The sequence below is a fragment of the Dreissena polymorpha genome, chromosome 14 (genome assembly GCF_020536995.1).
Source record: "Dreissena polymorpha isolate Duluth1 chromosome 14, UMN_Dpol_1.0, whole genome shotgun sequence".
NCBI lineage: Eukaryota > Metazoa > Mollusca > Bivalvia > Myida > Dreissenidae > Dreissena > Dreissena polymorpha.
Window position 1 is genome coordinate 43,451,057 of NC_068368.1, and position 72,089 is coordinate 43,523,145.

The 72,089-nt window shown below is 35.7% G+C and overlaps 2 protein-coding genes, 1 long non-coding RNA gene and 1 other non-coding gene across 5 annotated transcripts; 2 read left to right on the forward strand and 2 right to left on the reverse strand.

Moving 5' to 3' along the window:
- Nucleotides 1-24,493: 24,493 nt before the first annotated feature.
- Nucleotides 24,494-24,565, forward strand: Trnaq-cug (transfer RNA glutamine (anticodon CUG)). Its single transcript has one exon. It is a non-coding gene; the product is annotated as a tRNA-Gln (tRNA).
- A 425-nt stretch (nt 24,566-24,990) lies between these two features.
- Nucleotides 24,991-27,420, reverse strand: LOC127858985 (uncharacterized). The gene is made up of 2 exons (XR_008039219.1): nt 27,269-27,420; nt 24,991-25,286 (listed from the first exon to the last, which is right to left on the reverse strand). It is a non-coding gene; the product is annotated as an uncharacterized LOC127858985 (long non-coding RNA).
- A 3,237-nt stretch (nt 27,421-30,657) lies between these two features.
- On the forward strand, nt 30,658-41,664 carry LOC127858980 (DBH-like monooxygenase protein 1 homolog). 2 transcript variants are annotated; one of them, XM_052396370.1, is made up of 13 exons: nt 30,658-30,816; nt 31,797-32,050; nt 32,382-32,528; nt 32,769-32,948; nt 33,454-33,537; nt 34,839-35,012; nt 37,011-37,113; nt 37,397-37,563; nt 38,340-38,531; nt 38,977-39,036; nt 39,345-39,477; nt 39,901-40,064; nt 41,328-41,664. In XM_052396370.1, the coding sequence occupies exons 1-13, from the start codon at nt 30,801-30,803 to the stop codon at nt 41,439-41,441; spliced, it is 1,788 nt and encodes a 595-aa protein (XP_052252330.1). In that variant the 5' UTR covers nt 30,658-30,800; the 3' UTR covers nt 41,442-41,664. The 2 variants fall into 2 exon arrangements, with proteins under 2 accessions (XP_052252330.1, XP_052252331.1); XM_052396371.1 differs by having other exon boundaries at nt 30,659-30,816; nt 39,901-40,052.
- A 3,490-nt stretch (nt 41,665-45,154) lies between these two features.
- LOC127857322 (uncharacterized) lies at nt 45,155-48,591 on the reverse strand. The gene is made up of 3 exons (XM_052393728.1): nt 48,531-48,591; nt 45,762-45,863; nt 45,155-45,330 (listed from the first exon to the last, which is right to left on the reverse strand). The coding sequence occupies exons 1-3, from the start codon at nt 48,589-48,591 to the stop codon at nt 45,155-45,157; spliced, it is 339 nt and encodes a 112-aa protein (XP_052249688.1).
- Between the last annotated feature and the right edge of the window lie 23,498 nt (nt 48,592-72,089).

A 72,089-nucleotide genomic window follows, 5' to 3' on the forward strand; every position in this document is an offset into this window, starting at 1 on the left:
TGGTTTTTAATAACGCACAAGTGTTCAAAGTCACCACCTGCGGCGGTTAGTGAAAGTCTTGTTTTCAACATGGATGGCAAGCATGCTTTTTTGCTGTCGTCGATCGCGTGTGTGCTCAATACCATCGGACTGGCCATACCTTACTGGATAAATGCCTCGAAATCTGGAGCCGGTCAGTCATTTACCGTCAATATGGGTTTGTGGTCAGTGTGCGTCCATGTGCATCTTCTTGGCGTGACTGTTGACAAGTGTTTTGCCTACGATGATCCGAAGTTTTTTAAGACAACATGTGTTCGTGAGTATCTTAAAAGTTACTTTTATTCAGTAAAACCCTGTAAAGTACAACTTGGTTACCCTGCTTGTGTTAGATTAATTGAGTCACTTCTAAATCAATGTCAGGAGAAAGAAAATACTTGTGTGTTAGGAGAAATTAAAACGCTGGTAGACTGGTGATCGGAAATATGACCACAGTATTGCCAGTCGACACCATTTACACTATGCGACAGATACGTCGTTTTTAAATTAGCAACACAGTGAGCACAAACTAAGCAAAGTATTTAATACTCAGACAATATATTACACATTTAGACCATTAATGCACAAAACACATATTGCATAGCTATTCTTTTGATTTAACAATGAACGATTACCTTTGCATGTATAATTGTTTACTTCGTATCATTATTTCCATTATACAATACACTCGTTTAAATATAATTATGTTGTTACATTACAAAAAAAAACTATACATATTATATCACATCTTAGTTTATAACGCAGAAATTATTCAAAATATTTTTCAATTAAAATACGTAAACAAAAAATAAATAAAAGTTTTGTTTAAAGTAACTTTGGTGTATGTATTCTAATTTTAACAATATGAATTAATAGGATTTGCGTTTTAGAAACCATGCCTTTCAATATATGATCGATAAAAACAGAATATCGATTCCGACAATCCAATAAGAAATCTGTTGAATCTACGGTGTCATGCTTAAACAATACTTTTTCAAAACAAAAATGATTTCAAAATAAAACAAAGGCCGATTCGTCATATTGTAGTCAACTCCAATTAAATTTTTGTTTAAGCAAAGTACCTTACATATTGGCGTAAATATAAATAATTCCATAACTTTAAAGAAGAACATGAATGACCATTCCTTTGAAGAATTTAGCACATAAGGCCGGTCATTTTCATTAACTATGTTATGCATTTTCTGACAAGTGATCATCATTGATATGTCAGTTTGTTTACCAAAGGCTTGCCTAAAAAATTAAGTTGCCAAGTTCACGAAATTTAAGATGTCGCTTACATCTTTACGAAAGCACTTTATTATGAATCAACTTTGTCTAATATCGCATTGTGGTATGAACTGGTTTTCATGTAATGCTTATTTATTGTCATGCTCTCATATGGGCTTGCATTAAGTAGCCGGTTTCAAACTTAAATAAACTTAAAAAACGACAACTAGAATCAAAACAAATACTTAATAAAAAATTGTTATTGTTAAAATTGACCAAGCCCCACTCAAATAGTAGATTGATCATCAGAATCGTTCACTGCGATATACAAATGCTCGGAACTTGCTCCTGGAAAACTAAGATATAAGTATTTGTTTACGATTTGATAATACATCAACAACAACAAAAAATATCATTGTGACATTGAACAATGACTTATAGCTTAACCCGCCATCACCGCTGCAAACCGATGGCTGTTCATAACAGTATCCAAGTATTGCTTTCGTGTTTCAGCCTCTGCAATTCTGGAGGCAAGGTCAATTGAGATCGTCGCATCTATTTTAATGTTCAGCTCGACAATATTTGGGGTCATCAAGACGATCTTTCACACAACCACAATTCTCTACACGTTACCATCCGGAGTCACCTGTATTATTGCAGGCATTGTATGTTTATTTGATATTTTTGTTAACCTGTTTTAGTCGAACCATGGATAGTATTTTACTGACGCACACTTCCCCTTAACACACTTTCCATATTAAGCGTCGGTCACAACCGAATGCGTCTATCGCAGACTTTTTTCACAGGTAAAGCGTCTGATTATATTATAAAGTCGTATTGCTCAATGCTAGCTTGATGAATCTAATACATAGCGATGTGAACATTGTTAATAACGTTTACTTTATTTTAAAAAAGGTCGCGGTATTAAAATCCTCTAACATTAATCATACATTGCTTAATAATATCGTCCTGTTTACGACAATACCCGAAAAAAGTCCAAATGCGCAACGAAATAAAAAAAAATCCGTTTCCCAATGCGACTCATTGACATCTTCTTATAACGGAGGAATGCCCTTTCATATTTGAAAAAAGCGAAAAATATGAAAACAGACCTTTTAAGATAATATGAACAAAGAAACTTGTGTTCAGCCAGTAAAAAAAATTATCATTAACTTGTAATCGATTTGTTGATAGTATATTGTCTTTTGTTTTCAATTAATCAAGCCTACATCTATAGGCATGGTTTTTAGAACGCTTGAACAAATATTGGTTTCGGATAAATTTGTTGAATCTGTACATGCGTCGTGCGTACAGGAAATAAGTAAAGGGCTATCATGCAGGTATGTTTAACGTTAAAAAATAAAGCAAACCAAATGAATACTTGCGTTATTTTGAAAAACGGTGAACGAATATTGGACGGAATAATAGCGAAGTTTGTTTTAAATATCCCAAATACTTCATTATATTGTATGAAAATGGATTGAACAACCTTAATCATGATTCAAATAATAAGGGTTGAGTTTAAATTTGACACTCGGTTCGGTACCTTAGATTGAAGACTAAAAACAACTATCCGCTCACGCGAACCATGTTTGTAAACAGAGTCTAGTGAGTTTCAGGATGATGACAATGATGGTTTTATTGATGTTGCTTCTTCTGCTGCTGACGTCGCATGTGTTGCAGGTATTCTGGCCTTGGTGGGATGCATAGTATTCGCGGGTAAGAGCGACGACATTAAGACGCTTATGACCACAGCGGGCAGTGATTTCCACGAGCACGCGGGCTTTTCCTTGTGTATTGCAGCCGGAATGTTGAGCCTGGGCAGTGGTGTGCTATACGTGTTGGCTCGTAAGGACACGCAGTACACACAGCTCGCTTGATAACTTGGGGAGTGTGCTAATACTTTTTAACAGTTTGGATAGTTTGGTGTATTTGTTTATCAATATTTTGTCCTTGAAAAAAGTAAAAAGGTCAATGTCGTTTATAACACACGTTCTCGAAAGCCTATGTATATTAACTTTTGTAGCAAACATTTCTCTGTCGATTTATTAGCTAGAAATAATGTTTTAGTACAATATATAAATTTATTTTGAAGAAATGTTGCCGTTCATGTACATCTTTTAACTAAAGTGAAAACGATTAGTATGATTTATATGAAGCATTATTCGAGTGATCGCTTTTGATTCGATAATAATAAACGTTAATAAACAAAAATCTTCAATATGCCAATATTACGTTTCAATAACAATAGAAATTTATTTTGGCATAAAGCCATAAACGACCAACAGAATAATTATCATTATAAGATCCCAAAACTTCTTTCTCTATTTTTAGAAAGGGTTTCCTCCAAATTTTCATTAAGTCCAATATTGTTGTCAATTTATAGTTTGCTATTTTAGTTTAATTAATTTGCCTCATTGATGAAATATGAATGCTTAACATTCCAAAACTAGTTGTTTCATCTCATATTTATTTGTCTTACCATCTATGAGTAGCAGCTTTCATCACGAGTGTCTTTTAATACGAAATGCCTTAATAAATATCAACATTTACGGTTATAAACAAGCATATTATTATTATTAAAGGCGTTCAAGAATCCCAACTCAACTTTTTAACGTCTCATATTGTACCTAATAAAAGTCAAGTTTAGATTTGAATACCTTAAAAAACTTAATAAACATATTTAATCTGTCCTTAATTCAAAGATTAAAAAATGTAGTCAGTAGTCGTCCAGAACATTATTTGACACGTGCATGGAAAATATCTTAAGGCATACAATAAATATAAATGCTTAATTAGGTTAAATTAGGGGAATTACGTTAATTAGTTGTTTTGCCAGACTGTTTACAAGTATACTTAATGAACGTCTTAAACAATGGGCGGAAACTAATGACATTTTAACGGATGCGCAATTCGGCTTTAAACCAAACTGTAGCACAGTAGATGCAATCTTTATTCTTAATGCCCTCATAGAAAGACAGTTGCAGAATAAAGAAAAACTATTGTGTTGCTATATTGACTACCGGAAAGCATATGACGTCATCAATCGCGGTCAATTATGGAGTAAAATGATTAATATGGGCATCGACGGTAAACTCTTGACCCCTATTCGATCCATGTACAATGAAGTCAAATTACAGGTTAAACACATGGGTTCACTGTCAGACATATTCAATAGTAACATTGGTCTATTTCAGGGGGAGATAACCTCGCCCATATTGTTTTCACTCTTTATTAATGACATCGAATTAAGTCTGCAGAATGGAATAAACGCCGGCATGACATTAGAACAAATATCTATCTATCTCTTATTATTCGCAGACGACGCGGTTTTATTTTCTGAAACACAAGAGGGTCTTCAAGAGTCATTATACAATTAAGAAGCCTACTGCGATAAATGGAATTTAACAGTTAACATTGAAAAAACAAAGGTCATGGTATTCCGAAAAGGGGGTTCAATCAGTAAAGCATTCAAACGGACTTATAAAGGTCAAGAACTAGAAATTGTGAACAATTTTAATTACCTTGGAATTGTGATGTCAAGTGGCGGATCGTTCGTGCCCGCAACAAATACACTTTATTGCAAAGCATTAAAAGCGATGCATTCTTTGTTCAACCTAACGAAAGATATGAACGTACCCATAAATATCATATTTTATTTATTTGACGCATATGTATCAACCATTTTAAACTATAACTGCGAAGTTTGGGGATCCATCAAAGCGGAAAATATTGAACGCGTTCACCGTAAATTTTGTAAAAGACTATTGAACGTAAAAATGTCAACAAATTCACTATCGCTATATGCCGAAGTTGGTCGATTTCCCTTGCATATCGACAGATATGTCAGGATGGTTAAATATTTTTTGAAATTACATACTGTGAAACAGGAAAATTGTATTCTTAAACAAGTTGTAGTTTTACAAAGATTAGAAATTGAACGTAAAAATAATGCTAACAATTGGTCATCGAAAATACGGGACATTCTTAACAAAACCGGTTTCACCGATGTATGGCTATTCCCTGAATCTGTTAACAATGATCACTTTATCCCGTTATTCAAAAACAGATTACGAGACCAGTATATTACCAACTGGGATGTCAGTGTGACGTCGTGTAGCTCAATGATCCTATATAAGGAACTCAAACCGGGTTTTGAAAGATCATCGTATCTTGATATTGTTGACAACAAAAAACATAGGAACATTATTGCAAAATTACGTTTGTCCTCTCACAAATTATCCATAGAAACGGGCAGACACCAGAATATTGACAGAGATCAACGCAAATGTATACATGTATTATGTAACCTTAATGACATCGAGGATGAATTTCACTTTGTTCTTAAATGTCCTTATTATAATGATGTTAGGAATGCATTAATTCCGAAATATTATAGAATCCGGCCAAATATGTTCAAGTTTATTAAAATACTTAATAGCTCAAACAAAACTGTATTAAGAAAGCTAGCCATGTATTGTTTAACATGCTTTAAAATAAGAGAAAATGTCATATATATATGTAGTGTTAAATAGAAATACATTTTTACAAAAAAATTAGGTCAGAATTATGTAATTATACCTATATTTGTAAACCTATATGCATAACATTGTGTGACCACTGTGTATTAAACCCATCCATGTACCATTCTCACGAAATATGTTCACGAACTACATGTATGTTTATTTCGTGTTTATTTAGATTATTTATTCTTTAAAATGATGTGTGTTTTTGTGTGTACTTCAACGCATGCTGTTATTTATATGTATGTTAATGACGATGAGCTTCACATGCTTAAGTCAAAAATAAACTATTCTGTTCTGTTATGTTCTGTTAAAATGACAGTATGTGAGTTCTTTTTAAATACGAAATTTCAATTCTGGTCATCATCGACTTTTTTGCTGCACACGACACCATAGTTGTAGACATAACCATCATGATTGATTGCAAGAGGGCAATACATTTCGCTTATAAATTATATCCATTGATGTACCAACTTTTATGATAATTGCTCGCAATCGAAATGTGACAACGATTTCAGATGTTTATATTTTTCAATGTCAGATAACATGAAAACAACGTAGCAGTATATTAATGGAAATCCGTATTGAAGTACATCGTTTTAAAGGTGTGATTTTTAATTTGTTAGAATGTCTTTAAAAAATACAGATCATGTTACGGACTTATCTCATAGTTTTGATGACATCATGTCAAATCCAAAAGGTTTTTATTCTGTTGAATGATCAGAGATAAACCAAACCATATGGGATCATATGGGATTGTTTTTAATGGCATTAATAATAAAGAACTAGATCTCAAGCGAATCGACAAGGTACTGCACTCTGCTCGATTTTGGTTGCCACGTGCTTCCCCAAATATGTAGGTCAGAACCGAAATTATCAGTGTATAATAACATATTTATTGTTTGTATACTGTATATTTATAAACTTACCTAGCAGCATTCATTTCATAAAAACATTAATTTTGCCATTTATCAGAATATTTCAACTAACTGGGATGATTTTCCGCCCTGTCTTCGTTTCAAATGTAGGCATAAACCCCAGAAACATTATCATGAGAGAAAATGCAACGATTAAAGATTGAGTCATTACTTGGAACGGAAAATAACCACTTATTAGGAAAAGTACATTTTTGACAACATCGCAAATAAATAAGTGAAACAAGCTGGAACCACCGCCTTGGAACAGTTGGGGAAAACACCAATTGCGGTCTTAAGCATGTTAAACTCTTACAATTTTCACAGATTTCATCGCAAAACTCACAAGTGCATACAAACATGAACCGTATAGCATCGTAAGTCAAATAAAAAAGCAATAAATTCGATTGAATTGCAATTCATTTACTCAATACTTTAATGGGCCCTTTCGAAAACTATGCGATCTGCCTTGGAAATTATCTCTTTAATGCATATACGGCACTGTCTACAGTTCATATTCAACTGATGATGACTGTCTGATAGTCGTTCATATAATTGTTGTTATTTTGATTGCAAAAACGCGTTCACTGTAAATATTAATAAATTAAATTCGAATAAAATTATTTAATTTGTGTAGTATGTGTTGTTATATGAATAAACTTACATTTTTAAACCATATTGACTCGATCGAGTTTCAGTGAACAGTGACCTTAAGTATATTTATTGATCAACGGCCAATGTTTTTCACAAAATATTATTGATATACTATCCATCATTTAAACTCAAAAGTCACATACCTCGGGTCGTATTAACATGCTTTAATAGAAGGCCTCTTACTTTCCCTGGATGAGTCTCAGATGCAATATCAAAGAAACACCCCGTTCAGGTGCGAAGTGTTCCAGTGACAACAAACAAGTCTGATCTAAGTAAAAGTATGGTCTTCGAAATCAATCCATGCAGTTATGTTATACTTATTATACGTATGAGATATTGTAGGTTGCTTATTATACAATTATTTATCCTACATTCCGAACTAAAAGTAACCCAACGAAAATAATAAAAGTGAATATAGATTTAACTGTCCGAAAATAGTACTATGTTGTGGATGTATGTTGCCATTTACATAGGAAACAAAATATTGTGCTCTGATGTAATCGGTTTTAAAGGAATGATGGCCTGTTCATTCTTAGTCTGTCTGTCTGTCTGACGTTGAAAACTATTGCAATAAATACAAACTGAAAATCAATACGAGAAAAACAAAAGTTGTTATTTTCGAAAAAAATAACCGACACACAAGTTTTAACTTTACGTTATATGGTGAGCCGTTAGAAATCATCACATCATTCAAATATTTAGGTGTAACTTTATTCAAAAACGGAAACTGGTATAAAACAATAAAATCAATATCAGAACATGGTAACAGAGCGCTTCATTGATTTTACTCTGTTTTAAACCAATATGAATTCCCAACAAAAGAAAAATTAAATCTTGTAGATAAATTAGTAACCCCCGTTCTTTCACTATTCTGCTGAAATCTGGGGACAAGATTCAGGAAAAGAACTAGAAATAATTCATACAAAATTTTTAATAAAAATTCTATGTATCAACAAATCAACAAATCTATCAGCACTGTATGGCGAATAAGAACGATACCCCTTATCTGTCATGCGTAAATTACACATCTTTAAATATTGGTTTAAAATAATATCACGTACAAATGATAGTCGCATAAAAATAATATATGAATCACTTTTCAACGACGCAGAACAAAACATAACATACAGCAAAAGAAATTGGGCTTATCAAATCAAATCAACACTCGAGCAGCTAGGTTTAACTTTTGTATGGACTGAACAAGAAACCCTGACAGAAAAATCTGAACAAACCTACATATACAATCTAATAAAACAGCGATTATTCGATCATTACAAGCAATACTGGTACAGTGAGATCAATAATTCATCAAGACTAAATACATATTGCCGCATCAAGGACACGTTTAATACAGAACAATATCTGGATATCATCACAACAAAAAAAAAAATAGCACTAACTCAATTACGCCTATCATCACATAGATTAGAAATAGAACGAGGTCGATACCACAATATTCCTCGGGATAAGAGGAAATGTAAATTTTGTAATCTTAATGTCGTAGAAAGTGAATACCATTTCTTATTAATATGTCCAATATACAAAGATATTAGAAAAACTTATTTAAAGGCATATTATCAAAGATGGCCAACATTAAATAAGTTTGATTTATTAATGAAAACACAAAATAAAAAAGAAATCATTAATCTTTCAAAATACATATATAATGCGAATTGTTTACGGAACAATTTAGAAACGAATTAATTTATCTATGTCTACTATTTTTTCCAATAATTTGATGAGTACTAATCAATATGAATGTTTAAATGAAACTTATGTAGAACAATGTACTCTTTGTATCATTATTTTATTAACAACTTTCATTATCGATGTTAGAAGAAAATATCCTATGTTATGAATCAGTAAAATATTTGTTAACTTCCTCCATTACATAATTTTTATAATTATTACCTAATTTAATAATAATTATCATCCATGTCGTTACACTTGTGTATTATGTATAATTGTATAATGCATTTGGCTAAAAAGAAATTGTATGCTTAAGAGCAAATAAATGTTGTTGTTGTTGTTGTATAAGTCTTGAATAAAAAATCTGTCTGTCTGTCTGTCTGTCTGATATCACTATTTCTATTAATTTCCCGTAGAGGTAAAAGTTGTAATTTGTATGTCGATTTCTTTTTTCAAAGATCAAGACCTTTGTTTTACGCGTATTAATTTAAGTTGAGACACTATGCAGTAATTTTCAATGTCATTCAACATTGATTGTAATGATGTTGGTGATGTCGAAAATAAAACTTGATCATCTGTGCATGATAACAAGAAAAACTTAATGTCGTTGATCTTTATAATTCCTTCTAGGTTTGTATTTATGTTCTCTATAATATCATTGACGAACATTAAAAAAGGTATGCTTGAACAAGGGTCTCCTTGTTTGACTCCTGTGTTGGATATTATATGATCGGATATTTGTGATTTTATTTTAACGGCTGCCATAACACAAGTATACATCAAAACGCGGATACTAGCTTGGTACTAATTTTTTGCGATATCAGTTTTTGCCATAATAGTCTGTGGTTTATGCTATCATAGCATTAAGCATAATTAATGAAGATGCAGTATAATTTTTGGCCTGAATTTAGTACTTTATTTATTAGACTGATAAGTATAAAAATACAATCTACCGTACTTTTGCCTATTTTATATCCGTATTGGAATTCAGATATCGATTTGTTCAATTCGCACCATTTGGTTATTCGGTTTTATAATACATTGTACTTGTGAATAAATATTTGATATTATATTATTTAGGGTTATTCCGCGATAGTTTTCTGATTGATTTGGGTCACCACTTTTATAAATTGGTGTAATGTAACCTAGTCCCCAATCTTTCGGGTAATTTCCACTTTCAAATATGTTATTGAATATATGTGTCAGATGAGGTTTTATGATTAATCAAAAATAGAAGGATATGTTAAATACGATTATAAACGCAATATATTCAACACTAAATTAAAGACATTTTGGTGATAGTAATCATCATTACAAATTTCAATCACCATGTGAAAAAATAAAAAAGTCCGGTTTGAATAGTATTTGCTAACCACTTTATGATCGTCGGAACTGGCTCCCCAAGGATAAGTGTTACACCTATTAATGACAATTACTAATTATTAAGTGTAAAAGTCGGCCCGTGCCCAGTCTAGCACCTGTCACTACGTGTGTATAATAAGTAACGCTCGTTATTTTAATATGACTGTTTTCACACCTACCTGTCTGCCAGTTCCGGTCGACCTGATGTGCAGTCGGACCTGGACTGGGTAATGGGTTAAAAGACTTTTTTATTTGGCACTAATTGACAGTAATACACAAGGTCGCATTGAGAAACAGTACTCGAATCGTACTTTTAAAAGGCACAGCAAAATCTAGGTAAGGCATTCTTTCATAGACTTTTGATAACAACCGTTTAAACGAAAACCTTTAAAATGTCCGCCCATATCAACAATCGGGTCAAGCTGACGTCCGCTGAGCGTCACTTCCGGTACGCTTGTCAGCAGGTGATGCTTATCAGCCGCCACGTGGAAGAGGCGACTCGTCGCTATCATAACACCGATAGAATCGGCGACAAGATCTTCAAGTATAACATCCGGTTGCGTCTCTCAGTTCTAGATGGCGTCAGAAACATGTACTATGAATTCGCCGCTAAGAAGGCAGCCGAGATTGTAGAGCTTCAGCAACGCCTTCTTGACGTCATCAACCCGCATGACGCCACACTCGATGAGAGTGATTCTGAGCTGTCAGCCGATGACATGTCTGTAACTTCCGGAAGTGAGTCCGATTACAGCATGGAAATGTGCGACTGAGAGCATCCGCATAACTCCATTCCAAGACGTTCAGATAAACACTCGGACCTGGAATCGCTTGAAATGAATGCCGGTCGCAGGCGAATGGCGGACTACGTTTTTTCCAAACATGTGAGCATTCGACCTGGAAGACCAACCACAACGCAAAAACACGATGCTAGGTACCTAGCATAACTGAGCTAATAAATTCCACAATTTTAAACTGGGTGTAAACTACAGTTTTCCGAACGAAGAACTAGATCTGCGATATTCTCCATATCCTCATTGCCATCTGTCTATGGACTAGAAGCACATCCGTCGCGCAATCTGTCAGAGAACACGGGAAGAGGTGCGCAAGCACGACATGTTGACGTTTCAATCGTGTATTGATTGCTACTTTTGATTTTAAAATATATGTTCTAAAACGTATGTAGCACTCGTTTACATTGTTTAGTTATGTTATAATAAAATAATGGCTTTTATTGTGTATTGTTATGTGACGCTCGTTACCAAGTCGTCGCTTAATTGCTATAGTGCTCTATCTCCGTTTTTTTTCAAAAAATGAGTTTTTTTATATCGCTGTGTTCGTGAGAACGAGATCTTTAATATGACGTAATCCGGTGAATGCTGTACTGTACCATCTCCGGAACTTAGAGAAAAGTAGAATTCAAGCTCAGATTAGCATATCAATTGCCAGAATTTACACCACGTGACTGAGTTTTATTTCATAACTGTAATGATTCATCTCCATGATGTTCAATGAATACATTTCCAGCTCCGTAACCGATCAAATGCTCTATGTCCCGATATAGCAGTTCAGCATTAACGATTTTTTTATTTTTTGCAGAATGCTCTATCTCCATACCTAAAATTGCAAATAACATGAACATATAATTTACTAAAGTTAATATTTAATTTATATTCTCCGTTTGCTGATAAACGCTCCGGTATGTTTTTTTGTCACATACGTGCATACATAAGTGAGAAAATAAAGGTTAAACCTTTACATGCGTTTATCTCCAAAAACTTGAAAATGGTAGTTAGAGCACTATAACAATCAAGCGACGAAGTATAGCCTAATTTTTTAAATAGAAAATTAAGCATCTTCGCTTGGAAAAATATATCGACTGACAGCAAGTTATCAGTCATAGTTTTTCATGTATGCTTTAACACAATATGTTGACGTGACACTCGTATTAAACTTGCTATTAACTTTTCGTTGGTTAGAATATACACAGTAGCTTTATTTTATCTAGTTATATATGGCGATTTTTATCGGCAATAGGTTTATTTTTTAACGGAAAGTTAGAATCGTCACTTTTAGAATTCATCGAATGAGGTTAATTTCTTATAGAAGTGCGTGTTTATTGTTTCTTATACATTTAAAAGTATGCATAACACGTTATTTAATAAAGTATTATTGAATAAAAACGGAATTACACCCGTTTAATAATCCATAAAACACGTGTTTGTAATATGAGGTCTTTCTGCGCCTGAGGCTGGCCCGGAGTGTGTCACAGAATTCCTACCAAATTGAAACTCGTGGGGGTGTCAGTGTGGGTGGGGAGGGGGCTAGAGAACCCAGACGGAGCCCTACCTTTTCGGTATGGTGACCTTCCACCAAACTCACATACTTTCGGGAACAGGGATTGAATCTGGGTCGCCTAGGTGAGCAGCAGGTTTATCAAACCCGCGCTTCACAAAATACAAGATATACGCAGCGATTATGTATCATTAAACTGTACAGAAATAACCAAACTAAAATGCCAGATGCGCCTGAAAAGGAGCGTGGTTTTCCTTTTCGTGATAAATCATCGGATTGTAAAATGTGTATAGATGTTTTAAAATGAACTGGGCTGCTTTCACTTTACTATTTTTATTTCAACATTACAATGAGGGGACAGGTGGGATTGACTCATGTTCTTCCCTTGTAAATCCGAGCTTGCATCCTTGCATCCTTATGTACCTTAAATTACATTATTATTAGTTTATTACAGTCTCATCAGCATATATACACTCACAACATACAATAAAACATAAGCATAATAATAATAATATGCTTCCACCCGGAAGTATCGAGTTATAAGAGATTAAAATATTATATCAACATAAGAGTCATCATATACTTACAGTAAAATAAAAGGGAGCTAACCTCTGAATTCAAATTACAGAAACAGTAATGTGAACTACAGAGTTACCTCTCTTTCAAATACCATACTTTATGTACTCTTAACGATTTAGAAGACGAATATCCCTTTTTACTTAGATGTCCATTTTATTTAGAAGAAAGATCCAAATACATATCAAAATACTATTCAATATGACAAAGTATGCATACATTTTTTGAAACTCTTAAAGAGTAATAATAAAGGTACCCTTCGGAATTTAGCAGTTTACTGTATAACATGCTTTAAGAAAAGAAATAATTTTATTTTTGTTTTACTCAACGTTTATAATGGTTATTTATTGACCTTTTGATATGAAATGAATATACTGTGTGTTTTCTCTGTTGACGCCGATTTTTGTTGATATTTTCATTGTATTATCTAATGATTATGAAATGTGATTTTGTTTTGCTGTTTCCTCTGTTTTTGTTTATATATAGTTGAGTATGAATACTCAATTCAGCGTGTACATTAACACACAACACTCTCACGAGTAATTTATTATTATCTTTATTTACGATATTTTTTCACGCATGTATGAATGTTTTATATTGATCACGATCAGCTGTTATATGCTTAAGTGAATAAAATATTTGTTCTGTTCTGTTCTTTATATAAGCGTAATGATTAGAAAAAATGTATTAACGCATACCGTGCTTAACCAAATACACTTTTATCACACTTACGGTGGCATTCAGCATATAGAGCATTGTTTTGTGCATGTATTTTGTTTAAGACAAAATCAAGTGTACATTTTCTGTCTATACAAACCATTTTTACAATCAATGCTTTATTCAATTATGAAGTAAATGCGGCGATTATGCCAACAACCAATTTCACACTTCTAGATGCAGTTAAAACTGACATTATTATGTATAGATGCAAAGTATGTTCATTTTCTCTCTTTACATGTTTTACTGAAAATATAATCGTGATATATGTAATTTCAATATTTGCAATATTAACATACATACAATGAGCAGACGGATTATATCACTATTTTTATACATAGTGTAATCGTTTAGTTCCTCTAATTAAAAAAATCACTCAGCTCGAGCGCACTTTAAGCTTTGATATTCCAATTGTGATGTAACTCGATCAATGTATGCGTTTATATCGAACCATTTCAAGTTCATTGTATACTTGCGTTTATATCGATATATTTGTTATGCACCTCCTTTTTGCATAAGAACGGTTTCTCACTGTTTTATTTATAACTTTTTTATGATTTTAATAGGCTCTCGAATAGGTCCTATAGGCAAACCTATACTGATTCAGTTATAAAATAATTCGGAATTATCTTCAGGCCCGTAGCCATGGTTTTGAAAAGAGGGTGCGAATCTTTGCGTTCGACGATTGTTATTGAGCAACGAAGTGGCGAAGGGGATATGTGCGGGAGGGAATAATGCGGCGTCTCATCAGGGTCTGCGTTGTTTGCTTAACGGAATTTTTGTAAGAAATGTTCTAAATATAAAACTAAATATACTAGACATCCCTAATTTTGGAGATAAATTGATCCAATTTAGAAGGATGGGGGGTCCATTAGGTATAAATGGGTTAAACAAAAGTTAAGAATCTTTGCTTGGAAAATGTATCGACTGACAGCAAGTTTTCAGTCACAGTTTCTCGTGTATCCTTTAACACGACATGTTGACGTGACGAGTGTGTTTTAATTGTTAAGCTTGATTTTAACTTAACTTTCGTTTGGAAGTTTTATTATTAAATATGTGTCTTGTAAGAGGTATGAAACAAGCGTATACATTGTATAAATACATTTTATTATATTGTCATAATATAAACAGTCGCTTTATTTTACGGTATTAAATATGACGATTGTTATCTGCTATTGGTTAATTTTTAAACGGAAAGTTAGGATCGTAACTTCTAAAATTCGTTGACGAACGACACATTAAAAGAGAACCAGTGATGATTCACTATTTCTTAATACTTTAAATGTTTTCATAACACGTTCTTCAATAAAACTGCTATTGAGGAGTTTCGGAGTTGTTGGTCCGAAACTGTGGAATGACCTTCCATCAAGCATCCGGACTTCCGCCTCAATAGACATTTTCAAAAGGAATTTGAAAACATTTCTCTTCAGAGACTTTTGCAACCTATTTTAATTTGAATACCTGTGATTTAAAAAATCGAGACTCATTTGTAAGGGCTTATTTGTCACTAGGACTTGGAGGACCAAGAAATTAAAGAATTGTGCGGGCTTCTTTGCTCGAAAAGGATATTTATTGTACAAGTAACTGGTAACCAAGAATCATTAGGGCTTCTTTGCTCAATGATTGAGTTACGTCAATCAACCAGCTGTCTTTTAGTCACGCTTAGGCCCTCTAGTTGTGTCTTATAGTCACACTGTAATTAGCAGGCCCGTACCCAGGCCATGGGCCCAGGGGCCCGGCCCCCCCCCAGCTGGCTTTCGAACTATGATTTTTTTAAATGATCGGCCCACTGCAATTTTTTTCGCTCGTGCAAGGGCCCACAGTACACTTTCCCTCAAAACAAAAGAGCAGCTATGTTTTATTGTCCCTGATAAACAAGGGGATTAGCGCTCGCCAATCGAGATAAGCCTCTAGGCAATGTTTTCTTATCGCCTTGTACACACATCCCCGATCAGTCCCCCATTGTGATCATGAATGCTTCATCTATCGATGGTTGATGTAACATGTATTTTGATAAGTGCAGCAAATGGAAGCAACTGCTACAGGAGGTTGTAGAATATGGTCTGATAATTGCTGACGCCGGTGTTTTTCCTTCTTTGAGAAGGCCCTTTCCCCTAGACGTATTTTCCTCTATAAAAGTTAACTTGCTTTTTTTGGGGAAACCTTTTATTTGGGAATTGTTAGGTCCCAATATATACTTTTTACATTGAGATAGGGCCCTGAATTTGAACCGGAACAAAACATTGACAAAGGTATTAAAACTTAGTATTTATCATTTTTGCAAGGAAATCACTGAAAAAGACTACGATGAGATAGTTTACATGTCTGTTGAAAAGAAAAACAGATTCATAAATTTGTCGAGCAACAGAAAATAATTTGGCAGAATTCAGTATTTAAAATAATTCAATGCGGGGAATCACATGGTAAGATTTGAAAAAATAATGGCCGCCGATGCCTCGATTCGATGGAGAAATTGAGTCTTGAAACGTTTTCCGTCAGGAAATCGCGAAATATTCCATGAGTTACCTCAACACGGAAAACGGTTCCGGCTGGCCCTATGATAGGCGTTATCCGATTCAAAACAAGTAAGTAATAAGGTAGATGTACCTGTTTGAAGACTCAATTGAATCGAGGCATCGGCGGCCATTTTTTATCAAATCTGACCACGTGATTCCCCCCATTGATAATTGAGTACCGAGAATTGAGTAATGTCAACCTATTAATGGCTAATTGGTAAAAAAAAAGAAACTTGAAACAACAAATCGATCTCAATATATGAGTTAACCTGATCCAGTGTAGAAAAATATTGTATAATTAAATTATCTGTTGCCTTGAATTTGTTTGAAAACAGTGAAATATGTTAAATTGATTATTTAAGACTTTCAGTATTTTCCCCAAAAATTACTAATAATAATAAAATCTTTATTTAAAGAAGATAGACTTGTTAAGAAATACATCAGATGAAATAACATAATATGCAATTTATATAATACATTTCTTATTTTCAACAAGGTCTTCTAACAAGATACAATTTACAACAAATACATCACATTTCATCTTGAGCAATAAGAACAAAACATAAAGAATCATATATGCATGCACATATAATGATATATATTATAATTAAAAACAAATGACAGACATAAAACTACAATAACCATTTATGCAAGAACAGTATTTAAACATTAAACTTATGTTATTTACCAAAACAACATGAAGCATGTTCAGTTTATTTCATTAAGTGTGGAAGAAAGATAAGCTTTTAATTTTTTCTTAAATTTAATTAAATTGTTTGTTTGACGTATAGATTGGGGTAACGAATTCAAATTGTTTTGCTAGAAAATTCAAACGATTGTTTGAAATAGTTTGTTTTGGGTATTCGCACTAGCTTTAAATCCCCCTTTGCGCAAGATCGCAAGTTATAGTGATTATTTTGTGAAGGTGTCAAAAGGTCACGTATGTATGTTGGGGTTTGATTGTGAAATGCTTTAAATACAATAACTGACGTGAAATAGTGATTACGCTGTTCGAAAGTCAACCATTTTAGATCTTTAAATAGTGTTTTTGAATTAGTGTTGTACTTTTTATTTAAAATATGTGCACCACAACGCTTTTGTATTTTGACTATTCTATTAATATCCGTTTTGGCCGCTGAACTCCAGGTAACGCATGCGTAGTCGGATATAGGTGAGATATAACCATTATAAAAGAGCTTACGCATTTCAAGGGTTAAATATTGTTATATTTTTTGCAAAAGAAACATTCGTGATGACATTTTTAAACAAACGCTGTTAATGTGTAGTTTCCAAGATAGAGTATTGTCAATATAAAGGCCAAGCAGTTTTTGACAATTTACTGTTTTGATCACCGTATCTGAAATTTTAAGTTTTAGATCTGTTATGTTTTGAGCTTTCCGTTTTGACCCTAATACCATACAAGTAGTTTTTAGTGGATTAATAATCATGTTATTAGTTTGGCACCAATCATTAACAATTGAAAGATTTGTTTGTAGCTTATTTTGAAGTGTTTGAATATTTGTTCCCACAGTGTGCAATGTTGTATCATCAAACGTATTAGGCGTTTCGCGCATTTTTTTCCTTAAAAAAGGCAAGGTCTTTTCCAAAAAATCAGAGAAAAAAAAACTGTGACATTATTGATTTGTGAAAAAAAATGGTGGAAGTAATACGAGAGTTGATGTGGATAATCGTCAGATTAAACCTGTAAGTTTCGGAACAAAAACTCCGATCCTAATAAAAAGACGAATGCTTCGGTTATTGTATGAAAATATGTACGAAATATCTTCGTCACAATCGGCTCGGGGCGCAAATTTGTCTTTGCTGCATTTTATGAAATTCTTCTTCAATGTATATTTTTTCTCTCTTTACATGTTTTACTGAAAATATAATCGTGGTATCTATAATTTCAATATTTGTAATATTAGCATAAATACAATCAACAGACTGATCTTCTTACTATTTTTTATACATTTGGTAATCGTTTAGTTCGTATAATAAAAAAGGCAAACAGCTCGAGCACGTTAAAGCTTTGACTTTCAAATAGTGATGTAACTCAATATGAGTGCGTTTATATCGAGCCATTGCGAGTTCATTTCTCATAAATGTACATTATCTGCATTACTACGTATTTATACGTATTTATTTTGCGTAATTACACTTTTAATAACCTATTATTTGCGTTTATATCGGTATATTTCCTAAGGCACCTCTTTTTTGCATAAGAACGGCTTCGCACTGTTGTATTTATTACTTTTTAATTATTTTAATAGGCTCTCGAAAAGGTCCTATAGGCAAACGTATACTGATTCTGTTATAAAATAATTTGGAATTATCTTTACGCCCAATATAAAATATAACATTAGTTGACTCAAAATTACTTATTTTTAGCTGCCAGGTCACGGAAATGGTTTCCTAACACACAAAAAACACCAACAAGCAAAAGCCTTAAGGGACGACTCCGGTAAGCGCAGTGTGTGGTACATGCGCTTCTCACCTTGGCGACCCGGGTTAATTTCCCGTTCCCAAAGTCTGGTTTGTGGTCATACCGGACATGCGCAATAATAAAGATTTGTTCAGGAAGCTATTTCAATTATTTATTATTTGATCGGTATATTAATAAACCTAAATGAATTTCTTAATGTTATCAAGCTGTGAATATTCCTTATCAACCAATACATCTCCGTTCTTCTTCAATATATCGTATCGTATCGTTTCGTATCATATCGCATCGCATCGCATCGCATCGCATTATATCATATCATATGATATAATATGTCCTGCAATTTTACACATTCCCCATTACCCTTCTGTAAATGCTTTTAATAAAATCTCGAAATCTTTATTAAAGAGACAATACAACTTTAGCGCTGGTGGGGCATCTTAATTGCAAATGAATTTATGCAATATTGTTGTTGTTTTAACATTGTAACAACGAAGTCTCCTGTCATATACATTTGTATCGTGGCTATATGTGCATTGCCGTTAAGCGCGTGTAAAGGCTGTATACAAAGTGATAAAAGTCAAAGACCTATAGATAACTATCTATAGGTCTTTGTAAAAGTGTATGGTTGATGAGATGATAAATAGTAACCCCAATCACCTGTTTCAATAACTATATGCAGATATTAAAATTGTAGTACATCTTTTTGAACATAATTTGCTTAACCCTTTACGGTCGTCAAAATTGTTTCCTTAATGAAAAGTCTCACGCCTATTACTGACAATTACTCGTTAAGTGTTAGTAAGTCTGCCCGTGTTCAGTCTAGCACATATCACTACGTGTGCAAAATAAGTACCACTTGTTAATGCTATAACACTGTTTTCACACATAACTAGCTGCAAGTTCCGGTACCCGATATACAGGTAGATCTGGACTGGGCAACATATTTAATGGACATTTTTAATTGACACTAATTGACAGTATTGCACCAGATAGCACGCAGGAACATTACTCTTATTGCAAATGAAAGGAAATTTAAATACGGAATACTTTCTTAGTCTATCGATTACGCTATCAACAGTTGAAGCAAATACCTCGATAATGTCAATACATACAAACAAACATTCAAGTTAAGCCGACTTCCGCAGAACGTCAATACCGGTACGCCTGTCGGCAGGTTATGATTATCAGCAGTCACTTAGAGGAGGCGACCCTGCGGTATCATGTTGCCGACAGAACCGGCCACAAGATCTTCAATTACAATATTCGGTTGCGTCTCTCCATTCTGGATGGTGTCAGAAACATGTATTATGAATTTGCAGCCAAGAAGGCAGACGAGATTATAGAGCAGCAGAGCGTTTTTGACGTCATCGACCCTCGTGACGTCACATTCGATAAAAGTCCGATTACAGCATCGAAATGTGCGAATGAGAGCGTCAGCATAACTCCATTCCAAGACGTTCAGATGCGCGCTCGGGTTGGAATCGCCTGAGAAAGTATACCGGTCACCGACAAATACTAGATGTTATGTCCAAACAAGCGATCATACATGTATCACCAGGGCGACCAAACTCTGCGCAGAGGTTCGACACTATGGCTGGTACCTAGCATACCTCAAGATCAAATATCTTCACAGATCTACCATTTTAAACGGGGGGTAACAATCTAATTGCCGGACGACGAACTACGAATACATTTTCCTTCATATGCACACTTCCATTGGCCAAAATAAGTCGACTAGACACATGAGCCTTGTTCTGAGAAAACTGGGCTTAATGCATGTGCTTAACGTGTCATCCCAGATTAATCTGGGACGGCACTTTACGCACATGCATTATGACCAGTTTCAGAACGCAACTCACTTGTATGTCTCGCAGTCGTGTGTCAAAGTATACCAGAAGAGTTGTTCAAGCAGGGCATGTTGACGTTACAATCGTGTATTGATTGTTAATTTTATTTTAACTTTGTGTTGTTTGAAAAGTGTGTTTTTTTTACAAGCATTTATGATGTAAAAGTTAAGTACCAAGTGTGTATTTGGTATAGTTGTATTTTATTTTTATGATAAATGAGGGGGTTTTGCTTACCTTTTCAAATGTAACGCTCGTCATCGTTTTAGGTTTATTTGTAAACTGAAAGTAAGAATCTCCACGTTAAAAATTCACCGACTGACGGCAAATTCTAAAAAATACTTGTTGTCGACCATATCTTATTAAGGTTAATTGTATCCTTAACATATCCTTCTATGTTTATTGAATGCAGTTATGCTCTTCATTCGATTAATTCTCCATACTGACTTATTTTTCATTAACACTCACACATATTATTTGCGGTTGTTATATGCTTTTAACAGTAAAGAAATAGCACGACTTAAAATGTCAGTGGCGCATTACAAGAGTCGCGGTGACCTGTTTCATGAAAAATCGTGAGACGGCAATATGTATAGATCTTAAAGGGGCCTTTTCACAGAGTTTGGCATGTATATGTATAGATCTTAAATGGACATTTTTTAGCGTGTTTTGCAATATGTCATATGCTGCTTTACATTGGTAAATATAAACACTGGAACTAAATAGCTACAGTAAAAAAAAAACAAGAACAAAATTAAAATAATAAAAAAAAACTAATCCTCAACTGGGCTCGAAACAATGGCCATTGGAGGAAAAGTATTTCACTTAAACCACTCTACCAGCCTTGCTCTTACAGAAACTGCTATCATACTGGTGTGTTTCATAATTTACATTAGCTTTCTCGTAGCGTAACAAAATATAACGATAACATCAAAACTCTCAAAATTATCCAATCAATCGTTTCGCCTTTGTAACATTTTATAATTTTCAGGTTTTTAAATCGTCAAAAGATGCATATAATGTATATTTTAGAGCATAATAAATGTTCAGCATTACTGTTTCTTCGCAAATATCATAACTACAACGAAAATTAATCAAATCTGAAACTTTTTTTTCAATTTTGCCAAGGTACCAAAACGTGAAAAGTTCCCTTTAAGTGACTTAATTGTTATGTTTTCTTTTATTTATATATTCAGTTAAACAATATACTTGTATAAGCACTGCGGCAGTTGTGATAACAACCAGTACCCTTCTGGTAATATTGAGTCTCTATGTTTAGTATTTGAGACGCGTTCTGAGAAAACTTGGCATTATGCATGTGCGTAAAGTGTCGTCCCATATTAGCCTGTGTAGTCCGCAAAGGCTAATGAGGGACGACACTTTCCGCTTTTATGATAGTTTCTGTTAAAAAAATTCTCTTCTTGTCAAATATCTTGTTTAGGCGAAAAGTGTCGTCCCTGATTAGCCTGTGTGGACCGCACATGCATTATGCCCAGTTTTCTGTAACATGTGGGTCGATTGTAGGTTGACACCAAAGATCTAAGGTTTATTCATAGATCTTTGGTTGAAACTTAACAACTTGGTATATAGAGTACAGGTATAACATTATTGTCCTATCGTTGTGTAAGATATATCAGGATAGGCACGCATATAACAACGGATCGGCCTGACAGTTGCGCTGTCTGGTTTGACTTTATTTAAATTTACTACTTATAAACATGTTTTGAAATGTTCTTAACGTGTTTTGCCCATAACAAATGGCCAAATACTGATAATATTGTATAGAATGTCGATAAGTATATAGGAAACAAGAAATATCTTTAAAAAAAGATAAACGGCGTTGATAGTTCAATGAATGAGATCAATGATAGCGAATGTCTTTTTCTATGCAGTTCTTAGCTGCATCACACGCAGTAAGGGATGTTACGCGGAGTTTTCGCGGCTTATTTTACATTATTACATATTGCTGGTCATAAACCTTTAGATACAAAACAGAAAACCAAAAGAAGAATGGAAGTTGAACTAAAACATACGAGTCAACCGGCCACACGCGAAGTATCCGTATTTTTAGGCGCGTTCTTCGAACAAACCTGTTTTAGTGGTTTGTCGGACATTGCTATATGATTCGATTATTAACAGTTTCGAGAATCATCGCGCTCATGCTTAATACAATTGTCAATATGGTGGAATAATTATTGTTAAATTAATCTAAAATAATATTTATCATTGTATCGTTGAAAACACATTAATAATCTATTATTGACATATCTTAATTATATTGCTGAATATCTTCATTTAACATATTTCTATTCTAAAGAAAATTCCAGGTCACCTAGTTCACGGATAGAGTCTTTATTATATAACGATTATTTTACTGTCTGCGAACTCCGGTGATGAACTGTATATAAACTCTGACTTTCACACACTGGCCGCGAATTGACCCAAAACCTCGCGGGTTGAAATGCAATGCATTAAAGTGAGGCCTCGCTTCCACTGCTCTTTATACTTTTACATGTTAACATGTTGACATGAATATGGAAGTAAGTACTAAATATGAGAACATAGCCTTTAGTATAAACGCTTTTGCGCTGGTATTTCTCTGAAAATTAAAGATGCACGCACAAACTGTATTTATGTCGAGCATTGATTGTAAAACTGTTCTATCTATTGAGCCTTTTCATTAGAGATAAAATTGTTTCATGCAGTATCACAGTGTTACAAAGACGCGGATATGTTTCCAATGTTTTGGTGTTATACTCAAATCAGCCAATGGAATAAATGAAGTTTATTCATTCGTACCTAGCCGCGGGAAATTTTATTTGAATATTATTGGACACTTACAAAGGTCAGGTCAGGTGAAAAGCCGCTTAATACAGCACATCGAAAAAATCAAACGTACATTTTCTGTCGATACAGACTAGATTGTTTAAAGTGAATGTTTCATTCAAATATGACGTATTCGTGAGCCGCGATTTTGCCAACAACCGATTCAACACGTCGAGACGCTGTTAGAAACTAATCACAGTATTCGCTACAGGGGTAGTATGTTTTAATTGTTAATATTCTCTCTTGAGAGTTTTAATGAATATACGTGCTGTGCCTTTTTAATTTTACCATGTTTGATATTTTCACCGTTAAAATCAACAGACGGGTTAAAAAGTATTTTATACCGTTGGAAATCGTTCAGTTTATCTTAGCGTTTTATATAGAAAGCGAACAACTCCATCGCGCTCACAGTTTTGGTTTTCACATGGTCATGTAGCTCATTTTGTACGCGTTCATTTCGAGTTATTGCGCTCTCATTCCTCCTGTTTGGAGGAACAACATGTTTGCGGCACTATGTATTTATTTTTTGCGTAGTAACACGTTAATACTATTTGTGCCTGACACAAATGTGATCAAGATAAGTTGTCTATAGATTACATAATTGTATCGGCCAGGTCATTGGACCGTCACTCCACCCGATGGAACCTCAGGCCGTTAAGGACATATAAATACACTACAACAGATCTCAAGATGGAACCTCAGGCCGTTAAGGACATATATATACACTACAACAGATCTCAAAACAGGTTCCATGCAGCCATGGTGAGCACTCAGTGCTCAAAACCTCGCGATCCGAGTTCGAATCTCGGTGGAACCCTAATGTTTTATCAAGATATATTTATCTCCACATATCATTTTCAGTATTGTAAGTGTGCTTGCGAGGCCATGGATCAGCGGTTCCATGGTGTAATGGTTAGCACTCAAGACTCTGAATCTTGCGATCTGAGTTCAAATCTCGGTGCAACCATAATGTTTTATCAAGATTTATTGATATCTACATAATATATTCAGTATTTTAAGTGTGCTTGCGAGGCCATGTTGAACAGCGGTTCAATGGTGTAATGGTAAGCTATCAAGGCGATCCGAGTTCAAATCTGGGGGAACCTATCTTTGTAACCTCAATATTTTCTTAATATTCTAGTAATTTGGTCGGTGTTAGTTCTGTGCATTTAATGGTTTCATGCACATGTGTTGAAATCTATTTACAATTTAACAATGAAGACATTTTCCAGCGATATAAGGCATAATACATCGGTCATACCTATGTCATAAATCTAAACAGTAATGCTTAAAACCCAAAAAACATAACTTGTTTACTGTTCTCGAAGCGAACTGTGACTTAGTTATCTCCGCTAATCAGCCTTGGCTGGTTGGTTCCGATGTATTAATTAATCAATTTAAAGAATTTTATAACAAACTTCAAAACATGCCAAAATCTGTGAATGGGCGTGTTTTTTTTTTAAATTATTTTACAGTTACATGAAAGAAGACATGCCCATTCTTGACCCAGCCGACCACGACTTCCGCCGGGAACATGTTTCCATTAGGGAAAAGTCCAAACCAAACGTAGCCATGCGTCTTTACGTGAACATCGAATGTCACGTGGCTCGAGTTATTGTTCCAGTTCACGACAAAGTTACCGTCGTTATCCAGCGTCGCTGATTGGTTGATCGCTTCTGGCGTCGCACCTAATGGTTAAAAAAAAACACATTGGTAAAGAGGATTAGCGTAACTGCCATATGAAGTCATTGATACCCGAAGTCAGTATTGCAAAACGATAAAAAAAACTACAGATTGTACACATTAATAAGCACAAGAAAGATTATTTCTCATGTTCGAGGGTTTCTTAATTCACAACAGTGTAGAAGATTATAAATATACATGATTGATATGGACATATTATTTAATACAAATTACTATGCGATCGTCGCTTAAATGTGTTTGGTACGAAAATGAAATATGTTGCTAACAAAACATTTAAGAATTTTAGTTAAATTAAACTGGTCGCGCATTTTTAATCATGCGTTCCACTTTCATGCTAAGTACAGCATATTTTAGTAAATGAAATACCGCGTCCTTATTTAAAGACCAAAGATATAGGAATAATAGGTTGGTGACGTGGATGAAGAAGTCGGAGGATTCGGTTCACTCAATAAGATCCTCCGACGAGCCAGATAACCATTCTCCATCTACGTCACCAACCTATTATTCTATTTATCCTGTCACATTTACAACATTCGTTGACATGTTTCTAAAATATCTAGTTTTCGAGTATTTTGTGTTTAAATATGTAATATGGTAAACATCACGCGCGAAAAAAACATTGTGACGTCACGTCAGGCAAAGCGCTTAGGCTAGCTTCCATCTTGTTAAAACACACAGAAATCGAGTTACTCGTAATTGATTCAATACACAAAGACGAAATTATGCTGTTTAAATAATAGTTTTTTTACATGTATTTTGTATTTTATTAATAGAAAAAAAATACTTTATTAATAGTAAATGCATGCGCATGCACGGATAGCAACTGACGGATATTCGAGGTCACGTGGTCATCTAGCCTAATATCTTCTGGGATATTAGTTAACCTGGTTATCGGGCTGATTTAAAGACAGACAGACAGTTTATTCCGACTTATACACAAGTACATCGTCTTCATACTAAAGTATATACATTTTTTTTTCTGTCACGTAACTAGGTATAACAACACAATATTAAATAACATAAAATACACATTCACGAGTACAAATACTTATAAACTATCAAGGCGGTAATAAATTGTATTAAACAGTATTATTTAAAATCGTATTTCTAAAAAAAGAGCTTCTTTGATATATTTGCATACATTGTAAATAACTGATTTATCACAGGAAATTAATAACTTTTGGAATTTATATACTGATGGGTTAATATAAAATATACGGATTAAATATTTTTTTCTTAAATCCGTGTAACAACGGCATATACATATAAAATGGTATTCATTCTCTAAAGTCTAAATATGCTTCATAATCCAAACAGCTTTTAATAACTTTGTACATCACTAAAATAGAACTATTATTCAATTTACCGTACCACTCTTGTTTAAAATTATCAACAAGTCTACATTTGAATTCGCTGATAAAACTATTAACTTGTACAACGTTTGGATTTTCAAAAACATAACTAAATCCATAATTATTTAACAAATTCTTTACATTTGAGACCCAGTTTGTACAACCTTTATTACAATCATTCAAGGCTTGTTTGTATACAGTTTGCATTATGATATTCTCATTGTTGAGAACCTTAAACCAATATTTTACAATTTTAACAAATCTGTTTACATACAATGGGAATCTACCTAATTCTCCATAAACCGCAACATTACATGTATTTATTTTCACCTGCAGCAATCGTTTACAAAATTTCAAATGTATACGTTCAATATCATCTGACTTGGTGAAGCCCCATACTTCTGAAGCATAATTTAATATAGAACCCACAAATGAGTCAAACAACTGACAAAATATTTTTGGTTTTATGTCAAATTCATTGCATTTAAACAATAATGTATTAATGGCTTTAAGGGCTTTACCAACCAAATGCTCCTGAGTAAGTTTAAAACTTCCGGTATAATTTAACACTGTGCCTAAATAATTAAAGTTGTCAACCACTTCAATAACATTACCATTGTATGTCCATTTTTCGTTATCTTTTAGTCCGCCCCTCTTCCGAAAAACTATTATTTTTGTTTTATCAGTGTTAACATTTAACCCCCAAGAATTGCAATATAAGTATAAAGGCGTGTGACAGGATAAATGTTGATTCGTATACCCGTTTATCAGGCTCAGGTATGATTGTTAACTTGGGGTTACCAAATCGCATGCATTGCTCATCATCGATAACGGTTCACGTGAGCTGGGCTATTTTCCGGACAGATAATAAAAGTGCACTGTATTTACCTTTTAAGTAGCATATCAAAATTATGAAAAGCATCCCACAGCAAACCATGTAAAACTGAATGCGTCAATTTATATACTGTATATTATTGACACAGAATATTGGCCTATAATCAAGCACAAATTGTTGTATTTCAATACTCCAAAAACTTATTTCAAATAGCATATTCAAGTTGTATATTTATCATTTATAACATGTATTCGCTGATTCAGCTGAACTCTCAATATAGAACTCAAACGAGTTAATCATTAGTGATCAAACTTAAAATGCTGGCTGTGAAAAAGCAGCTGCTCTTTCGATTGTGTTATTCATTTAGGATAATTGAACCTAGATCGAAAAATATAAATCAAGCAATCGGTTGCAAATACTATCAATGATATTTGCCAAAATGTTCAACCAATTTTGTTGCGTAAATTGCCATTTCTGAGTCTAAAGCAATACAAAGCTAGTAAACAAAATATCGCATGCTCTTTTAATAAATATTGCATTATATGAAAGTTTAATGTTTATGAGTAAACTCATTGAATAGCGCACGTTATATACCGATCTAATGGAAAACTTCACAGGCAATATAACATGTCCTGTGTGAAATATGTGAAACATGTTTATAAACATTTTGCCACAAAGCTTCACTCTTTTGGTATGACCATTAATGGCATTGTTACAGGATGTATACTAGATCCATACACAATGAATTATTAATTCAATATATCACCATTATGCCATCTGGTAAAAAACGGACATAATACATGTGATGTGAGTGCATGTGTTCATTTTAACCGTATGAGTGCTTCATTTAAATATTCCATTCACTTTCGGACAGGGTCCAAATTAAAGGGGCCTTTTCACAGATTTTGGCATGCATTATTGAAATTTGTCATTAAATGTTTTATATTGATAAATGTGAACATTGGATCTAAAAAGTTCTATCAACAAAAACAATAATGCAATTAAAAAATTAAAGAAGTAATCCTCAACTGGGCTCGAACCACTGACCCTGGAGTCGTTGAGTAAAAGTCTACCGCTTAGACTACTCAGCCATCCGTGCTCATTCAATGAATGATGTATTTTATTTTTCATATAAATTTACAATCCTCGTAGTTTCACAAAATATAACGACAACTTTCCAAATAACTCAATCGTTTCGCGCTGCAACGCTTTATAATTTTCAGGTTTTCAAATCGTCAAAAGATGCATATAATGGATATTTTAGAGCATGGTAAATGTTCAGGATTACTGTTTTCTCATAAAAATCATAAATGAAACGAAAATTTGCGAATCTGAAACAACTTTTTTTAAATTTTGTCAATTTACCAAAACGTGAAAAAGACCCTTTAAAGTCCTATAAGTGTATAGTAATATTATATTCACTTTCGGACTGAGTGTGTTTGCCCTGAATTGACCGTTTATCTTTCTGTACTTATTATATCCACTATCTGAGTGAGTCATTTGATGCGGATGGCATGATCATATTATCAAGTGTAAATTTCACAACAGGCTTGTATATCAAGTTCAACGTAAACTCGATTATTTTAATGTGACTAAATTAAGTTTTTAAAATTCTGATACATTTTCTGTTCTATCTTCCCATATTTAATGTAACCATGGCATTCTGCATACACAATCAAATTTTAAGAAAACATTAAGGAACAATTAAGGATTCTCAAACATTTTAACCCTCTACCCCCCTTTTAACATATTTCATAATCATTACACTACAAAATTCTCTTTTGTGAGCATACATATTGATAAAGCACGACTTATTTATGTTTTTATACATAAATGCATGATAAATTCGTTTGTTATCATTTATGAAGTGTAACAAGGGAAAAACAAAAAAAGCACACAGGTATTGTTATCTCCCCTCAGAAAAAAACAGAAAAATGCACCATTATGTTGTCATAACTGAGTTTAAAAACAAGTAAACAATATAAAGGAAATAGGCTGATACAAGTTTTGAGCATATATTGTTTTTGTTTTATCTGTGATAAAAATAGAAAGAATACTTAATTGTCATTTCTCAAAATTTGCAGTTTTCCACCGGAGGGGTACCTACGTGTGCACAAATGAATATGCCATAATCATACTTCAGCTGAGCATTTTAGATTTTCCATAATCGTATAAAACCAGGGCCGGATTAGCACCGGGGAAGATTATATGCAGTAAAACCTTTTGGGCCCACGCCCCAGATCCCTAGTTGACATCGTGTCTACATGAGCGCCAGTGCCCAGCCGATTTCACTAGTTTAAAAACAGCAAAGCAATATGAATACGATGTTGCAAATACTAAATGATTGTGAACTCAATTTGGATCTATTATATGTGACTTCAAGTTGACAGCTTTGCAAACATCTCCGACAATGCACGCGTGTAAATGTTTGTTAATTTCGTTTTGTTAATGATAAATGCAAAATGTCAACATTTATTTTCAAAACCCAATCCACGCCTCCTTCTTATGTGTATTTGCATAGATAACACGAATTTTTCATCTGATGCCCCAAGCCTTAAAGGAATACATTTCTAAGATTGCAATGAGCTAGATGCTTTCGCACAAAGAAAAAACAATTTTTACATCTTTCTGATCTGGTTCTAGCCCAGAGTGCTATGCGCTTGTTTAATCTAGAGGAATTGGTAGTGGAAAGACGGGCCCAGTAATTTGCCAACACTTTCCATTGGCGGATAGGGACTGGAGTCCAACCCATTTCTCCAGAAACACCAAGATTTGGGGTGTATTTACCCACTCCTAGATAAAACCGCATTGCCCTGTTCTGGACAGCTGTTACACATGAAAAGGATTTATGCCCCCATATAGCCGCCCCGTAAGCAATGACTGGCCAAACAACGGAGTGGCGATCATAAGCTGTTTTATTTTTATTTTTCAAGATAAGTGTTTGTTTTGTTTCATAATATCGATCATATTCACTCACTTTGTTATCAAATGTTTGGTCATCTGTGCTATATTCGATCATAAACGAATTTAAAGGATGAATTGCAAGTAGAAATTTGTGGGAATTCTGCATGTTCCTGCATCATCTGATGACAGCGGGAAATAAATAGTGTTATGTTGAAAGTTCGCTATGGAAAGTTCAGACCTACCTAACCTACGTATTTGTGATGTTAATAGTAGAAACAAATACCTTGTTCGGCCTTACCGCATGTACTAAACACTCCTCTGAGCGGTGGAGATAGATATGGGTATCTATACTGACATATATCTTCGAATAAAACGATATGCGCTGGTTTAAATTCATATTCTGAAACATGCTGTTCTTAGCAGGTATGTGGAAAACAGGGTTACATATATATCAAAGATTGACTTTACTGCTCGATATTCATTAAAATATATATAATATATTTCACTTATCGGTCTGCACGTATTGATTGTCGTTAATTTAATAAACGTCGCTCCACGTTGAGGCAGTATATTTTCAAGCTAATGCAGTGCAATTTTAAGTCAATTTATTAAAATGATCATTAGTATTTTAGTGTGAACGAGTCGTACAATTATTAATTTTTAGAAAATTAATAAATTCTTCGGATGTAGACTGTAACTAAAAATATGTGGCATCAGTATCAAATGTAGCGAGTGATCTATTTCATCTTTTATCGTTTGGTGGTTCGAAACATGGATAAAATTTGATTTATCGGACAGGTAAACATGCATACATAAAGGGTATTGATATTTTTTTACACGAATATAACTACTTCATTGACTAAATAATGCTGTACGTAGCAGATATGTGGAACATATGGCTAAAAATAAGTACCCAGTTGCGCGTGACTTCATTCCATAATTTGCTAGTAGCATAAATCATTTTGTAGCATGCATAGTTTTTTTTAAGATTACACACTTATTGGTGTCAATTAAAAAATATTTCTACAATCTGAAATATATTTCGGCCGTGATCTGTGAAGAAAGGGGGATAACTGCATGTGTGTGATGTATCTTCCAAATAAGCCATTACGCACAGGCTAATCAGGGACGACACTTTCCGCGTTTTTGATATGTTTCGTTTCAAAAAAGTCTTTTATTAGCAAAAATCAAGTTTAAGAGGAAAGTGTCGTCCTTGATTAGACTGAACATGCTAATCTAGGACGACACTTAACGCACATGTATTAAACCACTTTTCACAGAGCGCGGCTCATTTATTGTGTTGCGTATTTTGAAACTCATGAAAATTAGAATTAAAATAAAACTGAATAATTTTTAACATATGTTTTTTATTTTACAATATTATCCATGAATTAATCTGACAGTAACGCTGCTTATTTCCACCTCTCTGGCGTTGGGAAAACCTGTTGATGAGACGTCAGAAGCGTTCAACCAATCAGCGACGCTGGATAAGGCGGGAAACTTCGTCGTGTACTGGAACTATAACTCGAGCCACGTGACATTCGAGGTACACGTGAAGACGCATGGCTACGTTGGGTTTGGACTTTCCCCCAATGGGAATATGTTCCCGGCGGACGTCGTGGTCGGCTGGGTTAAGAATGGGCATGTCTTCTTCAAGGTAACTTTAGTATGAAAAACAAACCGTACAGACGTACAAACAACTACGTGTGGCTTCTGTGAATTAGATGTGACCGAAGCTTGTGATTACAGTTGCTCGAGTATAAATGTTATTGTACAGAAATCATTTGACACATTTTTATGTTGAAAATACCATTGAAATTTAAAACTAAACAATGGGGGTCCTACCGACATACCGCTATTAATGAACATTGTTTTGTTGAAAATCTGGTTTTAAACGCAGCCTTTAATCTATGTGTATATGACATAAATATGAAGTAGTTTTAAACCATATGTTGAAATAATCTAATCTTAAATATTTCTTACTTAAGGATATGCACACAATTGCGCACGCGCATCCTGTGGTTGATAAGAGTCAGGATTGGTTCCTGCTTCATGGCGAAGAGAACGACATGGGAACCAGTCTGAGGTTTGTCCGGAAGCTGGACACGTGCGATGCAGACGACAGAGTAATCACGGTAAACCTTACGTCACCGCCCATGTGAGAATTAATTTAACTTTTAATTAAATTATCAATACTTGTTGTTCTTGATCGATACTTGGCCAACCACGTGCTTTCTTCCACACTTAAATTTGTCATACTAGTATGTAATCTTACAAAATTTAACTAGAATAACACAAATGGTGTATTCACGGTATTTTGTTTTATATTTCTCTAATTAAAGTTAACCTTTTTACCCCCATAACGACCCCTTTAGAACGCAACCCAGCGTCTGATCTACTCGTACCATCCGGACGACCCCGCGGACGAACACAGTCTCGTGTACCACGGTGGCGAACGCAGGGGCGCCAAGAGCGTCATGCTGCTCAACGTCAACGCGCCGCCTGACGTCATCTCGCACGAGGACGTCAAGGTGTTTGACCTAACCGCGGGAAATGTACGTATTTATGGCTTTGTTCGTATTTTTTATAAACAAACGCGTCGTTAACACATACGAAAAAAATGCATGTGGCAAATGTGTTATCTTAAGCGTGGGACTTTGGGAAATGCATTATCGAAAAGGGAGACAACTTTTACAACATTTAAGCCACCCATTCAGTGCAGTTGTAAACAGTTCTCCTCACAAAATTTGTATAAGCATTGGTATTTTTTTATTTTTTTATTGAGGATTAATTAAGTATTTGCTCTCTAATAACTCTTATATACATAATACAATTACCTTAAAATGGTAATCATGAGAAAATGCCATATCTTAAACAAATAACACTATGAATAAGAAGAATGCACAAATGTATACTTTCGTTAAATCAACGAAAGACATTGGTAAAATTAAAAAAAAAATATATATAACGGTATTGCTTTATATGAACCTAAAAAGCGTAATATAAATTTTAAACTAAATCGGAATAGTTTTGTTGATATTTAAATGCTATCGTTTTCAGTATGAGGTTCCCAGCAACGACACGACTTATATGTGCGTTGGATATCAGATGGAGGACATAGGGGGGAAACATCACATGGTCATGGTATACATACGTATCGTGTTTCTTTTATTAATAATACAGTATGTGTATTACGTATTTTTTTATCTGACCACAAACAAAGGCCAAGCCAGAGGATCATAAAAGGCGAACAGTCTAAAGGAGGAGTCCGGAGATAGCCGATGAATCACGATAAACGTTTGTTTAACTATAACGCCTCTAGTGTTTGTGCAGGATAATTAAACCATGTGTTTAAGAACATAATCGCAGTCGTTAACGATATTTTAAGTGTAGAAAGTTGAATTTCGTTTATTATTTCATATATCCTTGGTCAAATTATACAATGTAACAGTCAAGAAAGTGAGGAACAACCTGATTTACGAGTATCGTAACACATGGGGCAGACATTACAATATAGAATCTATTACTATGCATGTCTGTATGAAGTGGAATTTATTACCAATATCCTTGAACGCGGTCAAACTGGTTTGGCATCTTTCCCGTGTTTTTTTTTTCGGCGAAACGGAAGGATTGCCAAAATCGCTGCAGCTGGTCGGAACGCACAGAAAGGCACAAGGACGATTTTGCGCGAGGTTTTCCACGAAACCGCATAAAGTGTTACGTATTGTATTAGTCCCCAAAATTAGTCGTTTCACATTGAACGTTGCAGTTACACGAGTGTCATATTCAAATGGCATTCGTACATTGAAAACAAGATTTGACTCTATATGTGTAACCAAGGCAGTCATAGTCTTAATGACTGTTGTTATTGGGCCAGTAGCAGCCCCTGTACACGTTCTATGAATGTCACGGAAAAGATTCACTGAAACGGTTGGCTTTTAAACCCAATAACTACGTATCAGTGACAGCATAGGACGGTCATAACACGCCTTGAAAAATACAGAAATAAAAAATAACAATCAGAAGATTTAAATATACAGAAAATGTGTAATATGTCGTTTTATTTTATGCTTTCCGGTGGTTTATAGATAAATATCAGTGAATTAATACGGATAATTCCACTGTTTCAAACAGTGAAAATTATCAGTGAAAACTATCTATTATTTTCACTGTTTACTGTGAAATGACGTCATTTCTTTTACGAAATGACGGCATTATCCCAGCGAAATTCCTTAGTTAAACTCTTGTACAATGTATATAAACTGTGACAAAAAGCATAAAATAAAAAGAAAAATTGTTGGATTCGGTGGAATATCGATTTAAATTCACTCGTGATCATAAAAAATATATATTTTCACTCGTGAATTAAAATCGATAATTCACCGAACAACAAACATCCTCTATATAATAGTGAATTTGTAAAAGAGTATTTATCTTTCTTTCAGTTTGAGCCTCTATTCACGCCTGGAAATGAGCACATGGTCCATCATTTTACCGTGCAGCGCTGCCCCGGGCGACACCCTCACCTGCACGGCGCACGTGGCGAGTGCTTCTTGGGATTCCCGGATGGTTGGCCGGCGTGCCCGGAAGTGTTCATAGGTTGGGCTACAGGCGGAGGGGTAGGATGCGCATCATGATGATACAGTTTCAGTGTTTTGAACTTAGCTCTGGGACAACGGGGTTTAATGCATTTGTCTTCGGTCCGCTCGTGCTTATCATGGCCGACGCATTCCGTCTAAACTGGATTTTCGCTGTTTGCCTTTGCAGAATCTGAGACGTAACTTGTAGCATAGGCATTTAACCCCGTTTTTACAGAGCGAGGCTCATTCGTACAGTAGAACTTACTTGCTTGTTAAGTCCATATTCACAAACGTAAAGTTCAAAAGTAGGAGATGTATTGGCACGCAAAGTGGGACAAACTGTATGCCCGTTATTACGCACGTGATTTCGCTAAACTATTAAAGCTGAATGATAATGTTTGTGAAAAGAGGTCCCTTGGTTATTTCTAACCGAAGAATGTGCATTTCCTTACATAGTTCCTTCTTAAATGTTGGATAGATTTCGTTCCAACTTTTTTCAGCTGAAGAGCCGTCCTGTTAAAATGAAAGCGAAATTGCACTTGCAACCAATTTGGCAGAAATACGGACTTTTTTTTTTCTCAAGTATTTTAAGCATATAAAGATTATATTTGGGCGAGTAAAAGCCCCCTTTAACTGTTTGTTGGCTTGGTCGTGTCTTTGAGGGAGGCGGGGTAAGGTGAGGGCATTAGTTAAACGAGTTAGGCTGTTGGCGAACATTTAGTGCCTTCTTTAAGCTGCGTTTTTTGGTAATATTCATAGCTTTGTAGCTCTAAATGAAATCATCAGTAAATTTACCTTTAACTTCTCATTTATTAGACAGGGTCGTATGGTCAGCTGAGGCTTTGACACATCTAGTTATTGGTACGACTGTTTCATATATACAGTGTAGCTTGCACATTACGATGTGAACATTGGCCATATTACCGGCATATATCAACGTACTGACAGTACTGGTGTGACGATGCTTTTGAAGAGGATTTATATAAAATCTATTAAAGTTTATCTACATCACCATAAATGTGTATGTGGGTACGAAAATTTTGGGTAGGATAAAAAATGGGCACAAACATTTTGGGTACAAAAATTATGCCAAAAAAATTGAATACGAAAAAAGATTTGGTTACGAAACAAAATTTGGGTATGAAAAAAAATGGGTACGTAAACATTTTGGGTACGAGCAAAAATTAGGGTACGAAAAAAATTGGGTACGCAAAATGTAGGGTACGAAACCAAAATTGGGGGTACGGGGAAGTAATATCCGTGGGGAACTTGATCCATTCAGCGAAATGAAGGCGGGTTACATTGAAGTTGAAAATTCAGGGTTAGAAAAGTTTTTTATGTCCCTAATTGCGAGTAATTTAATTTACAGAAGAATATGAATTGTGCATCTAAAGATGTAATATACCTCATAACATGTAAACACTGTAAGAAGCAGTACGTTTTCAACTTGGACAAACCATGCAACCGGTGTCAAAAAGAATGAACAGTCATCGATTTGACATAAGAAACTTTTCTAACCCTGAATTTTCAACTTTGGTCGCATCACATTTTAATGAAGATCACCACATCGCAAATGACTTTTCCTTTATGCCAAATGATGTTGTTAGTTACATAAATCGTCTGTGTAAAGAAACTTAGTATATACACAGACTTAAAACATTACACCCTAATGGTATGAATAACAAATACAATACAGACAATGCATATTTATTTCATTGATCTATAAACATATAATGGATTGAATATAACTGATTTAAAATTAACGTTTTGAAACTATTATAAAATCATTTTCCCAGATTGTGCTGTCCTATTTATAGCTGAGCTTCCTATACCTTTATCAATGATAATCAGCGAGATATGCCGAACAGAAAAATCGAGCTATCTCAATCGGACTGGCTCGGTCTTTTACATAGTTCGCCATTGTGAAGAAATTTTTCATGGTATGATAACTTAGACGAGCTGCTTCGTCAACAAGTACATTAACATACATTTCTCCTAGCAAACATTGGAATTCCGATAGGAATTAACTGATTGCAGCCCTACTATTTCCCGCCGCACACCGGATACCCTGTTGGAGGGGCAGACGATAATTCTTTCTACGTCATGCAGATGCACTATGACAACCCGAGCATGAAGAAAGGTCGGTGACGCACACACGAAATGACAAGAAAAATGTATTGTCCCCTTTCATATGATTTAATTATTTGACGGGCACAAATATGAACACATAAACAAAACTGACTTAATTAAAAGTGATAAATATGCCTTTATAGCGCCCGTGATTTTTTTTCACATTAAACTCTCATAATAGTCTTGAGTTTTGCGCATTTCCTGTAAATGTGATAACAGTTGCGAGTACACACAACGTTAATGGGTTAATATGTACTTAATAGATACAATTTAATACTTCTATTTTGAAACAGGTGTTATAGACAACTCAGGCGTTCGTATTCGTCTGACGTCAAAGCTACGTCAGCATGACGTCGGTACGTTGATTATTGGACATGATGTAACACCGTTACAAGTCATACCACCGCGCGAGTCTTCCTTTGTATCAAAAGGCTACTGCGCCGACCATTGTTTATCTCAGGTAATAGTGTGCTTTCTTCGAACACTATCATTTTTATCTGTTGTAGGGACAATAAAACTATTTTTTAGAAACACAGCCTCTACGAACTTAATTTCTTTTACTTTCGTTCATGGGGGTTGATTAGTATGATTCCGGTTAATATTTTAATACAAATATTGCGACGTTTATTACAATATTGGATAGTTGGGCAATTAATTTAATGCACACGTGATTTAGACCCTGACCTCAATTTTTTGAGCGACATTCGGTAGGTCGTTTCAAAGGAATTTTTAATATAAAAAATATATAAGTGTCGTCCTTGGTGAATTATCCATTAAACATGGCATTATATAACAAAAACTGTGTTCGATGCATTATTTTTCTTTGCCAAATTCGTATTCTTTATGATCAATTAGCATTTACAACCTTGCGTGCCTCTCGATCGAAAAATTAATGCTAGAAAACGCATAATAAAAAGCAAGATAAGTCTTCTCTTTGTTCATAAATCTTTTAAAAAAAAATAAGATTGCAAAATGGAAAATCATCGCACAATTATTGACAAATAAGCCATTCTGCATAAATATTAGGAATATTTTGACAAACAGCGATTGTTATTTAGCATTTGTTCAACCTCCGCGCAAGGATCTAAATGGCTGGTTCCGAGTTTACCCATCAGCAAAGGTCAGCATTGATTTGAATTTGGCAATTTTATCACTTACCGATAGTCGATAAAAATATTAACTGAGAATATTACATTAAGTTGCACTGTAACTTGGATATCCATGTCTCGATGACAGACAATGGCTGGACAAAATACTGATGAATTCCGGATAATAAGTGTGATGCAGCACGCGCATCTCCTAGCAACTGGTATGAAAACGAGGCACTTCCGGAACGGGACAGAGTTGCCCCCCATAATCGATGACCCGAGCTACGATTTTTACTTCCAAGAGTTCCGCCCATTGCCGGATGAAGTAGTCGTGCGAAAAGTAAGCGGATTTATTTTTTGAAGTAATAGTATTAGAACAAAATTGCTTTTTATCTCATATTTTGCTCCTGATGATGATACGTTTGGTTTGCATAAATATAATAATGATGATTGTAATGATGATGATGCCTGTGGTGGTGGTGTTGGTGGTGGTGATGATGATGATGATGATGATGATGATGGATGATGATGATGATGATGATGATGATGATGATGATGATGATGATGATGATGATGATGATGATGATGATGATGATGATGATGATGATGGACGACGATAACGACGATGAAGACGATGATGATGATGATGATGATGATGATGATGATGGTGATGATGATGATGATGATGATGATGATGATGATGATGATGATGATGATGATAATGATGATGATGATAATGATGATGATGATGATGATGATGATGATGATTTTGTTGTTGTTTTCAGGGTGACAGTTTATCCGTGGAGTGCACATACAGTACGATTGGCAGGACGACACCTGCATTTGTAAGTAAAATGATAAATTATGACCGATATTGGTGCAAGTCAATACCGACGTTTGCTTTCTTTTTTATTTATTACTGATACTAAATCAGTGTTGTTTTCGCACAATCGTTAATGCGTTTATTCCTTTTTGTATAACAGATTTCTTTGTTGAATATTCTGTGCCATATTTCTCATAAGTGTTGTTCAATTCTTTCCTAAGAGGAAATATTACAAAGTTCTGAATGATAAATTTGTATACGTAGCCGGGTTAAACATGGCTATCTCAGTCCAAACGACTGACATTATAACGTTCATTTTGGTTATCGCAGGGAGGTCTGACAACCCGGGATGAAATGTGCGAGGCGTTTATCTACCATTATCCGCGCCTAGATTTGAACGTCTGCGAATCTAGACCGGACATGAACACGATTTTCAACCGAACGTTTAACCGAAATTATTATGGTACGTTTTTGGCGGGGGGAAGTTTGGGGACATATTATTAACAGTGGTCTTTGTATTATGCGTTTGTTAAATTGTGATATAAATAATAAGAACATACTTGTCGAAACATTTATGATTGGTTTTACCGTTAGTACTTCCATATACATGTAGAAGTACGCGTATTTAAAAGTATAGCGTATGTGACCAAATTGTTCCAACAAAACAAAAACATGCTGCTAGTCACATTTATTATCCTGTTTGTTGCGATTTTCTATAACAATCGTGTATAACACGAACAGATCAAGTCAATTCACCTAGTAAACTTATGTAAAAAAAGAGAATGCAATTGACTAGGTGTCACTGGTAAATATCTTGGTATATTTATTAATTTACTGCATTCATAAAATGATGTTTTACTTTTAAGTTTATTTCGTTACTCTGCAGACTCGAATTCCACCGATTCATTCATGTACTTCATGAAACACGAATTTGATTGGTCGGACCAGACGCGCATAAACCAGTTCAAAGCGGATCTTAATAGCGCCATTTATAGAACCGGTTGCCATGGTACACACACGCAGGCAGATGCACGGAAGGTCGGTACACTGGTATAAGAGAACAATTTTAAAACACTTTTGTCTTAGTTTAAAACTTTTTATTTTAGCTCGATTTTGCCGGAGGTCTAAATCTTATTGAACAGCTCTTGAGTCCGTTTCGTGGGTAGAACCAGTACTTGGTGTCTTGAGCGACTATCTTAAGAACGCTCTCACAGTGGTGATTGAAACCGTGACTTACTGGTCGCTAAGTTGATATCAAAGGCTACGGCGCAACATTTCTCTTAAAATGAGATATTAAATTCTATAAATAATATTTTGTCTAATATACAAAAACTTATTTTATAGTTTGTGCAATTTATGCTCCCAAAAATTTATTTGGGGGGAGCATATAGTCGCCGCTCCGTCCGTCCGTGCGTCCGTCCGTCCGTGAACAATTTTTGTCCGGGCAATTTCTCAGCAATTAATGACCGGAATTCAATTAAACTTTATGGGAAGCTTCACTACCAAGAGAAGATGTGCATAATATCAGCGGGTTCTGGTCAGATGATTTTTCACAGAGTTATGGCCCTTTGAAATTTTCCATTAACTGTACATATAGTGCAATTCTTGTCCAGGCTATTTCTCAGCAACTTACGACCGGAATTCATTGAAACTTTATGGGAAGCTTCACTACCAAGAGGAGATGTGCGTATTATCAGCGGGTTCTGCTCGGATGATTTTTCACAGAGTTATGGCAGTTTGAAATTTTCCATTAACTGTACATATAGTGCAATTCTTGTCCGTGCTATTTCTCAGCAACTAATGACCGGAATTCAATAAAACTTTATGGGAAGCTTCACTACTAGGAGGAGATGTGCATATTATCAGCGGGTTCTAGTCGGATGATTTTTCACAGAGTTATGGCCCTTTGAAATTTTATTTAAAAAATCTTGTCCCCCCAACTACTTAGCCCTCAAGACGTTTCCTTTTATCTGAATATATAGTGCAATCTTGTGACAAAAATAAATTGGGGAGCATCACCCGTCTCCGACGGTTTCGTTTAGTTTTTGTTTTTGCAAGTCTACTAAAATTCGCGTATACGAATTTCAAATGTCCGATTATTAAGAGGCCGTTGACCGTTTTAATGAAGACATTGTCCGAAAATGAAATGGTTTAATTTTTTGTTGTGAGATAGATCTATTTTGCAGTAGAAAAAAAGAAAAAAAATATCACAAGAAACACAAATGGAATATTTTCTTTTTTCTAGTGGATTAGTGCTCTGTCCGACAGTTTAAATCTACTTATTTATGATCATTTGTTTTTATTTTGCTAAAGGTGTTCACTTTCCACTTCGATGAGAGGACAGTCGTTCCCTACATTCCGTCTAAATCTCAATGTGACGTCACTGACCACGCTATAAATCCCAATCTCGCCAACATTGTCGGGTGACGTCACGGTGGACGATGTTCACTGCTTTCGTACCGAGCAATCATGAAATGCGAACTATGAATGTTAAACATAAATATAGTTAGTAACTAGAGTGTAAAAAAAAATGTGCTTAATTATAAATGTTCGTTTTGCTTAGCATTTTTCGCCTTGTTCAACAGAATTTCAGTTGTATCAAGACATTCTTTGTTATTCGAGATAATTATCAATATATTGAGTATTTTGACTGATGTTAGTATCTATATATATATATTTATATCTAGTTAACCAATTTACTCAATTATATCAAGATAATCATATTTCTAATGTATTCACAGAGCGAATAATTAAACTAAACTAATTTAATAACCAAATAAACACCTAACGTCGATCTTAACTCGAAACAAAATCACCAATCTTAAGACAAGTACGTCGAACATTAGAAAAATAAATTGGGGGGGGGGGGGGAGCAACAACAGAAAAACACAGTAGATCTAATAAGAAATATAGCTGTTTGTACACGCTTGAACGCGAACGTAAATCAAGATACCTGATAACGAAGTATTTTAATTTGTTTATGTGCTTTGTTTGTCCAAATTTAATGGATTATGTGTCCAAATCCTTTTAGACAGGATGATCACATGCCAAATATTACAAACATTTGAACATCTGTAAAGTTGATTGTGTTTTTTGATTATACATTTATATCACGGACATGATATAACCGAAAATGAAATCATCGTAAAAGGTCATATCTTTTTTTAAAGAACATTTAAAAGAATTGCACGTGCAATGTGGCGTTTTTGAAATACTACTTTAACATACTAAAGTATTTGTTTAACTGGTTAATTAACCAGCTACATTAATAAGTTTACCGGTTAATTTTCAAGTAACTTGACGCATCCGTAGTTTTAAGTCAAAAATTAACATCATTCACTTAAACGATTCCTTGGCTAACAATAATTCTTAAAAATTCTAATTAATGTATGACTGTTTCTTACAAATTCTCTTAATATTCTAAATTCGCCGTTAATAACCCTTGGATATAATAGAATACGGCTCAACATTCGAGAAATACCGGTATCAATAGAAGAGAGTGATTCTTTAGTATGAAACAATATTTTAGCAGTTTATCATACATTTTTACCATCCTTCTCAGAAAACTTAATAATATTAAAAGCATTTATTTTTAGATTTGGCAACATTAGAATGATAAAGATAATCAAGGAGCAATGAATATTAAACTCCAACAAGCGAACTAACAATATAAGCATTTGTATTAAATGTATTATGCATGAACCGAAAGCAGTGTTTCTGATATCGTAAAGGCGAAATGTACACCGAATATATAGAGGATATTTGTTGGATTCGGTGGATTCTCGATTTAAATTCTCGAGTGATCATAGAAAATATATATTTTCTATGATCACGAGTGAATAAAAATCGATATTCCACCGAATCCAACAAATTTTCTTGTTATTGTATGCCTTTTCTCACCGTTTATATACATTGTTAAAGAGTTAAACTAAAGAATTTCGCTGGGATAATGACATCATTTCGTCAAAAAAATGACGTCATTTCACAGTAAACAATGAAAAAAATCGATAATTTTCACTGACAATTTTCATTGTTTGAAACAGTGAAAGTATCAGTTTTAATTCACAGATATTTCTCTATAAACCACCGGATTAGCATAAAATAAAATTCAATGCATTCTATTATAGCATCAGTTCATGAAAGAAAGCGACTTTTATTTCAGTGAAAACTATTTGGTTTGATGAAAAGCGTTTATTTTTATTCGAAAAAGCGAATAAAAATGTACATTTTATGAATGCTTGTCCACTTAATTGATTTACTCAAGGATATCACACGCCATACAAACTACGCAATAAATAAACACCAAATCCTCATTATTCACCCGATATATCGATGCATTTTATTATTGTATTATAGTCGGTGTAATACTAATAAGAAACACTAGTTTACGCGTTTAGTTACAAATTAATAAGAGGTGTCGGAGCAGGGGCGGCAGGGGCGGCGGCCGACGCCCCAATATTTTCGGCAAAAATGAAATTTCGGCAAAGACCTGTTCTTCTTTTTTTTCATTTCAATACCCGTATATTTGAAAATACCTTTACCACCAAGCAATGTAATCACGCTTTCGCGGTTATGACACGTGTATTGTTTATTGTCATCACCCGCCCGCGAAAATGTACATGTCAATTATGCTGTTAGTTGATCGGTCTCTTAATAACGATAATCCCTTTATTCTTGAGTAATTAAACCTGGAAAATCTTTAATTGTCGGTATGATCTAAACCTTTGCTTCTTTTTATTAATATAAAGAAAAGTATGACATGAAACAAATATGTCGATAGCCCTTAATTATCACAAAATTAAAGATACCTCAAGATACATGAATTAATGGTAATACCTCAAAGTAAATCGATAATTCTAAAAAACTTCTATAATGTTTTTTACCACGTTTTTGTGTCATTTAAATATGTTTACTCCAAACCAACCAACGATTTTCAAATTTCCAAAACGGAATTTCGGGGAAAAAATCCCGAAGAAGTTCTTTCAGCCCACATGACCCCTTTTGTTGTGTCGCCTGCTACAAAGTACAAACTGCGACATATAGAGATCACTTCTCCATCGTCTGTCTGTCACAACTTTTGTCATTCAGAATATGCCTGCAATAGACGTGTTTAAGGTCAGGTATCAGGCATAAAAACGCACCTGAATGCAACATTTGATGCTAAAATTTGAACAATAATTCAGGGGGAGGAACCCCGGACACCCACCAACGCGAGGGCGATACCCCCACAAACGGGAGTGGGATACCCCCTCCCATGCCCATAACCTCCGCCGCCCCAATGTCAATGTGCTTCCAACGCCCCAGTCCATGTCTCTATTCTATGTTTTGATGGGTTTATTTAGCGCCTATACGCTATATGCGTAGTAAGTACATGCACTTTAAATGAGTCGCGTTCTGAGAAAGCTGGGCTTAATGCATGTGCGTAAAGTGTCAGCCCAGATTAGCCTGTGCAGTCCGCACAGGCTAATCAGGGACGACACTTTTCGCATTAACGTGATTTTTGGTAAGGAGAGACTTCCTTGTAATTAAAAATACCATAAAAGCGGAAAGTGTCGTCCCTGATTAGCCTGTGCGGATTGCAGAGGCTTATCTGGGATGAAACTTTACGCACATGCATTAAGGCTCAAATGAAAATGAGCTAAGATAATATGTTTAAACTGATTTCGAGCGCTGGCAAAATAGTCAAATCAGGCCGAAATTCACGTTTTGCCGTTAAACGTCGATGTCAGTTCTGGTTCGATATTTAACATGCCTCGATATTTGCGGCATGCTTTAAAACTTTGATGTCAGTGCTTACTTGAAATTTAATTAAGCTCGATATTCACAGTTTACACTTACATTTCGATGTCACATTAAGGACGATATTCGCACCAGCTCGATATTCGAATGTTCATCTTTAGTGTTAGATAATAGTCCTCCCAAAACGTACAACATCAACATAATTTAAAGTGATATAAGCAGGATATCATGAATATTTTTATAATATTATATATTATCTATAATATTATTTATACAAGTATGCCGGTGAACGACACCCGCATTGAATTCTGTAGCCGATTAGTGTGGCAGGAAGTTCCACCCGTTACCCGACGGATGAACACGTGGTCGCCTGCGTTAACGGTTGCCAAAACGACGGCGGTTCAAGGGGTCATGTCGGTGTTGGCGGTGTCTGTGCCAATGAGACCTTTGCGGGCGCCGTTAACGATCAGTTCAGTGACGATCCAGTCGTCATCCTGGGAAGCTGTCGTCCAGGAGAAAAGGTAGAGGCCTGCCGACGGCGCATCGAAAATCCCGTCGGCCGCGTTGTAGCCTCCGCCTTTTTAAAAATATATATTTAACATGTATACGAGTGATGCAATACATGTCCTTGCGTTATTATTATCCTCATTATCATCATCCGTATCTTCATCAGCATCAATCATCAACATCATCAAAATCAACACCACAATAACAATGGGTATCATAAGCATCATTGGCATCATCATCATCACTTTGCATTCCCATGATTGCCTTCATATTTGAAGTCGGTTTATATAAAAGAGTTTAATATTAAGCCCTGTAAAAAATAACATGGACAATTTTTGATGACGCCGTAATGTCCTTTACATTACCTAAACAAATCATTTCGATCGATCACTATCAACAGATGTAACTGAGATCGGTCGGTAGACGATGCAATTTGATACATTTTATAAATGTCCATTACAATGTAGATAAGGTCTAGAAGTCATGTGCTTGGTTACTCACCTTGATTTATCGTTGCTGTGTCATACACGATCACCTGATTGTCCCCTGCACACGTGACTCGTGACTGATAAGCGTGGAAGGCTGCATCTGTCGCAACAAGTCCTGATAAAAGGAAACTTTTATTGAAAATAAACAGTTTGAAGTAGACAAAACATCGCTTGAAGAACGCTTTGCAGTTTCCAATTTCGTTATTATAATATGATGGTTTTCAACCACTATCATTCAATATTCTCAAAAATGATTTACAATACTTAGGCTTGTACTATCACTATCCATTTCGCATTACCTTCATATATATTATGTAATATATAAAAGGGAAAACGGATAATTTACCATGCGCCAGCAGTCATAAATAGCTGTTCATTCTATCAATGCTATCTACATACGTTTCAAAAGACGACCCAGTGCGTAGAAGGTTGGTCTGACAGAACAGAGATGTTTTTAATGATTCCAGTTCTATTTCCATGGACTTTATACGAGCGTTCATCTTTTCGAATTTATTTCGTAGCTGTTGCACTTTATCGCTCAAAGCAAGCCCTACTGTTAGAAAGCAACTTACTAGCAATACGAATACAAAATTGGGCTGCATTTCTGCGGTATTCATACGGTATGAATGTGAAAATAATGGACAGTGTACGGAGGAACAGATAAGAAATTAATGAGTGCATTGGATGACCTTTATTGACCATTAATGAGTCATGTTTGTGCCAAATACAATGGTCAGGTCCTCCATTTATGAAAACCGTTCGTGCCTTTCTAACGTAAACAATATCGGCTATTTCAGCCGATATTTAAGCGTTGCGTTACAAGCAACTCTTTGTGAACCACCCAACACTTGTCTAGCAATGTATGAGAATACTGTACTTTAAACAATATAGTTGGTCTTTAGGACAACTCTTACGGTCTTTATACCAAAAAAGGATAAAGTGAAAATTAATTCAGTTGAACGTTCTTTGTGAGTTTTTCACAAGAAAAAAACATACAATCAATAACACAGTAAATATTTGCTCCTTTATATTGCTTGTTCTATTTCGCTTATTTATTAAAAGATAAATCAGCGTTCATCACACTTTATTCTTTTGAAATCGTAAAAATTGTTAACGTTATATAGGTGCTAGAGATTAGTTCGCACATTGTGCAACGATGGTTATGATCGACTTGATCCCTTAGGTCAACATTGACATTTTTATTCGTGCAGCGAATAAAGGCAAAATAAATCAGTAATTCTATTCTGATAACGCACTTAACATTTCGGTGTTTCATAAAATTGAGGGGGGTGGGCGTGGGGATTATTAAGTTCGTAAATGTAAGTTATTGATTTGAATAAAATTTAACTATTACTGAATGTTTACCAAATATTTATAATCCAAGATTGGAGAAAGTTATTGTTTACGTTCAACAAGTAAACTTACTTTGCATTCCCTAAATTTGGAACATTCGCCCAATTTAATTGTCGCTTTATGTTCTTGATACATAAATTATCACAAGAAATGTAGGTAGAATGTGATCTCAGTGATCTACGACAATTAAAGTAAGCGAACGAAGTCTTACCAACCTACTCACCCAATATATTTTGGCAATTTTGGCTACAATATACAATTGTTTGCATTATCTTAACTAGTAATGGACCATACTTTTTGTACCAATCGTTTTGATTGGACTTAATAGCGCGAGAAACGCAGAGAGTAGATTTCTACCACACGACTGTTCCTTAACGTGGCTTACCTGGTGGGAGTAGAGACTTCTGACACGGCTTCCAGAGATTTACATGTTAAATGGTAGAGTACAGACGATTGTCAGATACCTCTCATGGATTATGCATATTAAAACAGGCGGTAGACGCTCGTACGACTTTGCACAGCAGTCTCCTGCGAACACTCATAAACGTAATGCTTATCATTATTACAATAAACAATTCAACGTAAGATATTTAATTAACATTGGTCATGTTTACGTGAAAACACACACACAAAATAGTCTCATTAAACACTAAGTTCCCCTCCCATACCGTCCGACTCACCCTCCCAACCTCCTTCATATAATCTCGACCTCCTTCATAACCTCCACACCTCCTTCATAACCTCACAACCTCCTTCATAATCTCCCAACCTCATTCATAACCTCCCGACCTACTTCATAACCTCCCAACCTCCTTCATAACCTCGCGACTTCCTTCATAATCTCCACACCTCCTTCATAAACTCACAACCTCCTTCATAATCTCCCGATCTCCTTCATAACCTCCCGACCTCCTTCATAACCTCCCAACCTCCTTCATAATATCCCGACTTCCTTCATAACCTCCCGACATCCTGCATAACCTCCCCAACTCCTTCATAACCTCCCGACCTCCTTAATAACCTACCCACCTCCTTCATAACCTCCGGACTTCCTACATAACCTCCCGACCTCCTTCATAACCTCCCCACCTCATTCATAACCGCCCGACCACCTACATAACCTCCCGACCTCATTCATAACATTCCGACCTCAATCATAACCTCCCCACCTCCTATATAACCTTCCGACCTCCTACATAACCTTCCGACCTCCATCATAACCTCCCGACCTTCTTCATAACCTCCCCACCTCCTTCATAACCTCCCGACCTTCTTCATAACCTCCCCACCTCCTTCATAACCTCCCGACCTCCTTTATAACCTCCCCACTTCCTTCATAACCTCACCACCTCCTTCATAACCTCCCCGCCTCCTTCATAACGTCCGGACCTCCTTCATAACCACCGGACCTCCTTCATAATCTCCCAACCTTCTTCATAACACCCGACCTCCTTCAAAACCTCCCAACTTCCTTCATAACCTCCCGACATCTTTCATAACCTTCCGACCTCCATCATAACGTCCCGACCTGCTTAATAACCACCGGACCTCCTTTATTACCTCCCGACCTCCTTCATAACCGCCCGACCTCCTTCAAAACCTCCCGACCTCTTTCATGATCTCCCGATCTCCTTCATAACCACCGGACCTACTTCATAACCCCCGACCTCCTTCATAACATCCTGACCTCCTTCATAATCGTCCGACCTCCTTCATAAACACCGGACCTCCTTCATAACCTTCCAACCTCCTTCATAACCTCCCGACATCCTTCATAACCTCCCGACCTTCTTCATAACCTCCCGACTTCCTTCATAACCGCCGACCTTCCGTCATAACCTCCCGACCTCCTTCATAACCTCCCCACCTCCTTCAAAACCTTACGACCTCCTTCATAATATCCGACATCCTTCATAACCTCCCGACCTCCTTCATAACATCCGACATCCTTCATAACCTCCCGAACTCCTTCATAACATCACGACCTCCTTCATAACCTCCTGACCACCTTCATAACCACCCGACCTTCTTCATAACAGTCCCAACTCCTTCATAACCTCCCAACCTCCTTCATAACCTCCCAACCTCCTTCTAAACCTCCCGACCTCCTTCATAACCTCCCGACCTCTGTCATGTTCTCACGATCTCCTTCATAACATCCCGACCTCCTTCATAACGTCCTGACCACCTTCATAAGATCCCGACATCCTTCATAACAATCCCAACAAATAATTTTGTTACATTTCTTCGCACTAAATTGTAGAAAGTCTTGCGAATATATCTGTTTAACAAAATCTAACCTTTTTGCAAAATAATGGCGTAATTCATACCCGTAGTATTGATGAAATAATTGGAGTGTCGGTATCAGGAGAGGTAAATTACTGTTCTGTTGGGACATTTACTCATGAGGGAGCGGTGTAATCATATAAGGTCTCTATGTTTGAAGTATGCATGAGTGAAGGTATATTGGAATGTCTGAAAATACTTTTTGAGTGAGGATGTGATTTAAATGTCACGGTCTAAACTTGGTCACGTTCGGAGAAAAGTTATGTGGCGGCCCGGTTAGCTCTGTCGGGAGAGCAGTCACCCTGTTAGCGAGGTGCCCCGGGTTCGGGTCCCGGAATGGCCGCACACTGTTCTCACCCTGTGACATCAATATTGTATTGTGTACGACGCAGAAGACGAGTATGCAAACGCTACCGACGACGACCTAAAGTAGGGTCCTAGTTGACGGAACACCGGTTTACCATAAGTAATGCATGTATGCCATTTAAAACTCAAGCATGCTCAATTTAATTATCCTAAAATCCGTAATCGAAGGCGAGAAGTTGTATCTGTCCAACTGATATATACCATTGTACCAATAAATGGTGAATGAATTATAGTTAATAGCATGTTGTTATGCTTTCACATACATTGAATGGTTTAAATTTAATTTCGGTTTATGTCCCCCATGGCCTCACCTTGTGCATGGGGCAACTCCAATGCTCTTTGGTTAAAAGTAATGGTTTCACACAAATGTAGATTGAGTTATTGTATCTGTAACGTTTTAATGTCTCGAGGGATGTTAATATAACTTCAGATTTGTAATCTCCATTACCAAGTAATATATTTATGATTGTGATATATAAGCATGATAGCTACTGATTATAACTATATCAATGTCACGCGCCTATATTTATAAGACTAAGACAAATAAAGGTTAGATGTGTTCCTCCCATTGCTTCCAAACGTTTTTTTATGTTTAAAATAGCTCACATATACGCAATGTAATCTCAATTCGGGACTGTGCACCTAGCAACAGCAGGTGCGCGATAACACGATTGGTCGATTAATCAACAAACGAGAAAACTCGTACATCCTAGGAAATTACGTACTGCAGTTGGTTTTCAGAGTGTCTTGTTGATATAACGAGAACCAATACGTCAAAATGATTGTGCGTCCCATGGGACTCAACAAATGTGACGGGTCCTGACAGGCATTTAATGCGTATTTAACGCAGAATATCACGTCCCATAAAACCCTGCAATATATATTAACTACATTTGATTTTTTTAACTTAGCAACTTTGAACAGGTCCAAATTTAGTTTGAAGTCTGTTTTGCCTCAAAATGAGCCCCATACCCTTAAATCAAAGGCCATGTTGTAGAGGCTTAAGAGGGCTTTGGAGCAGACGGTCTTGATAAGTAAGTGTGGTCATTATAATAAAACGTCCAAATCACAAAAGAGGGTTATAATTGGAGAGGAAGTGGATTGAGTATGCTTGGACGAGACTTGTTTTGAAGGTGACGATGATATTATAATTATAATTGAAACACAGAGATAATCAGTGTCTTATCAGTTGTAAATCAATTAAGATGAAAGCAAAAGAGCGGATATTGAAAAAGACATTGAAGTTGTGACGAACAAACTTAAGCTAATGAGGACGCCTTCCCATGGTATGCAAAAACGATATATGCTAGACCAAGCGCCGCTGCAAGGCCTTTGAATTCAGCCAGTTTCATTTGTTTGCTATCCCCCGCCTAAGGTGGAGGGATATAAAATTGGCATTGTCCGTTCGTCAGTCTGCCTGTCACTAACAAACTTATTGGGATATAAATTCATTCAAAGAAATTGCTTGTTTTTAATAAAAGACAGACATTTGAGATATAAAAGATTTAAAGATCTAAATATATTTTTCTTATTTGTTCTCCTCCTCCTCCTATTTACATGCATGCTTCCTCCTGATATGGCTATTACTGCATCTCTTTTAATACACATTTCTTTGCCAACTCTCCGAGTGACGAGCTACCTATCCTGTTGATCCCATGACGGCATGACCTTGTGGAGTAGTTGTTTGACCCTTGTTTGAGTTGTTTTGCCTTCGGGCTGGATAGGGCTGTTACTGCCTCTCTTTAATGCACGTTTCTCTGGAAATCTCTCTGAGTGGGGAGCTGCCTATTTGGTAGATCCCATGAGGGCGTGGCCCTGGGGAGTACTTGTTTGACTCTTGTTAGAGATGTTAAGCCCCCGGGCTGGATAGGGCTGTTACTGCCACTCTTTATTGTACGTGCCTCTGTCAATCTCTCCAAGTGACGAGCTTCCTATCCTGTAGATGCCATGAGGGTGTGGCCCTGGGAAGTAGTTGTTTCACCCTTGAGTGTTTGGCCCCTTCTGCGCTCCTGTCATTAATCTCATCTGCGCCCCTGGCATGAATCACCTCTCTTTTGTAATCTCCTCTGTGCCTCTGCCATTTATCTTCTCTGTGCCTCTGTCATTAATCTCCTCTATGCCCCCACCCTTACACAGTTTTAGACTGCGTATAGGGGAGTCACTCTGAGTTACTCTGTTAGTCAGTCTTTGGCAGCTATGGTCACTTTAAGTGGTGTTGCTGCAGTATGGATGATTTTTCCATCTAATAGATTTTGTTAAAAATGTATATGTAAGTAATACATACAAATACTATATGAACATGAAATAATAAACATGGGGTCACCGACCTTACTTTGATTGTATTCACTATTATATAACATGTACCTTTTTCATTCAAACCTAAAAAACTAAAAAATCTCTTATTGCCTTATATAATTAATAGCCTATAAAATTGGCAACATGTAGATATTATGTAAGCTAAGAAACATCATATACCATTGAATTTAACTGCACTTTCAATACTACACATGTGTCATTATGCATGTAACCAGAGTGGTTCCTTGAAGACACACATGAGGATACCTACAGGAGAGAGGCTATTGCATGTTACCTGAGTGATTCCTTCAAGACAAACATGAGGATACATGGAGGAGAGAGATCTACACGTGTGAGGTGGGTGGTTATGCATGTAACTAGAGTGGTTCCTTGAAGACACGCATGAGAATACATAAAGGAAGGAGACTTTACACGTTTGAGGTGTGTATTTATGCATGAAGCATGAGTGATTCCTTGAAGGCACACATGAGAATACATAAAGGAAAGAGACTTAACACATGTGAGGTGTGTGTTTATGCATGTAACTTGAGTGGTTTCTTGAAGACACATATGAGAATAAATAAAGGAAAATGATTTTACACGTGTGAGGTGTGTGTTTATGCATGTAACCTGAGTGGTTCCTTGAAGAAACACATGATAATACATAAAGGAAAGATACTTTACACATGTGGGGTGTGTGTTATGCAATGTAACCTGAGTGGTTCCTTTAAGACGCAATCGATAATGCATAAAGGAAAGAGACTTTACACGTGTGAGGTGTGTGTTTATGCATGTAACCTGAGTGTTTTCTTGAAGACACACATGAGAATACATTACGAAAAGAGACTTTACACATGTCCTTGAAGACACACATGAGAATAAATAAAGGAAGGATACTTTACACATGTGAGGTGTGTGTTTATGCATGTAACCTGAGTGGTTACTTGAAGACACACACGTGAAAACATAAATAAAGGAAGGATACTTTACACATGTGAGTTGTGTGTTTCTGCATGTAACCAGAGTGGTTCTTTGAGGACACACTTGAGAATACATAAGGGTAAGAGACTTTACACAAGCGAAGTGTGTGTTTATGCATGTAACCTGAGTGGTTCCTTGAAGACACACATGAGCATACATAAAGGAAAGTGACTTTACACATGTGAGGTGTGTGTTAATGCATGTAACCTAGGTGGTTTCTTGAAGACACACATGATAATACATAAAGGAAAGAGATTTTACAGATATGAGGTTTGTGTTTATGCATGTTACCTGATTGTTCCTTGAAGACACACATCAGAATACATAAAGGAAAGAGACTTTACACATGTGAGGTGTGTGTTTATGCATATAACCTGAGTGGTTCCTTGAAGTCACACATGAGAATTCATAAAGGAAAGAGACTTTACGCATGTAATTGACGACACACATGAAAATACATAAAGGAAAGAGACTTCACACGTGTGAGGTGTGTGTTTGTGCATGTAACCTGAGTGGTTACTTGAAGACACACACGAGAATACATAAAGGAAAGAGGCTTTACACGTGTGAGGTGTGTGTTTATGCATGTAACCTGAGTGGTTCCTTGAAGAAACCCATGGGAACACATAAAGTAAAGATATTTAACACATATGACATGTGCGTTTATGCATTTAACCCGAGTGGTTTCTTGAAGACACACATGAGAATACATAAAGAAAAGAGACTTACCACGAGTGAGGTGAGTGTTTATGCATGAAACCAGAGTGGTTCCTTGAAGAAACACATGCAAATACATAAAGGACAGAGATTTTACAGATATGAGATGTGTGTTTATGCATGTTACCTGATTGTTCCTTGAAGACACACATGAGAATACATAAAGAAAGAGACTTTACACATGTCCTTGAAGACACACATGAGAATAAATAAAGGAAGGATACTTTACACATGTGAGGTGTGTGTTTATGCATGTAACATGAGTGATTCCTTGACGACACACATGAGAATACATAAAGGAAAGAGACTTTATACATGTGAGGTTTGTGTTTATGCATGTTACCTTTGTTGTTTCTCGACGACACACATGAAAAAACAGTAAGGAAAGAGACTTTAAACGTGTAAGGTGTGTGTTTATGCATGTAACCTGAGTGGTTCCTTACAGAAATACATGAGAATACATGAAGAAAGAGACTTTACACGTGTGAGGTGTGTGTTTATGCATGTAACCTGAGTGATTCCTTGAAGACACACATGTGAATACATTAAGGAAAAAGACTTAACCCATGTGAGTTGTGTGTTTATGCATGTAACCAGAGTGGTTCCTTGAAGACACACGTGAGAATAATATAAAAAAAGCAGATTTTACACATGTAACCTGAGTGGTTCCTTCAAGACACACATGAGAATACATAAAGGAAAGAGTCTTAACACATGTGAGATTTATGTCTATGCATGTAACCAGAGTGGTTCCTTGAAGACACACATTAGAATACATAATGGAAAGAGAATTCACACGAGTGAGGTGTGTGTTTATGCATGTTACCTGAGTGGTTACTTGAAGACACACACGAGAATACATAAAGGAAAGAGACTTTACACAAATGAAGTGTGTGTTTATGCATGTAACCAGAGTGGTTCATTGAAAACACACATGAGAATACATAATGAAAAGAGACTTAACACGTGTGGGTGTGTGTTTGTGCATGTTACCTGTGTGGTTCCTTGAGGAAACAGATGAGAATACATAAAGGAAAATGACTTTACACATGTGAGGTGTGTGTTTATGCATTTAACCTGAGTGTTTCCTTAAAGACACACATGAGAATACATAACGAAAAAACACTTTAGGCATGTGAGATGAGTGTTTATACATGTAACCAGAGTGGTTCCTTGAAAACTCACACGAGAATACATTAAGGAAAGAGATTTTACAGATATGAAGTGTGTGTTTATGCATGTAACATCAGTGGTTACTTGAAGACACACATGAGAATACATAAAAGAAAGGGACTTTACACGTGTGAGGTGTGTGTTTATGCATGTAACATGAGTGGTAAGTTGAATACACACATGAGAATACATAAAGGAAAGAGACTTTTCATATGTGGAGTGTGTGTTTATGCATGTAACCAGAGTGGTTCCTTAAAGACACACATGAGAATACATAAAGTAGAGAGACTTTACACGTGTGAGGTGTGTGTTTGTGTATGTACCCTGAGTGGTACCTTGATGAAACCCATGAGAATACATAAAGGAAAGAGATTTTACACATATGACGTGTGTGTTAATGCATGAAACCTGAGTGGTTTCTTGAAGACACACATGAGAATACATAAAGGAAGGTGACTTTACACGTGTGAGGTATGTGTTTATGCAGGAAACATGAGTGGTTCCTTGAAGACACACATGAGAATACATAAAGAAAAGAGACTTTACACATGTGAGGTGTGTGCTTATGCACGTAACCTGGGTTGTTTCTTGAAGGCACACATGAGAATAAATAAAGGAAAGTGACTTTACACATGTGATGTGTGTGTAAATGCATGGATCCAGAGTGGTTCCTTGAAAACACACATGAGAATACATAAAGGAAAGAGATTTTACAGATATGAGGTGTGTGTTTGTGTATGTTACCTGGTTGTTCCTTGAAGACACACATGAGAATACATAAAAGAAAGAGACTTTACACGTGAGAGGTGTGTGTTTATTCATGTAGCCTGAGTGGTTCCTTGAAGACACACATGAGAATACATAAAGGAAAGAGACTTAACACATGTGAGGTGTGTGTTTATGCATGTAACCAGACTGGTTCCTTGAGGACACACATGAGAATACATAAAGTAAACAGACTTTACACGTGTGAGGTGTGTGTTTGTGCATGTAACCTGAGTGGTCCCTTGAAGATACCCATGAGAATACATAAAGGAAAGAGATTTTACACATATTACGTGTGTGTTTATGCATAAAACCTGAGTGGTTTCTTGAAGACACACATGAGAATACATAAAGGAAGGTGACTTTACACATATGAGGTATGTGTTTATGCAGGTAACATTAGTGGTTTCTTGAAGACACACATGACAATACATAAAGAAAAGAGACATTACACATGTGAGGTGTGTGCTTATGCATGTAACCTGGGTGGTTTCTTGAAGACACACATGAAAATACATAAAGGAAAGTGACTTTACACATGTGAAGTGTGTGTTAATGCATGGAACCAGAGTGGTTCCTTGAAAACACACATGAGAATACATAAAGAAAAGAGATTTTACAGATATGAGGTGTGTGTTTATGCATGTTACCTGATTATTCCTTGAAGACACACATGAGAATACATAAAAGAAAGAGACTTTACACGTGAGAGGTGTGTGTTTATGCATGTAACCTGAGTGGTTCCTTGAAGACACACATGAGAATACATTCAGAAAAGAGACTTAACACATGTGAGGTGTGTGTTTATGCATGTAACCAGACTGGTTCATTGAGGACACACATGTGAATACATAAGGGAAAGAGACTTTACACATGTGAGGTGTGTGCTTATGCATGTTACCTGGGTGGTTCCTTGAAGACTCACATGAGAATACATAAAGGAAAGAGACTTTACACATATGAGGTGTGTGTTTATGCATGTAACCTGAGTGGTTCCTTGAAGACACACATGAGAATACATAAAGGAAAGAGACTTAACACATGATAGGTGTGTGTATATTCATGTAACCAGAGTGGTTCCTTGAGGTAGCACATGAGAATACATAAGGGAAAGAGACTTTACACATGCGAGGTGTGTGTTTAGGCATGTAACCAAAGTGGTTCCTTGAAGAAACACATAAAAATACATAAAGGAAAGAGACTTTACCTGTGTAAGGTACGTGTTTATGCATGTGACCTAAGTGGTTCCTTGAAGACACACACGAGAATACATAAAAGAAAGAGACTTAACACATGTGAGAGGTGTGTTTATGCGTGTAACCAGAGTGGTTCCTTGAGGACACACATGAGAATACATAAGGGAAAGAGACTTTACACTTGTGAGGTGTGTGTTTATGCATGTTACCAAAGTGGTTCATTGAAGAAACACATGAGAATACATAACGGAAAGAGACTTTACACGTGTATGGTGTCTGTTTATGCATGTAACCTGAGTGGTTCCTTGAAGAAACACATGATAATACATAAATGAAAGATACTTTACACATGTGAGGCGTGTGTTATGCAATGTAATCTGAGTGGTTTCTTGAAGACACAATCGAGAATACTTAAAGGAAAAATACTTTACACGTGTGAGGTGTGTGTTTATGCATGTAACCTGAGTGTTTTCTTGAAGACACACATGAGAATATGAGAATACATAACGAAAAAATACTTTACACAACCCTTGAAGACACAAATGAGAATAAATAAAGGAAAGATACTTTACACATGTGAGGTGTGTGTTTATGCATGTAACCTGAGTGGTTACTTGAAGACACACACGTGGATACATAAAGGAAAGAGACTTTACACATGTGAGGTGTTTGTTTATGCATGTATGCTGAGTGGTTCCTTGAAGACACACATGAGCATACAAAAAGGAAAATGACTTTAAACATGTGAGTTGTTTGTTAATGCATGGAACCTGAGTGGTTCCTTGAAGACACACATGAGAATACATAAAGGAAAGAGATTTTACAGATATGATGTGTGTGTTTATGCATGTAACCTGAGTGGTTACTTGAAGACACACACGTGGATACATAAAGGAAAGATACTTTTCACATGTGAGGTGTGTTTATGCATGTTATGTATCACGCTCTTTCTTCTCTGTCATTTTATAATCCAACGCAATTTCTTTTCTCTTCCCCTTTACATGCATCCTTCTCTTTTTGTTCAGTCTTCAGTGGTTCACCTTTTGGCTGGGTATGGTTGTTATCCCTGCCACTTTTCAAGGCCCATTTGTAAGCCAGCGTTCTAAGGAACAAACTGCATGTCCTTGAAATCCCATTTGGCGTTACTGTGGGAAAGAGTTATTTCGCCCTGGGAGGGGTTGTCGTATCATGGGACTTTGTTCTCAATTTGTACCGGACCTGCTCATATGACAGACAATAGGATCCTTACACTTTTTTACAGGACATGTCCATTGGTCCGTCCATGCTTGCTGGAAACTGACGTCATTTTACCTTTTACTAAAGTGTATGTATACTTCTTTTGACACAGCTGTGCCAACATTGAAACGTAGAGATAATGAGAGAATTCGTCACAATGTTTTCGACCCATTTCCATGAAGACATTGTTGTTGTTTCTTAATGTACAATTGTCGTCTGTTTGGTGCTTTTCTGTTGAACAACTAAAAAATAACAATTTAAAGTAATGGGTTTACACATTACCAGACTTCAAATGTTTTAATTCCAAATTAAAAGAGTTAAACCCTTAACCACTTAGATACGTATTTTGACGAATTTGAAGTCTCTCAGAAAGTTAAAATTTATTAAAGACCTTTCTTACTAGATTCAAGTTTTAAAGGCTTTATGCCCAACCGTCAGATACTGATGATCAGCAAACAGCATAAAACCTGAACAGACTGCAAGTTACTCACAGGCTGTTCTGGTTTTATGCTGTTTGCACACAGCAATTTCCCCTTTGCTTTTGAGTGGGAAAGGGTTAATATGTCATAAATCTGAAGGCAATGATGTCGGTAGGCTATAACATATTCTGAGAAAAGGAGAAAAAATGCCGGCGAATTGTCAGTCTTGGCTTCCAATGCCTCAATTCTATACATCATGCCAATTTTTCACACTTCTTGCTGGCTTTCTTGAGCCTTTTCTATCATTATAAAATAACGAAACCCAAAGATACAAAATGTTTTGAAAATCAATATCAAGGTTTTACATTCATGTCAAATTTTAGGGGTCCCTAGGACTCTAGTTAATAATTTTCAGGGGTCCTTTAAAAAAATGGGCGTCCCAATATAACTTAGTGATATATTAGTAAAGCAATCATGTCATTCACACGTGCATGGTCTTTTATTTATTGCAAGTAGTGTTTGCTTGTGTTTGCTTGTGTTTGCTGTGAATTTGTTGTTTTTAGCATACTACAATGGAAACATGATACTGTTTTATGTATGAATACTACAGATTATAATAAACCAACAAAAAATAATTTGTATTTATTTATTCCGCAATTCAGTTGTGTTATTTTACAATAAAAAAAATGCATTTTTATATCATACAGATAGTACAGAATTTCATGCAAGTTGCAGCACAAGGAAAACCAACTTCACCAGATTTATGAACAAAGTTAAGACAATGCAACACATGCTAAACCAATTTCACTTGATTGTTAAACAGCTAAGCCATACACTGTGACTGTAGTATGATTCATAAAACCAACCATTACTTCTCTAAAGTCTATAGTATAAAGCACTGGCAAATTGTTCAGCAGCATGTATAAAATCAAATTGTTCAATGTTTGGATCCACCAATTTGATGAACATCAGTGTTTCGAGCCTTTCAGGACTTAACCTGTTTCTATTCTTAGTTTTCAAAGCATTTTGTACAGAAATGCCCCTCTCACAAGGTGCTGATGATATGGGGATGATCAGAGCTATCTTTGCAAGCACTATGCATAGTCTGGATATTCCCGAGCATAATCAGTTATAAGCAGCTTGGCAAATGTTTTAAAAGGCAATTATATTCTTATCTAACAAAATGTTTAAACATTAAAAAGTGTGACGTAAACCTTTCAAAATCTATGTATGAATCAAACTGAGTCAACGCAGTATCTAGCTGCTGCATTCCATACTGTCCTAGATCTGTACAATTAGTTGGATACCTCACTGGATTCAATAAAAATGTCGAAACATTATTGTGTCTGATGTTCATCTGCTGGAAATCTATCATCAAGATTGCAAACAAGTTTGTCAATGTAATCACTTCTAAGGCTGTTGAACCCATTCCTGGCCTGCTCATTATCAATGATCTCCAAATACTTATACTTTCCTTTCTCACCAGTCAAAGGAAGATCCCCAATGTCATTCAGAACACGACTTACAGTGTCAGAATAAGTTTTCATTGTAATGAGAGTTTCTCGTGTGGTAAACACATTTTGTCTAATATGTGAAACATGCACTTCATCATTTTGAAACGTTTGACTTAAAATCCCAACAACAGTCAACACATCAATGAGCAAGGCTGTAAACAGCATAAATTTCACATTTTAATGCACTTAAGCAGTCCATCTGCCTTTCGAGCATTTTCTTTTTCAAGTTTCAATGACTGGTATATTGGACTGTAATTGGTGAAAATAGACTTGACAGCTTATTCCATTGAAAGCCACCGGAAAGATGTGGGTTCTGTTATTTGGATGGCTTTACCGACTATAATCTTTTGAAGTTCTCTAAGTCGGTCATAGCGCACAGAACTGTCAGAGTAGAACCGGTAAAGCGCATATATTATTTCATGGTAAGTTTTGCAGTACGGAATGTCTCTCCAAGCTTGAGAAGCAGTTAGATTTAATCTGTGAGCAACACTGTGCACCTGAACCAAATGTCTATTTTCCGCTTCAGCCTAGCACCAAGCCCATTCAACCGCCCGTTCATAACAGCAGCACCATCAGTCCCTAAACCGTCATTACTCAGACCTTTCTGTATCAAAAAATCTATTAATGCAGATTCATTTCCACTGGCTGAACAATCTGTTACTTGTTAATTTCCCAAGAAACTTACATTTACTTCTCCATCAACCAAATACCTTACATAAACGGCTAGTTTCTTGTGAATACTGATATCACATGTCTCATCTAACATGACACCAATATACCCACTGCTTTCAATTTTCTGAAACAGATCTTTCGCAATAAAATGTTCAATTATTTGTTCAAATTCCATAAGTATCTGTGGTCGTTTATTAAAGTCACATTTCAGTCCATTTAAACACTGAAGTTCCATAAGATCTACAAAAACATTTGATGGTAGGTCACGTTTGGCCATTACATAGACTGTCCTTAATTACTTTGCATAGTTCTCTAATTTTGCTGAACATTGCTTGTCTTTCACATTGTCTGCACTACTACGGGCGTTAAAAAAATTGGACCGCATTTGTAATGTTTTTAATGCTGTTATGTGCACTTGAGAGTATTGGTCTCTCATAAGTGTTGAATTTTGAAAATTCGAATAACCGTATGTAAATGGGTTTAATTTAACCTTCGCAGATATGCATGTTTCACAGTACATCAAATCATTTCTGATTTAAAGCCATTGATACTTATTTAGCCATTCCGGCAAAACCTTTCGAGCCTTTTTAAAGAATAAAAATTATGTGACGTCCTCAGAAAAGTGGGTTACATGACATTGAACTCAAATTACCCATTAATTAGAACCAACGTTATCATGAGCAGAAACAAAACACATGTCAACAACAAATGTGAACAATGTAATATCAATGTTTTGTCATCTCACAAAACATTTGTAAAAATGCATAATTGATAACGCTTCTAATTTAGTTGAAAAAAACCTCACGATGTTTCATAACCAGAACACCTAAAATCAATATTTGTCAATGTCCGGAGTGCTTTTGTCTACGTTCGTGAATATATTGTCTTCACTTTATGGAAGTCACGTTTCAATGAGTCCTTTTCAAAGTTTTTATTACTCAACGTTTTGTGCACGTGTTATGATATCTGCCCACTTTAAACATACGTCGTGAGTTTGTTTTGTATAGTTAACTGTATGTAGCCTATACTGTTTTTGCTTTAACAAAGTTTATCATTAACTCTTTTCACGATTGTTTCGCGTTATTTTCGAAGTACGTGTATTCGTTTTAATAAATTGATGTCATCTGTTTCGAAACATCGAGGTGTCAAAAACTATGGTATAAAATATGAATCTAGTGAAACAAAATCGGCGTACATGTATATAATTGGCTGATTCAACTGTAGCAAGACATATATGTTTTTACAGACTTTAACTATCAGTAGTCGGTCTTATTTTTTCAGACTTTAATAAACGTTATTTCAAAATCGTATTAAGAAAAAGGACCTTAAAATATATTTCATTATCCACCTTATTTTCCAAATTTATTGAATTGTTTGTGTCACTGAATGCTGTTGCTAAACACCTGTCAGTATTTGTGTTTAATGGAATAAAAGAAAGAGACTGATGCATTTTATACGTATTACTTAGATGTCAGTGTTTTTGTACTATTCGCTGTTGGCGCCATCTTTTCACATGTAAACAATCGATGTATTTCAGTATGGATACGTGTTAATATTCCATAGTAGTTAAACGTCTAAGGTCAATCTGATACACTGTGTGAGCGTTAGTGTGAAGGAACTCATTTTTTTATTTATGTTCGTGTTTACATTATAATTATACATTGGGAACTTTTATTTAAATGTTCACATTATGATGTATAATAACAGGCAATAATGCTTATTATTATAAATGTTTAGAAAATAAGCTTTAAACGGTTGAGAAATATTAATTTTAACAGCGTAAACACTGTTAAAAAGGATCAAGTTTGATAACCGCTATGAAAAAAAAATCAGTTAATCGCTGAGATAAGAGAAACGCGCATGTATTGTATATACATGTAAAGGTCACTATTGAAAAAGCAAATTGAAATATTGTTCGGCTCCTGCGCTTGCATGTGGTTAAAGTTATTTACTTTCATGATTTCATAATTATGCCATTAATTGCAATCTGTAAACTATTAGAAGCCTTCATTTCAAACACAATTCTCCTCTTGTGATTAGATTTGCATCTGTGTTGTAATGTCATTAAGGGAAATGAATGAATTTTAAATAAAAGTTATATAAAGTCCATCAGATGAACGTTTTGTTAAGATAATCGACAAAAAAACTATCGAATGGAGACTGAAAGGTATCAAATAAATGTTTGCATACGCAATGGCTGTTACATTACATTAACTATATGTAGTTTCGGAACTCATCCAATACCAATGTGGTTGTGCAAACGATCGGTCACTACTGATTGCCGAACGGGCAAATGGATGGATAAATTCGTACATGCATGCTTAGAAAGCATGCTGAGAGACAGGCTGACAAATATATTATTTAGGTGTCTTTTGAGTAACTGCAGCAAAGAAATCTGCATTGTTATGAAACATGTTTTTAAAATACGATCGCATTATATATAAATGCTTACAAATGTTTTATGTACATTTACGTTGTTATCAAAATAATTTTAATTTCCATAAAATAGATGACCTCTCAGGGGTTTGAACTCACATAGAACGCGAACGTGATATCTTAGATATCAGCGCGCTTTTTCATCAGCGTTACCCTGGCTGTCGATAAGAATGTACGATAACGATGCCGAGTGTCAGGAAACTAAATTTCAAATACACTCATGTAATGGTCTAAGGAAAAAACAATTTGCGGGATTGTGCCACTAGCCTACTCAGGCTGATGATGCGAATTTACGATAATATTGCTAATGGTAAAAGCAAGTAATCTTTCTTCAATTACATTCACCTAATTCACGTCCGGAAAAAAACGGACAAATGGATAGATGAAATTTAATTCTATATAAATGCTTATCACTGTATTGCATAAAAAATAATTAAAGTATTTAACTTTTTTTATCTGGGATGTGACCTGAAAACAAGAATTGCACACACGTGCTGATAAATATATTATAAAGGTTATAGGTTACAATACACTAAATGATCGCATCATGTAGGGCTGTACTATCTAAAAAAATATCATAGTTGACAGGAAGGCATGTTTTACACTTTTTACCATTATTCGGGTGTTATCTTGCGGAGATAATGGTAGGGCATACATAGGTGTTCACAACTGAATCCCTGAAATATGATACACTTGAAGACTAAAGTAAACCATTGCAGTAGAAAAGGTTACATTTCACTAAGAAACGGCCGAAAAAAAAGTTGCAAAAACAGTCGATTTTGATTTGTGTCAAGTTCTTTCTTGCTTTGTACATGACATATCTTTTTTATTGCATATATTGATTCCGCTTAGAATGGCCTTTAAGAAAAAGTATGGTTATGGGGGTCTCTATGTGCAAAATGTTGCATTTATTTTCGCTCAAAGTTGTCGCTTTTACATTGAATTATATAGGGAAACTATTTGGTGTATTATGACCTAAACGCAAAACCAGGCCTAGTCACAAAGGAGCTGTATTTACAGAAAATCATCATTGTTTTAGTGGGATATGACGCGTTTTGGCAAATTTCACGGAATAAATGCGTTTGTTTCACGAATTTAAGGAGCATCGTGAGTTTTTAAGAAAAAAATACGTTTTCAGAGGAAAATAAGAAAAAAAACGTACAAAAACTCGTCTTGAGCATCTCAAATCGCAACAATTTGTGCTGAAAGAGCTCATGAACACGTTTTAATAGTTGTTTACTTCTTTTTCTACATAGCTTGTAACAATATTCCAGTATTTTGACCGATTGTAATTATTTAGGGTAATCGTTTTGCGCCTGAACGCTCGTTATAAATCAAAGCTCCGAACGCGAAAGCCACATGGCTTATCAGGCGTTATAATAAAATGCATTTTCAAGCATTTCTACGTGAAAGATCGGTCTGAAAATTGGCATGCACATAGAAAATAGGTTTATAAGTATCGAGAAGTGCTTATTTTTCGCGATGTTAACAGTAAACGTTGTCTTATAGGTTACAATACACTAAATGATCGCATCATGTAGGGCTGTACTCTCTACACTTTTTACCATTATTCGGGTGTTATCTTGCGGAGATAATGGTAGGGCATAAATAGGTGTTCACAACTGAATCCCTGAAATATGATACACTTGAAGACTAAAGTAAACCATTGCAGTAGAAAAGGTTACATTTCACTAAGAAACGGCCGAAAAAAAAAGTTGCAAAAACAGTCGATTTTGATTTGTGTCAAGTTCTTTCTTGCTTTGTACATGACATATCTTTTTTATTGCATATATTGATTCCGCTTAGAATGGCCTTTAAGAAAAAGTATGGTTATGGGGGTCTCTATGTGCAAAATGTTGCATTTATTTTCGCTCAAAGTTGTCGCTTTTACATTGAATTATATAGGGAAACTATTTGGTGTATTATGACCTAAAGGTTACGTTTAAATAATGAGATTCAATCAATTTTTAGTGTGATTTTGTTAGGATATTGAGATTCTATTCAATGTTAATCACATTGCTCTTACAATTATTTAAAAACAAAATTACATCAGCGGGGTTTGAATTCACAACAAAATATGCACTTATATGAAATTTTAACATGAGGCGAGCTGACCAAATGTGCTACTGCGGCTTTGAAACAAATCGAAAGTTTTTTTATGATCAAAGATATGGCGCCGAAGATTCGCGTTTCGCTCCGTATTCGCTCCATTACCATATAATGGGAGCCTTATAATGCACTTATATGACAAAGTATGTGTCCGAGGGCGACAAAATTTGGAACACTTGTGTATCCTAATGGGCCACGCATGCGCCAAGTGTTGCCGTCCGTCCCGATGCCGTCGTTTCCGGTGAAAGTGGCGCCGAACGTTCACGGTTCGCTCCGTATTCGATACGTTACCCTATAATGGGAGCCTAATTTGCACTTGCATGGCAAAATTTGTGTCCGAGAGCGACGAAACCTGGCACACTTGTGTGTCCTAGTGTTCCCAGTATGAGCCAAGTGTCGTCGTCCGTCCCGATGACGGCGTTTCCGGTAAAAGTGGCGCCGAAGGTTCGCGGAACGCTCCTTGTTCGCTCCGTTACCCTATAATTGGAGCCTTATAGTGGACTTAAGTGGCAAAGTAAGTGCCCGAGAACGATGAAACTTGGCACACTTGTGTGTCCTAGAGTGCCAGCATGCACCAAGTGTCGTCGTCTGTTCCGATGACGTCGTTTCCGGTAAAAATGGCGCCGAATGTTCGCTTTGTACTCGCTCCGTTACCTTACAATTGAAGCCTTTTAATGGACTAAATTAAGCAAAGTATGTGTCCGAGAGCGACGACACTTGGCACACTTGTGTGTCTTACTTTACCCCGCATGCGCCAAGTGTCGCCGTCCGTCCAGAAGACGTCGTTTCCGGTGAAAGTGGCGCCGAAGGTTCGCGGTTCGCTCCGTATTCGCTCTGTTGCCCTATAATTGGAGCCTTATAATGGACTTATACGGCAAAGTAAGTGTCCGAGAAGGATGAAACGTGGCACAGGTGTGTGTGTGTCCTAGTGTGCCCAGCATGCACCAATGTTCGCCGTCCGTCCCGATTACAACGTTTCCGGTGAAAGTGGCGTCGTAGGTTCGCGGTTCGCTCGGTATTCGCTCCGTTACCCTATAATGGGAGCCTTTTAATGGACTATAATAAAGATGTCGTAAAACGCGCTACGGAATACGAAACACTATTCTCTTGGAACAAAACCTGTCTTAAAATGATTTTTGAGTATGAGTTTCGATAATATAGAGGTTTTTTTTAAACAAAATATTGAAATAATATTAATATTATTAATTTGAAAACAAAAGGCCAACAGCGTTAGAATTCCCGGGTACGTGTTGGTAGATATTCCGTACCCGGGGTGAACTTAAGTATATTTATGAGTACCCGGGCTATATATAAGTAGTACTTGGGCCGACAATAAAAAAAATGACCAATCGAGCTGCACTATATAATAATGTTGTTCTATAAGTCACCAAGAAAATTAAAAAAAAAACAGTTATGCAAATCTGTAGGAATAATATAACACATACCATAAGCACATGCATATCACATTGCCAATTACGATAATCTTTTAAAGTGACTTTATCAAAGATTTTGCCTTGTTTTGAAGTTTGTTATAAAATGCTTTAACTCGATCAATTTAAACATCGGAACCAAAGAGCCAAGGCTGAGAAACGGACATTTGTTGAACTTGTTCAAAATGATCGACGAGACATGGCTTTCTATGCGATGAAACGTGCCCACATGGCGTTACTATCAACTGGACAGCGCTAACCTCAGTGTTCTGCATATTCAACCCATTTATGCCTTGGGTCTAGAAAAAAAGGCCTTGGCAAACAGCGCAGACCAAGATGAGACGCCGCATGATTTCAAAGTCCGCAACCCGTTGTGATAAACAAACGTAACCGAACAAAATTGAGTTCGATATCCACTTTACATGTTTTGTTAAGTGATCCTCAAACGATCTCAATCATATAGCATTGACTTGTAAATAACACATATGTATTTATGTTTTGTCGCGCTGATTAATATCGGTATTTAATCATGTTTAATGTATGTGTTTACATATCATATCAGCCCGTTTCAGATAATATGAAATCGATGTGTGTTCAAGTTGTCACACTTAACCCATTTATGCATAGGGTCTAGAAAAAAGGCCTTGGCAAACAGCGTAGACCCAGATGAGATGATGCGGCGTCTCATCAGGGTCTGCGCTGTTTGTTTTAAGGGGCCTTTTCATAGATTTTGGCTTGTTTTGAAGTTTGTCATTAAATGCATTATATTGATAAATTTTAACATTGGTTCTAAAAAGCTCCAGTAAAAAGTCAGTAATAAAATTAAAAAAAAAAAGTAGCCCGCAGCAGGGCTCGAACCAGTGACCCCCGGAGTCCTGGAGTAAAAACAATTAGACCGCTCGGCCATCCTGCCAATCATACTTGTGTTACGTATTTTATACTTTCTATAAGCAATCTTCGTAGTTTCACAAAATTAAACGACAACAACAGAACTCTCCAAATTATTCAATCGTTTCGCGTTGCAACGCTTTATAATTTTCAGGTTTTTAAATCGTCAAAAGATGCATATAATGGGCGATATTAGACCATGGTAAATGTTCAGTATTGCTGTTTCCTCACAAATATCATAACTAAAACGAAAATTTGCGAATCTGAAACAACTTTTTTTCAATTTTGTCAATTAACCAAAACGTGAAAAGATCCCTTTAAAGGAATTTCTGTGAGAAATATTCAAAATATACAAATAAATATACTAGACATCCCTAATTTTGGAAATAAATTGATCTATTTTAGAAGGATGGGAGAGTCCACTAGGCATAAATTGGTTAAAACACATTAAGAGATCCGCGCGAACGGTGTTCCGGTGCGCATGGGGTTTACAGATATTTCTTGTAAATACAATGTAGTTAAGTATGTGGACAATTTGTACGTTCTCTTATTGCTCCTTTTTGAATGTCAGCAGATCAAGAGTCAAGTCTGGCTTTGAAAATAATGAACAAATACATTTGAATGCCCTTGAACATGAATAACGAGCTCTTCACATTCCATGTCAACACAGAACGATGTATAAGAAATATTTGAATACCCCGGTTTGCGTAGTTCTTTATTGCCACTGCTTTACTATATGTCGGCCCCGATGAAAGCTATACTATGAAATTTCGGCACGTGTAAGTTGATACATGTGTATAAGCTTTATTGTATTGTGATACACTAAACTGTTTATAATCTACACACTGCATTGTCGTCTATTGTATATTATATGTGTTAAAATATTTTTTATTTATTTTAAGAAAATTAATAGTTTTAGATCAAATTTCTTTAATGATCTGTTGTATATGTGTAATAGATGTGTAAGTTTTTATGATGGATATAATCGATGAACACGTTTTGAATTTTTAGAACCATCGTCTCGTGTAACCTTTTTAGAGTGGTTTTGTGCATATATATATATATATATATATATATATATATATATATATATATATATATATATATATATATATAATGATTTTGTACTGTTTTACTTTGTTTTTATGTACAAAAGTTAGACGTTAATAATCTATTATGTCTTTCTATACAAAAAAGAAGCTGTTATTTTTTCACAGGAGGTACAACGAAGCCTCATATCAGACATATATAAAATGAATCAAAGAGCAATTACTTTGTCAATTCCAAATATTTTCATAAACAACCATGTAAAGTCAAAAGCGACGAGTTTCACGTGTTCTACATATGTAATTAAAAAGCATTCAATATTACGCTAAATAAATAACCCAATCGTGATAGTAATATAATGCATAAAGTAACGGAAGTGATAAGATGAGAAATAAATTTGTCAGAATAAATAGATTTAATGTTTTCCGCCACTTCAACCACTTAAAACAATACAACTAAGTCACAGTTTGCTTCGAGAAAAGTAAACAAGATATGTTCTTTGGGTTTTCAGCATTACTTTTTAGCTTAAGGACATAGGTATGACCGATGTATAATGCCTAATATCGCTGGAAAATGTCTTCATTATTATATTGTCAATAGATTTCAACACATGCGCATGTAAACATTAAATGTACAGAACTAACACTGAACAAATTACTAGAATTTTAAGAAAATATTGAGGTAAAAGATCGGTTCCCCCAGATTTGAACTCGGATCGCCTTGACTGCTTACACCATGGAACCGCTGTTAATTCGCACCTCGCAAGCACGCTTGCAATATCGAAAATAATAGCAGAGATAAATTAGTCTTGATAAAACATAAATGTTCCATCGAGATTTGAACTCGGATCGCAAGATTCAGAGTCTTGAGTGCCAACCCTTACACCATGGAACCGCTGTTCAACATGGCCTCGTAAGCACACTTACAATACTGAAAATAATATGCAGAGATAAATTAGTCTTGATATAATATAAAGGGTCCACCGAGATTTGAACTCGGGTCGCAAGATTCAGAGTCTTCAGTGTTAACCATTACACCATGGAACCGCTGTTCAACATGGCCTTGCAAGCACGCGTGTGTGAATATCAGAGTTTATTTTCAGGTCATCGCTGCGTCTTCACGACTACTTTATGTGCTGACCTGCCTCGCAAGCACGCTAACAATACCGATAATTATATGTGGAGATAAAACATACGTCATAATTCCACCGATTTGAACTCGGATCGCGAGGTTTTGAGCACTGAGTGCTCACCAAGGCTGCATGGCACCTGTTTTGAGATCGGTAGTAGTTTATTTATATGTCCTTTACGACCTGAGGTTCTATCGGGTGAAGAGACGATCCTATGACCTGGCCGATACAATTATGTAATCTATAGGCAACTAATGTTGATCAATTTTGTCTCAGGCACAAAAAGTATTCTGATCTGATTTCTTAGTTTATTCATGAACAATTTCATATGAGGCCTTTACGAGAGCCTATAAGAATCACGACAAAAATATAACCACGATAGTGCGCAGTCGTAATTTTGCGGAAAAGGCGTTACTACACAAATAAACAAAAAAAAAAGAGAATGCATTATAATTTAATTAACGTGTAACTACGCAAAACAAATACCTAGTGCAGCAAACATGGTGTACTTAGGAGAAATAAAAGCGTAATAACTCGAAATGAACGAGTAAAAAATTAGCTATATGGCCCGTGAAAACCAAAACTGTGCGCGCGATGGAGATGTTCGCCTTCTATACAAAACGCTAAGTTAAACTGAACGAGGTCCAACGGTATAAAACATACTTTTTAATCCTTCTGTTTATTTTAACGGTGAAAATATCAAACATGGTAATTAAAATTTAAAAGGCACTGCACGTATATTCGACGTGTGTTTGCAAAATCGCCGCACAAACTTCATAATTGAATGAAACATTTACTTTAAAAATATCTAATCTGTATCGACAGAAAATGTAGGTTAATTTTTTTCCAGTATACATGTTTATATCGACGTTATATACGTGATTATCAGTATTTGGCCATTTGTTAAGGTAAAACACGTTAAGAACAAAAACATGTTTATAACTAGTACATATAAATAAAGTCAAACCAGACAGCACAACTGTCAGGCCTATCCGTTGTTGTATGCGTACCTAGCCTGATATATGAGTCGCGTTCTGAGAAAAATGGGTTTAATGCATGTGCAGTCCGCACAGGCTAATCTGGGACGACACTTTCCGCCTTAACTGGATTTTCGTGTAGAAGAGACTTCCTTTAAATGAAAAATATTAAAAAGAGGAAAACGTCATCCCTGATTAGCCTGTGCGGACTGCACAGGCTAATCTGGGACGATACTTTAGGCACATGCATTAAACCCAGTTTTCTCATAACGCGACTCATATCGGGAAATTATAAAGTGTTACAAAAGCAAAACGAATGGATAATTTTGAGAGCTCTGATGTAATCGTTATATTTTGTGACGCTACTAGAAAGCTAATATGAATTATGAAACACACCAGTATGATATCAGTAATCTGTAAGAGCATGGCTGGGAGAGCGGTTTAAGTCAAAGACTTTTCCTCCAAGGTCCATTGTTTCGAGCCCAGTTGAGGATAAGTTTGTTTTTGTTTTTTATTACTTTATTCTTGTTTTGTACTGAAGCTATTTAGTTCCAGTGTTTACATTTATCAATGTAAAGCTGTAAATGACATACTGCAAAACATGCCAAACTCTGTATAAAGGTCCCTTTAAGATCTATACATATACATGCCCAAATATGTTAAAAGGTCCCTTTAAGATCTATACATATTGCCGTCCCACGATTTTTCATGACACAGTTCAACACTTCTCTTGTGAGGCGCCCCTGGCATTTTGAAGTCGAGCTATTTCTTTACTGTTTTGTGTGCGTAGAACAGCCGCAAATAGCATGTGTGTGTTTTTATGAAAAATAAGTCAGTATGGAGTATTAATCGAATCAAGAACATAACTCCATTCAATAGATATAGAAGGATATGTTAAGGATACAATGAATTTTTATAAGAAATGACCACCAACAAGTAATTTTTAGAATTTGCCGTATTTCGGTGAATTTTTAAAGAGAAGATTCTAACTTTCAGTTTACAAATAAACCTAAAACAATAACGAGCGTCACAATTGAAAAGGTAATCTAAACCCACTCTTTTATCATAACAATAAAATACAACTATACCATGTACACACTCGCTACTTAACTTTTTACATTATACATGTTTGTCAGAACACACTTTTCAAACAACACAAAGTTAAAATAATAATGAACAATCAATACACGATTGTAACCTCCCTGCTTGAACAACTCTTCTGGTGTACTTTGACAGACGATTTCGAGACATACATGTGTCTAATCGACTTCTTTAGGCCAATGGAAGCGTGCATATTAAGGAAAATGTATTCGTAGTTCGTCGTCCGGCAAGTACATGTAACCCCCCGTTAA

Bases quoted from the DNA above. Each gene is read 5' to 3' on its own strand.
- LOC127858980 (XM_052396370.1), top strand. The intron at 32,051-32,381 runs GTAACTTTAGTA...TTCTTACTTAAG, and splicing joins ATGGGCATGTCTTCTTCAAG to GATATGCACACAATTGCGCA. The intron at 32,949-33,453 runs GTACGTATTTAT...TATCGTTTTCAG, and splicing joins TTGACCTAACCGCGGGAAAT to TATGAGGTTCCCAGCAACGA.
- LOC127857322 (XM_052393728.1), bottom strand. From the start codon at position 48,591: ATGTCGGGAGGTTATGAAGGAAGTTGGGAGGTTTTGAAGGAGGTCGGG. The intron at 45,864-48,530 runs GTTGGGAGATTA...TCCTTTTATCAG, and splicing joins GGTCGGGTGTTATGAAGAAG to GACTTGTTGCGACAGATGCA. The intron at 45,331-45,761 runs GTGAGTAACCAA...ATTTTTAAAAAG, and splicing joins CACAGCAACGATAAATCAAG to GCGGAGGCTACAACGCGGCC.